Below are 72,089 nucleotides of genomic sequence, written 5' to 3'. Positions count from 1 at the left end.
CTAACACTAACCCGTACCCTAACACGTACGCTCACCCTAAACCGTTCTCGTACCCTACCCTGTCCCCTAAACCGTCCACTTCCCCTAACCCTAAAAGTAACCCTAACGCTTACCCGAAGCCTTCCCCTAACCTGGCCCCTAATCCTAAACCGTACGCTAACACTAACCCATACCCTAACACGTACGCTCAAACTAAACCGTTGTCGTACCCTAACCTGTCCCGTAAACCGTCCCCGTCCCCTATCCCTAACCCTTACACTTAACCCAAACCCTGACCCTTACCCGAAGCCTTACATTAACACGTCCCCTATCCCTAACCCTAACACTTAACACAAACCCTGACCCATACCAGAAGCCTTACACTAACCCGTCCCATAAACTTAACCCGTACGCTAACACTAACTCGTACCCTAACACGTACGCTCACCCTAAACCGTTGTCGTACCCTAAGCTGTCCCCTAAACCGTCCCCGTCCCCGTCCCCTAACCCTACACTTAGCCCTAACCCTAACCCTTACCCGAAGCCTTAACCTAACACGTCCCCAAATCCAAACCCGTACGCTAACACTAACCTGTACCCTAACACATACGCTCACCCTAAACCGTTGTAGTACCCTAACCTGTCCCCTACACCATCCCCGTCCCATAACCCTAACCCTAACCCTAACCCTAAACCTAACCCTTACCCGAAGTCTTACTCTAACCCGTCCCCTAATCCTAAACCGTATGCTAACACTAACCCGTACGCTAACATGTATGCTCACACTAAACCGTTGTCATACCATAACCTGTCCCCTAAACCGTCCCCGTCCCCTAACACTATCCGTAACCATAAACCTAACCCTAACCCTTACCCGAAACCTTACCCTCACCCGTCCCCTAATCCTAACCTGTACGCTAACACTAACCCGTACCCTAACATGTACGCTCAACCTAAACCTTTCTCGTACCCTAACCTGTCCGCTAAAACGTCCCCGTCCCCTAACCCTAACCCTAACCCTAACCCTATGCCTAACCCTTACCCGAAGCCTTACGCTAACCCGTCCCCTAATCCTAACCTGTACGCTAACACTAACACGTACCCTAACACGTACGCTCACCCTAAACCGTTGTCGTACCCTAACATGTCCCCTAAACCGTCCCCATCCCCAAACACCAACCCTAACCCTAACCCTAACCCTAAAGCTTACCCGAAGCCTTACCCTAACCCATCACCTAATCCTAACCCGTACGCTAACACTAACCCATAACCTAACACGTACGCTCACCCTAAACACTTGTCGTACCCTAACCTGTCCCCTAAACCGTCCCCGTCCCCGTCCCCTAACCCTAACCCTAACCCTAACACTAACCCTTACCCGAAGCCTTACCCTAACCCGTCCCCTAATCCTAACCCGTACGCTAACACTAACCCGTACCCTAACACATACGCTCACGCTAAACCGTTGTCATACACTAACCTGTCCCCTAAACCGTCCCCGACCCCAAACCCTAAACCTAACCCTAACTCTAACCCTTACCCGAAGCCTTACCCTAACTCGTCCCCTAATCCTAACCTGTAGCTAACACTAACACTTACCCTAACACGTACACTCACCCTAAACCATTGTCGTATCCTAACCTGTCCCCTAAACCGTCCCCATCCCCTAACCCTAACCCTAACCCTAACCCTAACCATTACCCGAAGCCTTACCCTAACCCGTCCCCTAATCCTAACCCGTACGCTAACACTAAACCGTACCCTAACACATACGCTCACCCTAAACCGTTGTCGTATCCTAACCTGTCCCCTAAACCGTCCCCATCTCCTAACCCTAACTCTAACCCTAACCCTAACCATTACCCGAAGCCTTACCCTAACCCGTCCCCTAATCCTAACCCGTACGCTAACACTAAACCGTACCCTAACACATACGCTCACCCTAAACCGTTGTCGTACCATAACCTGTCCCCTAAACCATCCCCATCCCCTAACCCTAACCATAACCCTAACCCTAACCCTAACCCTTACCCGAAGCCTTACCCCAACCCGTCCCCTAATCCTAACCCATACGCTAACACTAACCCGTACCCTAACACTTACGCTCACCCTAAACCGTTGTCGTACCCTAACCTGTCCCCTAAACCGTACCCATCCCCTAACCCTAACCCTAACCCTAACCCTAAACCTAACCCTTATCCGAAGCCTTAACCTAACCCGTCCTCTAATCCTAATCCGTACGCTTACACTAACCCGTACCCTAACACGTACGCTCACCCTAAACCGTTGTCGTACCCTAACCTGTCCCGTAAACCGTCCCCGTCCCCATCCCTAACCCTAACCCTTAACCCAAACCCTAAACCTTACCCGAAGCCTTACACTAACCCGTCCCCTAATCCTAACCCGTACGCTAACACTAACTCGTACCATAACACGTATGCTCACCCTAAACCGTTGTCGTACCCTAACCTCTCCCCTAAACCGTCACCGTCCCCTAACCCTAAGCGTAACCCTTCACCCAAACCCTAACCCTTACCCGTAGCCTTACCCTAACCCGTCCACTAATCCTAACCCATACGCTAACACTAACCCGTACCCTAACACGTACGCTCACCTAAACCTTTGTCGTACCCTAACCTGTCCCCGAAACCGTCCCCGTCCCCTAAACCTAACCCTAACGCTAAACCTAACCCTAACCCTTACCCGAAACCTTACCCTAACCCGTCCCCTAATCCTAACCTGTACGCTAACACTAACCCATACCCTAACACGTACGCTCACCCTAAACCGGTGTTGTACCCTAACCTGTCCCCTAAACCGTCCCCGTCCCCTAACCCTAACCCTAACCCTAACCCTAACCCTAACCCTTAACCGAAGCCTTACGCTAACCCGTCCCCTAATCCTGACCCGTACGGTAACACTAACCCGTACCCTAACACGTACACTCACCCTAACCCGTTGTCGTACCATAACCTGTCCCCTAAAAAGGCCCCGTCCCCTAACCCTAACCCTAATCCTAACCCTTACCCGAAGCGTTACGCTAACCCGTCCCCTAATCCTAACCCGTACGTTAACACTAAACCGTACCCTAACACGTACCCTCACCCTAAACCGTTGTCATAACCTAACCTGTCCCCTAAACCGTCCCCGTCCCCAAACGCTAACCGTAACGCTAACACTAACCCTAAACCTTACCCGAAGCCTTACCCTAACCCGTCCCCTAATCCTAACCCGTAGCTAACACTAACCCTTACCCTAACATGTACACTCCCCCTAAACCGTTGTCGTATCCTAACCTGTCCCCTAAACCGTCCCCATCCCCTAACCCTAACCCTAATCCTAACCCTAACCCTTACCCGAAGCCTTACCCTATCCGGTCACCTAATCCTAACCCGTATGCTAACACTAACCCATAACCTAACACGTACGCTCACCCTAAACCGTTGTCGTACCCTAACCTGTCCCCTAAACCGTCCCCGTCCCCTAACACTAAACCTAACACTAACCCTAACCCTTACCCGAAGCCTTACCCTAACCCGTCCCCTAATCCTAACCTGTAGCTAACACTAACAGTTACCCTAACACGAACACTCACCCTACACCATTGTCGTATCCTAACCTGTCCCGTAAACCGTCCCCATCCCCTAACCCTAACCCTAACCCTAACCCTAACCCTAACCGTTACCCGAAGCCTTACCCTAACCCGTCCCCTAATCCTAACCCGTACGCTAACACTAACCCGTACCCTAACACATACGCTCACCCTAAACCGTTGTCGTACCCTAACCTGTCCCCTAAACCGTCCCCGTCCCCTAACCCTAACCCTAACCCTAACCCTAACCCTTACCCGAAGCCTTACCCTAACCCGCCCCCTAATCCTAACCCGTAGCTAACACTAACCCTTACCCTAACACGTACACTCACCCTAAACCGTTGTCGTATCCTAAAATGTCCACTAAACCGTCCCCATCCCCTAACCCTAACCCTAACCCTAACCGTTACCCGAACCCTTACCCTAACCGGTCCCCTAATCCTAACCCGTACGCTAACACTACTGGGTACCCTAACACGTACGCTCACCCTAAACCGTTGTCGTACCCTAACCTGTCCCCTCAACCGTCCCCGTCCCCAAACCCTAAACCTAACCCTAACCTTAACCCTAACCCTTACCCGAAGCCTTACCCTAACCCGTCCACTAATCCTAACCCGTAGCTAACACTAACCCTTACCGTAACACGTACACTCACCCTAAATTGTTGTCGTATCCTAACCTTTCCCCTAAACCGTCCCCATACCCTAACCGTAACCCTAATCCTAACCCTTAGATGAAGCCTTACCCTAACCCGTCCCCTAATCCTAACCCGTACGCTAACACTAACCCATACCCTAACACGTACGCTCATCCTAAACCGTTGTCGTACCCTAAACTGTCCCCTAAACCGTCCCCGTCTCCTAACCCTAACCCTAACCCTAACCCTTACCCGAAGCCTTAACCTAACCTGTCCCCTAATCCTAACCCGTAGCTGACACCAACCCTTACCCTAACATGAACACTCACCCTAAACCATTGTCGTATCCTAACCTGTCACCTAAACCGTCCCTGTCCCCTAAACCTAACCCTAACCGTTACTCGAACCCTTACACTAACCGGTCCCCTAATACTAACCCGTAAGGTAACACTGTTCCGTACCCTAACAGTACGCTCACCCTAAACCGTTGTCGTACCCTAACCTCTCCCCTAAACCGTTCCCGTCCCCAAACCGTAAACCTAACCATAACCTTAACCCTAACCCTTACCCAAAGCCTTACCCTAACCCGTCCCCTAATCCTAACCCATATCTAACACTATCCCTTACCCAAACACGTACACTCACCCTAAATCGTTGTCGTATCCTAACCTTTCCCCTAAACCGTCCCCATCCCCTAACCCTAACCCTAACCCTAATCCTAACCCTAACCCTTACCCGAAGCCTTACCCTAACCCGTGCCCTAATCCTAATACGTACGCTAACACTAACCCATACCCTAACACGTACGCTCACCCTAAACCGTTGTCGTACCCTAACCTGTCCCCTAAACGGTCCCCGTCCCCTAACCCTAACCCTAACCCTAACCCTAAACCTAATCCTAACCCTTACATGAAGCCTTACACTAACCCGTCCGCTAATCCTAAGCCGTACGCTAACACTAAACCGTACCCTAACACGTACGCACACCCTAAACCGTTGTCGTACCCTAACCTTACCCCTAAACCGTCCCCGTCCCCTAAACCTAACCCTAACCCTAACCCTACCCCTAACCCTTCCCTGAAGCCTTACCCTAACCCGTCCCATAATCCTAACCCGTAGCTAACACTAACCCTTACCCTAACACGTACACTCACCCTAAACCGTTGTCGTATCCTAACCTGTCCCCTAAACCGTCCCCAACCCTAACCCTAACCCTAACCCTAACACTAAACCTAACCTTTACCCGAAGCCTTAACCTAACGCATCCCCTAATCCTAATCCGTACGCTCACCCTAACCTGTACCCTAACACGTAAGCTCACCCTAAACCGTTGTCGTACCCTAACCTGTCCCCTATACCGTCCCCGTCCCCTAACCCTTACCCTAAACCTTACCCGAAGCCTTACCCTAACCCGTCCCCTAATCCTATCCCGTACGTTAACACTAACCAGTACCCTAACACGTACGTTCACCCTAAACTGTTGTCATACCCTAACCTGTCCCCTAAAACGTGCCCGTCCCCTAACCCTAACCCTAACACTAACCCTAACCCTAACACTTACCCGAAGCCTTACCCTAACCCGTCCCCTAATCCTAACACGTACGCTAACACTAAACCGTACCCTAACACGTACGCTCACCCTAAACCGTTGTCGTACCCTAACTTGTCCACTAAACCGTCCCCGTCCCCTAACCCTAACCCTAACCCTCACCCTTAACCTAACCCTTACCCTTAGCCTTAACCTAACCCGTCCCCTAATCCTAATCCGTACGCTAACACTAACCCGTACCGTAACATGTACGCTCACCCTAAACCGTTGTCGTACCTTAACCTGTCCCCTAAACCGTCCCCGTCCCCTAACCCTATCCCTAACCCTTAACCCTAACCCTAACACTTACCCGAAGACTTACCCTAACCCGTCCCCTAATCCTAACCCGTACGCTAACACTAACCCGTACCCTAAAACGTACACTCACCCTAAACCGTTGTCGTACCCTAACCTGTCCCCTAAACCGTCCCCGTCCCCTAACCCTAACCGTAACCCTTAACCCTAACCCTAACCCTTACCCGAAGCCTTACACTAACCCGTCCGCTAATCCTAATCCGTACGCTAACACTAAGCCGTACCCTAACACGTACGCTCACGGTAAAACGTTGTCGTACCCTAACCGGTCCCCTAAACCGTCCCCGTCCCCTAACCCTAACCCTAGCCCTAACCCTAACCCTAACCCTTACCGGAAGCCTTACCCTAACCCGTCCCTTAATCCTAACCCGTACGCTAACACTAAACCTTACCCTAACACGTACACTCACCCTAAACCGTTGTCGTTCCCTAACCTGTCCCTTAAACCGTCCCCGTCCCCTAACCCTAACCCTAACCGTAACCCTAACCCTAACACTTACCTGAAGCCTTACCCTAACCCGTCCCCTAATCCTAACACGTACGCTAACACTAACATGTACCCTAACACGTACGCTCACCCTAAACCGTTGTCGTACCCTAACTTGTCCCCTAAACCGTCCCCGTCCCCTAACCCTAACCCTAACCCTCACCCTTAACCTAACCCTTACCCTTAGCCTTAACCTAAACCGTCCCCAATCCTAATCCGTACGCTAACACTAACCCGTACCCTAACATGTACGCTCACACTAAACCGTTGTCGTACCTTAACCTGTACCCTAAACCGTCCCCGTCCCCTAACCCTATCCCTAACCCTTAACCCTAACCCTACCACTTACCCGAAGACTTACCCTAACCCGTCCCCTAATCCTAACCCGTACGCTAACACTAACCCGTTCCCTAACACGTACACTCACCCTAAATCTTTGTCGTACCCTAAACTGTCCCCTAAACCGTCCCCGTCCCCTAACCCTAACCCTAACCCTATCCCTAAACCTAACCCTTACCCGAAGCCTCAACCTAACCCGTCCCCTAATCCTAATCCGTCCGCTAACACTAACCCGTACCCTAACACGTACGCTCACCGTAAACCGTTGTCGTACCCTAACCTGTCCCCTAAACCGTCCCCGTCCCCTAAACCTAACCCTAACCCTAACACTTACCCGAAGCCTTACCCTAATCCGTCCCCTAATCCTACCCCGTACGCTAACACTAACCCGTACCCTAACACGTAGGCTCACCCTAAACCATTGTCATACCCTAACCTGTCCCCTAAACCGTCCCCGTCCCCTAACCCTATCCCTAACCCTTAACCCTAACCCTAACACTTACCCGAAGACTTACCCTAACCCGTCCCCTAATCCTAACCCGTACGCTAACACTAACCCGTTCCCTAACACGTACACTCACCCTAAATCTTTGTCGTACCCTAAACTGTCCCCTAAACCGTCCCCATCCCCTAACCCTAACCCTAACCCTAACCCTAAACTTAACCCTTACCCGAAGCCTTACCCTAACCCGTCCCCTAATCCTAACACGTACGCTAACACTAACCCGTACCCTAACACGTACACTCACCCTAAACCGTTTTCGTACCCTAAACTGTCCCCTATACCGTCCCCGTCCCCTAACACTAACCGTAACCCTAACCCTAACCCTAACACTTACCCGAAGCCTTACCCTAACCCGTAGCCTAATCCTAACCCGTACGCTAACACTAACACGTACCCTAACACTTACGCTCACCCTAAACCGTTGTCGTACCCTAACCTGTCCCCTAAACCGTCCCTGTCCCATAACCCTAACCCTAACCCTTAACCTAAACCTTACCCGAAGCCTTAACCTAACCCGTCCCCTAATCCTAATCCGTACGCTAACACTAACCCGTACCCTAACATGTACGCTCACCCTAATCCGTTGTCATACCTTAACATGGCCCCTAAATCGTCCCCGTCCCCTAACCCAAACCCTAACCCTTAACCCTAACCCTAACACTTACCCGAAGTCTTACCCTAACCCGTCCCCTAATCCTAACCCGTACGCTAACACTAACCCGTACCCTAACACGTACACTCACCCTAAACCGTTGTCGTACCCTACTTGTCCCCTAAACCGTCCCCGTCCCCTAACCCTAACCCTAACCCTAACCCTAACACTTACCCGAAGCCTTACCCTAACCCGTCCCCTAATCCTAAACCGTACGCTAACACTAACCCGTACCCTACCACGTACGCTCACCCTAAACCGTTGTCGTACCCTAACCTGCACCCTAAACCGTCCCCGTCCCCTAAACCTAACCCTAACGCTAACACTTACCCGAAGCCTTACCCTAAGCCGTCCCCTAATCCTAACCCGTACGCTAACACTAATCCGTACCCTAACACGTAAGCTCACCCTAAAACGTTGTCTTACCCTAACCTGTCCCCTAAACCGTCCCAGTCCCCAAACCCTAACCCTAACCCTAACCCTAACACTAACCCTTACCCGAAGCCTTAACCTAACCCGTCCCCTAATCCTAACCTGTAGCTAACACTAACACTTACCCTAACACGTACACTCACCCTAAACGGTTGTCGTATCCTAACCTGTCCCCTAAACCGTCCCCATCCCCTAACCCTAACCCTAACCCTAACCCTAACTCTTACCCGAAGCCTTACACTAGCCCGTTCCCTAATCCTAACCTGTACGCTAACACTAACCCGTACCCTAACACGTACGCTCACCCTAAACAGTTGTCGTACCGTAACCTGTCCCCTAAACCGTACCCGTCCCCTAACCCTAACACTAACCCTAACCCTAACCCTAACACTTACCCGAAGCCTTACCCTAACCCGTCCCCTAATCCTAACCCGTACGCTAACACTAACCCGTACCCTAACACGTACGCTCACACTAAACCATTGTCGTACCCTAACCTGTCCCCTAAACCGTCCCTGTGCCCTAACCCTAACCCTAAGACTTAACCCTAACCCTAACCCTAACCCGAAGCCTTACCCTAACCCGTCCCCTAATCCTAATCCGTATGCTAACACTAACCCGTACCCTAACACGTACGCTCACCCTAAACCATTGTCGTACCCTAACCTGTCCCCTAAACTGTCCCCGTCCCCTAACCCTAACCCTAACACTTAACCCTAACCCTAACCCTAACCCGAAGCCTTACCCTAACCCGTCCCCTAATCCTAACCCGTACGCTAACACTAGCCCGTACCCTAACATGTACATTCACCCTAAAACGTTGTCGTACCATAATTGTCCCCTAAACCATCCCGGTCCCCTAACTCTAACCCTAACCCTAACCCTAACCCTTACCCGAAGCCTTACCTTAACCCGTCCCCTGATCTTAACCCGTACGCTAACACTAAACCGTACCCTAACACGTGCGCTCATCCTAAACGTTTGTCCTACCCTAAACTGTCCCCTAAACCGTCCCCATCCCATAACCCTAACTCTAACCCTAACCCTAACCCTAACACACGAACCCTTACCCTAACCCGTCCCCTAATCCTAACCCGTACTCTAACACTAACCCGTACCCTAACACGTACGCTCACCTTAAACCGTTGTCGTACCCTAACCTGTCCCCTAAACCGTCCCCGTCCCCTAACATTAACCCTAACCCTAACCCTAAACCTAACCCTTACCCGAAGCCTTACCCTTACCCGTCCCCTAATCCTAATCCGTACGTTAACACTAACCCATACCCTAACACGTTCGCTCACCCTAAACCAATGTCGTACCCTAACATGTCCCATAAATTTTCCCTTTCCCCTAACCCTAACCCTAAACCTAACCCTAACCCTTACCCGAAGCCTTACCCTAACCCGTCCCCTAATCCTAAACCGTATGCTAACACTGACCCGTACCCTAACACGTATGCTCACCCTAAACCGTTGTCGTACCCTAACCTGTCCCCTAAACCGTCCCCGTCCCCTAACCCTAACCCAAACCCTAACCCTAAACCTTAACCAAAGCCTTACCCTAACACGTCCCCTAATCCTAATCCGTACGCTAACACTAACCCGTACACTAACACGTACGCTCACCCTAAACCGTTGTCGTACCCTAAACTGTCCCCTAAACCGTCCCCGTCCCCTAACCCTAACCCTAACCCTAACACTATCCCTAACCCTTACCCGAAGCCTTACCCTAACCCGTCCCCGAATCCTAAACCGTAGCTAACACTAACCCTTACCCTAACACGTACACTCACCCTAAACGGTTTTCGTATCCTAACCTGTCCCCTAAACCGTCCCCATCCCCTAACCCTAACCCTAACCGTAACCCTAAGCCTAACCGTTACCCGAACGCTTACCCTAACCCGTCCCCTAATCCTAACCCATACGCTAACACTAACCCGTACCCTAACACGTACGCACACCCTAATCTGTTGTCGTACCCTAACCTGTCCCCTAATCTGTCCCCGTCCCCTAACCCTAACCCTAACCCTAACCCTAAACCTAACCCTTACCCGAAGCCTTAACCTAACCTGTTCCCTAATCCTAACCCGTACGCTAACACTAAACCGTACCCTAACAAGTACACTCACCCTAAACCGTTTTCGTACCCTAACCGGTCCCCTAAACCGTCCCCGTCCCCTAACACTAACCCTAACCCTAGCCCTACCCCTAACACTTACCCGAAGCCTTACCCTAACCCGTAGCCTAATCCTAACTCGTACGCTAACACTAATCCGTACCCTAACACGTACGCTCACCCTAAACCGTTGTCATACCCTAACCTGTCCCCTAAACCGTCCCCGTCCCCAAACCCTAGCCCTAACCCTAACCCTAACCCTTACCCGAAGCCTTAACCTAACCCGTCCGCTAATCCTAAACCGTACGCTAACACTAACCCGTACCCTAATACGTACGATCACCCTAAACCGTTGTCGTACCCTAACCTGTCCACTAAACCGTCCCCGTCCCCTAACCCTAACCCTAAACCTAACCCTAACCCTAACCCTTACCCGAAGCCTTACGCTAATCCGTCCCCTAATCCTAACCCGTAGCTAACACTAACCCTTACCCTAACTCGTACACTCACCCTAAACGGTTGTTGTATCCTAACCTGTCCCCTAAACCGTCCCCATCCCCTAACCCTAACCCTAACTGTAACCCTAACCCTAACCATTACCCGAACCCTTAAACTAACCCGTCCCATAATCTTAACCCGTACGCTAACACTAATCCGTACCCTAACACGTACGCTCACCCTAAACCGTTGTCATACCCTAACCTGTCCCCTAAACCGTCCCCGTCCCCAAACCCTAACCCTAAACCTAACCCTTACCCAAAGCCTTAACCTAACCCGTCCCCTAATCCTAAACCGTACGCTAACACTAACCCGTACCTTAACACGTACGCTCACCCTAAAATGTTGTCGTACCCTAACCTGTCCCCTAACCCGTCCCCGTCCCCTAAGCCTAACCCTAACCCTAACCCTAAACCTAACCCTTACCCGAAGCCTTAACCTAACCTGTTCCCTAATCCTAACCCGTACGCTAACACTAAACCGTACCCTAACACGTACACTCACCCTAAACCGTTTTCGTACCCTAACCGGTCCCCTAAACCATCCCCGTCCCCTAACACTAACCCTAACCGAACCCTACCCCTAACACTTACCCGAAGCCTTACCCTAACCCGTAGCCTAATCCTAACTCGTACGCTAACACTAATCCGTACCCTAACACGTACGCTCACCCTAAACCGTTGTCATACCCTAACCTGTCCCCTAAACCGTCCCCGTCCCCTAACCCTAACCCTAACCCTAACCCTTACCCGAAGCCTTAACCTAACCCGTCCCCTAATCCTAAACCGTACGCTAACACTAACCTGTACCCTAATACGTACGATCACCCTAAACCGTTGTCGTACCCTAACCCGTCCACTAAACCGTCCCCGTCCCCTAACCCTAACCCTAAACCTAACCCTAACCCTAACCCTTACCCGAAGCCTTACGCTAATCCGTCCCCTAATCCTAACCCGTAGCTAACACTAACCCTTACCCTAACTCGTACACTCACCCTAAACGGTTGTTGTATCCTAACCTGTCCCCTAAACCGTCCCCATCCCCTAACCCTAACCCTAACTGTAACCCTAACCCTAACCATTACCCGAACCCTTAAACTAACCCGTCCCATAATCTTAACCCGTACGCTAACACTAATCCGTACCCTAACACGTACGCTCACCCTAAACCGTTGTCATACCCTAACCTGTCCCCTAAACCGTCCCCGTCCCCAAACCCTAACCCTAACCCTAACCCTTACCCGAAGCCTTAACCTAACCCGTCCCCTAATCCTAAACCGTACGCTAACACTAACCCGTACCTTAACACATACGCTCACCCTAAAATGTTGTCATACCCTAACATGTCCCCTAACCCGTCCCCGTCCCCGTCCCCTAACCCTAACCCTAACCCTAAACCTAACCCTTACCCGAAGCCTTAAGCTAACCCGTGCCCTAATCCTAATCCATAGGGTAACACGAACCCGTACCCTAACATGTACACTCACCCTAAACCGTTTTCGTACCCTAACCTGTCCCCTAAACCGTCCCCGTCCCCTAACACTAACCCTAACCCTAACCCTAAACCTAACACTTACTCGAAGCCTTACCCTAACCTGTCCCCGAATCCTAACCCATAGCTAACACTAACCCTTACCCTAACACGTACACTCACCCTATACTGTTGTCGTATCCTAACCTGTCCCCTAAACCGTCCCCATCCCCTAACCCTAACCCTAACCGTAACCCTAACCCTAACCGTTACCCGAACCCTTACCCTAATCCGTCCCCTAATCCTAACCCGTACGCTAACACTAATCCGTACCCTAACATGTAAGCTCACCCTAAACCGTTGTCGTACCCTAACCTGTCCCCTAAACCGTCCCAGTCCCCAAACCCTAACCCTAACCCTAACCCTAACACTAACCCTTACCCGAAGCTCTAACCTAACCCGTCCCCTAATCCTAACCCGTAGCTGACACTAACACTTACCCTAACACGTACGCTCACCCTATACCATTGTCATATCATAACCTGTCCCCTAAACCGTCCCCGTGCCCTAACCCTTACCCTAACACTTAACCCTAACACTAACCCTAACCCGAAGCCTTACCCTAACCCGTCCCCTAATCCTAATCCGTACGCTAACACTAACCCGTACCCTAACACGTACGCTCACCCTAAACCGTTTTCGTACCCTAACCTGTCCCCTAAACCGTCCCCATCCCCTAACCCTAACCCTAACCCTAACCCTTACCTGAAGCCTTACCCTAACCCGTCCCCTAATCCTAACCCGTACGCTAACACTAAACTGTACCCTAACACGTGCGCTCACCCTAAACGTTTGTCGTACCCTAAACTGTCCCCTAAACCGTCCCTGTCCCCTAACCCTAACCCTAACCCTAACACTTACCCGAAGCCTTACCCTAACCCGTCCCCTAATCCTAACCCCTACGCTAACACTAACCCGTACCCTAACACGTACGCTCACCATAAACCGTTGCCGTACCCTAACCTGTCCTCTAAACCATCCCTGTCCCCTAACCCTAACCCTAACCCTAACACTTACCCGAAGCCTTACCCTAACCCGTCCCCTAATCCTAACCCGTACTCTAACACTAACCCGTACCCTAACACGTACGCTCACCCTAAACCGTTGTCGTACCCTAACCTGTCCCCTAAACCGTCCCCGTCCCCTAACCCTAACCCAAACCCTAACCCTAAACCTTAACCGAAGCCTTACCCTAACACGTCCCCTAATCCTAATCCGTACGCTAACACTAACCCGTACACTAACACGTACGCTCACCCTAAACCGTTGTCGTACCCTAACCTGTCCCCTAAACCGTCCCCGTCCCCTAACCCTAACCCTAATCCTAACCCTAACCCTTACCCGAAGCCTTACCCTAAACCGTCCCCGAATCCTAACCCGTACGCTAGCACTAACCCATACCCTAACACGTACGCTCACCCTAAATCGTTGTCGTACCCTAACCTGTACCCTAAAACGTCCCCATCCTCTAACCTTAACCCTAACCCTAAACCTAACCCTAACCCTTACCCGAAGCCTTACCCTAACCCGTCCCCTAATCCTAACCCGAACGCAAACACTAACCCGTGCCCTAACACGTACGCTCACCCTAAACCATGGTCGTACCCTAACCTGTACCTTAAAGTGTCCCCGTCCCCTAACCCTAACCCTAACCCTAACTCTACCCCTTACCCGAAGCCTTACCCTAACCCGTCCCCTAATCCTAACCCGTACGCTAACACTAACCCATACCCTAACATGTACGCTCACCCTAAACCGTTGTCGTACACTAACCTGTACCCTAAACCGTCTCCGTCCCCTTACCCTAACCCTAACCCTAACCCTAACCCTAACCCTTACCCTAACCAGTACCCTAATCCTAAGCCGTATCCTAGCCCTAACCCATAACCTAAAACATACCCTAACCCTAACTCTTATCCGTACACTAAACTCTATCCTAACCCTAACCCTAACCCTAACCAGTACCCTAATCCTAAGCCGTATACTAACACTAACCCATACCCTAACCCATACATTAACCCTAACCCATAGCCGTACACTAAACTGTACCCTAACCCTATCCCGTGGCGTAACCCTAACCCATACCCTACCCCGTACCATACCCCATTACCTAAACCTAACCCGTACCCTAATCCTAATTTGTACCCCAACCCTAACCCCTACCCAAAAGTGTACCCTAACCGTAACATGTAGCTCTACCCTAACCCTAACCGGTACTCTAATCCTAACGTAACCCTAACCCGTACCCCTACCCTTCCCTGTACCATAACCCTAACACATACTCTAACCCTAACATATACCCTAAAACATACCCTAATACGTTACTGTACCCTAACCTGTACCCTTACCTCTACCCAAACCCTAACACTAACCCGTACCCTAACCCGTCCCCTAATCCTAACCCGTATACTAACAATAACCCATACCATAACCATACCCCGTACCCTAAACCTCACCCATATCCTAACACTAACCCTAACCCATACCCAAACCCTAACCCGTAGCCATACCCTAACCTGTACCCTAACCCATACCCTAACCCTAACACTAACCCTAACCAGTACCCTAATACTAAGCCATATCCTAACACTAACCCATACCCTAACGTGTACAATAACCCTAACCCACAGAGGTACACTAAACTGTACCCTAACCCTAACCCATGCCCTAACCCAAACCCTAACCCTAACTTGTACCCAAACCCTACACCATACCCTAATGCTAAACTGTACCATTACCCTAAGCCATACACAAAGCCTAACGTGTCCCCTAACCTGTACCCTAACACTAACATGTAGCTCTACCCTATGCTGTACCCTAACCCTAACCGGTACCCTAACCTTAACACATAGCTATGCCCCATATGGTATCCTAAACCTAACCGGTACCCTACGCTAACCCATACCCATACCCGTACCCTAATCCTAACCCATAACCTAACACTAATCCATACACAAACATGTACCCTAACACTAACTTATATCCATATGCTAAACTCTACCCTAACCCTAAACCGTACCCTAACCCTAAACCTAACACTAACCCATACCCTAACCCTAACCTGTACCCTAACCATAACCCATATCCTAAACCTAACCCGTAGCCATACCCTAACCTGTACCCTAAACCATACCCAAACCCTCACCCTACACCTAACCCTTACTAACCAGTACCGTCATACTAAGCCGTATCCTAACACTAACCCATACCCTAAACCATACACTAACCCTAACCCATAGCCGTACACTAAGCTGTACCCTAACCCTAACCCTAACCCTTACCCTACCCTGTAACCTAACACTAACCTGTACCCTAATTCTAATCCATACCCCAACCCTAAACCATACCCTAATCTGTACCCTAACCATAACACGTAGCTGTACCCTATCCTGTACCCTAACCCTAACCAGCACCCTAACCCTAACCTGTACCCTAACCCGTACCCTCACCCTTTCCCATACCCTAACCCTAACACATACTCTACCCCTAACACGTACCCTAATACATACCCTAACCCTAACACATTACCATACCCTAACCTGTACCCTAACCTCTACCTGAAGCCTAAACCTAAACCTAACCCATACCCGTACCCGTACCCATACCCATACCCTAATCCTAACCCATATACTAACACTAACCCGTACCCTAACCCTACCCCGTACCCTAAACCTCGTCTGTATCCTAACCCTAACACTAACCCTAACCCATAACCGAACCCTAACTCGTAGCCATACCCTAACCTGTACCCTAACCCATACCCGAACCCTAACCCTAAATCTTACCCTAACCAGTACCCTAATCCTAAGCCGTATCCTAACACTAACCCATACCCTAACAATTACACTAACCCTAACTTGTAGCTGTACCCTAAACTGTACCCTAACCCTACCCATGCCCTAACACTAACCCTAACCTGTACCCTAACTCTGCACCATACCCTAACGCTAACCCATACCGTAACCCTAACCCATACACACACCCTAACCCGTCCCCTTACCTGTACCCTAACAGTAACACGTAGCTCTACCCTACTCTGTACCCTAACCCTCACTGGTATCCTAAACCTAACCCTAAACCTATCTGTACCATAACCTGTACCCTAACCCTAACACGTACCCTAAACCTACCCCGTACCCTAATCCTAACCTGTACCCTAACAGTAATCCAAACCCTAACCCTAACCCATACTCTAACCCGTACCCTAACACTAACACGTAGCTGCACCCTATCCTGTAATCTACCCTATCTGGTACACTAACCCTAACCTGAATGCTAAACCTAACATGTACCCTACCCCATATAGTAACCCTAATACTTAGCCGTACCCTAACCTGTATCCTAACCCATACCCGAAGCCTAACCCTAACCCTAAACCTAACCATAACCAGTACCCTAACCCTAAGCCGTATCCTAACACTAAGCCATACTCTAACGCCATACTCTAACCCATACACTAACCCTAACTCATAGTTGTACACTAAATGGTACCCTAACCCTAACTTATATCCTAATCCTAACCCGAACCCTACCTGTACCATAACCCTAACCCATACTCCAACCTTCACCCATACCCTAACCTGTACACTAACCCTAATATGTAGCTGTACCCTATCCTGTACCCTAAACCTAACCAGTACCATAACCCTAACCCTACCAGGTACCCTAATCCTAAAACATACCCTAACCCTAACACGTAACCATACCCTAACCTGTACCCTAACCTCTACCCGAAGCCTAACCCCAACCCTACCCCGTATCCTCACACTAACCCATACCCTAACATGTAACATAACACTAACTCGTAGCCGTACAGTAAACTGTGGCCTAAACCTAACCCGTACACTAACCCTAACACATATCCTAAATTTACCTGTACCCTAACCCATACTGTAACCCTAATCCAAACCCTAACCCTAACCCATACCCAACCCTAATCCTTAGTCATACCCTAACCTGTACCCTAACCCATACCTGAAGCCTATCCCTAACCCTAACCAGTACCCTAATCCTAAGCCGTATCCTAACACTAACCCATATTCTAACCCATACACTAACCCTAACCCGTAGTCATATACTAAACTGTACCCTAACCTTAACCCATACCCTATCCGTACCCTAATCCGTACTCCAACCTTAACCCATACCCTAACAGGTAACCTAACCATAACACGAACTTGTAACCTATCCTGTATCTTACCCCTAACTGGTACCATAACCCTAACACTCACCCTAACCCATATCCTAACCCTTACCCTTACCCTAACTCTTACACAGACTCTAACCCTAACACGTACCCTAAAACATACCCTAAACCCTAATACTTTACCATACCCTAACCTGTACCCTAACCTCTATCTGAAGCTTAAACCTAAACCTAACCCGTACCCGTACCCATACCCTAATCCTAACCCATACACTAACACTATCCCGTACCCTAACCCTACCCCGTACCCTAAACCTCATCTGTGTCCTTACCCTAACACTAACCCTAACCCATACCTGAACCCTAACTCGTAGCTATACCCTAACCTGTACCCTAACCCATACCCAAACCCTAACCCTAACCCTTGCCCTTACCCCAACCAGTACCCTAATCCTAAGCCGTATCCTAACCCTAACCTGTACCCTAACCCTACCATAACCCTAACACGTACCATGAAACATACCCTAATCCTAACATGTAAACATATCCTAACCTGTACCCTAACACTACCCGAAGCCTAACTGTAACCCTAACCCTAACCCATTCCCGTACCCAAATCCTAACCCATATCCTAACACTAACCCATACCCTACCATAACCCTAAGCCATACCCTAACCCTAACCCATACCCTAACCCTAACCCGTACACCAACCCTAACCTGAACCCTAACCTGTACCCTAACCGTAACACGTAGCTGTACCCTATCCTGTACCCTAACTAGTACCCTAACCCTAACCCTAACCCATACACTAACCCATACCCTAACCTTACCCTGTACCCTAATCCTAACCCAAACCCAACCCTAATCCTAACATGTAACCATACCCTAACCTGTAGCCTAAGCCCTACCCAAAACCTAACCCTAACCCTAACTTGTAGCCATACACTAAACTGTACGCTAACCCTAACCCATACCCTAACTCTAAACCTACACCATACCCTAACCCTAACCCGTACCCTAACCCTAACCCATACCACACCCTAAACCTAACCCTAACCCTATCTCGTAGCCGTACACTAAACTGTATCCAATCCCCAACCCGTACACTAAAGCCTAACCCTAAACCTAACCCGTCCCCTAACCCTAACCTGTCCCCTAACCTGTATGCTAACCCTAACACATAGCTATAACCTATCCAGTTCCCTAACACTATCCGGTACCCTAACACTAACCCTAACCTGTACCCTATCTCTACCCCGTACGCTAACCCTAACACATACCCTAACCCTAACACGTAACCTAAAACATACCCTAACCCTAACACATAACCATACCCTGACCTGTACCCTAACCCCTACCCAAATCCTAACCCTAAACCGTACCCTAATCCTAACCCGTATCCTAAAACTAACCCGTACCCTAACCCGTAACCTCTTATCTGTACACTAAACTGTACCCTAACCTTAAACCTAACCCTAACCTGTAACATAACCCTACCCCGTATCCTAACCCTAACCCATACCTTAACCCTAACCCATAGCCATACCCTAACCTGTACCCTAACCCATACCCAAACACTCACCCTAACCCTAAACCTTACCCTAACCAGTACCCTAATCCTCAGCCATATCTTAACACTAACCCATACCCTAACGTGTACACTAAACCTAACCCGTAGCCGTACACTAAACTGTACCCTAACCCTAACCCATACCCTAACCCTAACCCATACCCTAACATGTACCCTAACCATAACACGTAGCTCTACCCTATCCTGTACCCTAACCCTAACCCATACCCTAACCCTAACTGTACCCTTACCCTAACAGGTACCCTAACACATACCCTAACCCTATCCTATAGCCGTACCTTAACCTGTACCCTAACCCATACCCGAACCCTAACCCTAACCTGTACCCCAACCCTAACCCATACCCTAACCTGTACCCTAACCGTAACACATAGCTGTACCCTATACTTTACCCTAACCCTAACACATACCCTAATCCCAACCCGAATCCTAACACTAACCCGTATCCTAACCTGTAGCCATACACTAAACTGTACCCTAACCCTAACCCATACCCTAACCCTACCCTGTACCCTAACCCTCACCCTAAACCTACCCTGTACCCTAACCCTAAGCCGTACCCTAACCTGTACCCTAAGCATTAACACTTAGCTCTACCCTATCCTGTACCCTAACACTAACCGGCACCCTAACCCTAACCTTAACCCTAACGCGTACCCTAACCCTACCCCATTCCCTAACCTTAACCTGTAACCTAACCCTAACACGTACTCTAACCCTAACATGTACCCTTACCCTAATGTGTACCCTAACCCATACCCTAACTCTAACCCTTACCCTAACCAGTACCCTAATCATAAGCTGTATCCTAACACTAACCCATACCCTAAGCCGTACACTAACCCTAACCTGTAGCCTTACACTAACCCGTACCCTAACCCTAACCTGTACTTTAACCTGAACCCTAACCCATACCCTAATCTGTACCCTAACCATAACACGTAGCTGTACCCTATCCTGTACCCTAACCCTAACTGGTACCCTAATCCTAAACCCCTAACTGGTACCCTAATCCTAACCCTAACCCGTAACCCAACCCTACCCCGTACCCTAATCCTAACATGTACCGTAACTCTAACTCATACTCTAAAGCATACCCTAACCCTAACACGTAACCATACCATAACCTGTACCCTAACCCCTACCCGAACCCTAACCCTATCCCTAACCCATACACTAATCCTAACCCGTATCCTAACACTAACCTGTACACTAACCCATACCCTAACCCTAACTTGTAGCCGTACACTAAACTGTACCCTAACCCTAACCCTACCTTGTACCCTAACCCTAGCCCGTACCCTAACCCTAACCCATAGTTGTACCCTATCCTGTACCCTAACCCTAACCAGTACCCTAACCCGTAACCTAACCCTACCCCGTACCCTAACCCTACCCTGTACCCTAACCCTAACACGTACACTGACCCATACCCTAACCCTAACCCTTAGCCATACCCACCATGGGAACTCATTTTAGAAAGTTAGGTAGGGCAGGGTAAGTAAAAATAACAAACATTTGTTAATACTTTTTCTACATATAAATATTTTCAAAGTTTAGGACCATCTATAAAATGAGGATATAGATATTATTATTCTCAATTTATATTTAGAAAGGCAATATATCATGCACCTATTGATTTATAAAAAACTATTCACAAACACAATAGTAATACAACAGTTTATAATTATTCATGCATCACAAGGGTGAAATTCTGCTGACCTCGTTGGGGCTTAGCTCGTCTCGTTGCCTGAGACAACTAGGACAACTGAGCTCAGTGCCCATGTCTCTCACCATCTCTTGGGACTACCAGGTTAGACTGGGACATGTCTTTTTCTTGATGATGGCAGAAGCACAAGCCCACATATATAATTGCTTTTCAAAATTCTACTGGTGTCATATCTGCTACCCTCACCCCTACATTGGCTAAAGCAGATCATATGGCCAAGTTGAGGTAAGATTCCTCACTTACCAAAGGACATAAATATAAGGAGGAGTGAAAACTTGGAACTGTTAGTGTAATTATTCTACTACAGGTAGGGCACTCCATTTGTCAAGATTTTAAACTCTGTAAGTAGAATTCCTGGGTGCATATCCTGCCTCTACCATGAGCTCTGTGAGCTTATGCAAATTACTAACATATCTAAGCCTGGTTCTTTATTTTAATAAATGAAGATATCAAGACTATTTATCTTATATAGTTAATAGATACATATGTCTGAGCCCTATATCTACCAAAAAGACATATTCAAAATTTTAACTATCATTAATAATGTTATTCCATGTGTGGAAATTGAGGTTCATATGGGTTGACATGTTTAATAATAAAATTTAACATTAGTAATATGCATTGAAATTAGTGCTTGAATGCAGAAATGCAGATTACCTGACTTTGAATTTCAGTTTCTTTACATGCCATCTTTCTATCACTACATGAAAATCATTAAGTATGACCACCACAGACAATATAAATATACTTAACAAAGTATTATATTTTTAAACCAATATTATTAGGGCTGTATTGTAAAAATTTCAGGTTAGGAAAAAAATTTGATATCTACCTTTGGGTATTTAATTTTCATTGAAATATAATTTACTTTTCCCATTTATAAAAAAAAATGTTAAATAAATGACACATTGGCCTTATTAAGTACAATAAATGACCCAAACTAATCAGATGTATTACATGAAAGTTGGTGTGGATTACTGAGCAAACATTATAATTACATTTTAAAATTCAAATTCTAATACTGAATGTCAACTAGGACACTTGCAAAGGGGAATTGAAGCAACCAGTGTGTCTTAATGACATTGTGCTACTTTAATATAAGGAACACTGTGTAAAGTCAATACTTTTAAGGTACCCATATATATAGTGGAAATTCTTGCAACAGACATTTAAGATTATTTTAAGGAATGAATATAGCAACCAGTGCCTTCTAACAGAAAGGCATTTTTTGTAGAAACATGCCAGTTTCAATTTTCTATTATGTCTGACACTATTCCATATGTTCAGAGCTCATAATTCTGAAAGAACTTTGACAAATAGTTTGCTATACATAGATTGGTTCTGACTTTTGAATAAAACTTCCTTGGCTATGGCAAATTCTAAAAAACAACTTATCCACATGTAGCAGGTGAGTGATTTAGTAGACAAATTGTCAGGATTTTGGCCTCTGCTGCTTGAGCTATTTATCCTTCAGGGATAAATAAACTGTCCCTCCTCTGTGAGCACTTGTGCTCTAACATTTTTCCTAAAGTATATAGAGCAAAGAATCTATTTTATTTTTAGTCCTTGTGAAACTATTCCCATTATCATCACACACAGAACAAATAGCGTCACTTTATTTTTACTTCTCTATCTGAAGGTGCCTGAATTTAAACAGCAATTACTATGTACCACGGGGTTTTCTAAAGTTTCCTCCTCATGCTCAAATGATTTCAAACTAAAGTTGACTGTAGTGTACTTGCTAAATACGACTGAGATTTATCAGCTGATATAGTTTTATGTACATTCCTAACATTCTTTGAGGTTTCTGGTGTTTGCTTATCTGTAAAACTAATGGTATAATTCAAACTTTAAAGTTTTGGATGAGTGTGTCTAAAACAAATATGTATTTATTTCTTTATTTTGTAATTAATCCATTCCATGAGGTGTGCTATTAGAATAAGAGGCAAATTTTAGGGCATGTACTCTGAACCAATTTTATTTAGTTTTCTTATGAAAATACTTTTTTGAATGTTTAATCTAGAAAATCACCCACTGACATTACTAGCTATATTTGTGTATGAACGAAAAAGATAGAGACAGATGCAGGGGGTAGAAATAGAACAAGAAGGAGAGAGAGAGTGAAAATAATACATATCACTATGTAGTACTTAATATGTGTTAGGCACTAATTTAAACATGTATTTTAATTAAATTAAAACTTATTCTTCTAATCTTACAACAGAGGTACCAGTATTATTCCCATTTGCCAAATGAAGAAACTAGTTACACGAAGCTAAGTGACTAGACCAAGTTGACTCAGGTAGTTAATATCCAACAGAGTTTGGCTCTTAACTACACTGCTATATTCAATGTTCCAAGATAGGGTAAGGGAGAGATAAAGAATACAACACAGTAGCCTACAGATGTAGTACAATTAATGGCTTAGTCATTTAAGATGTAAAATCAAACTATTAAACCTCCATCTTCTTGTCTAGCATAATTAGAACCCTGACAATAAACTTACTGGCTTACTGTGAACAAGCTCATTGAAGTCACCAGGCAACATGACATTCTGGGAACAATATGAGACATAGAGTAAAATAACATACTTATGTCATCAACCTGACTCTTGTTAGCTCTGCGATTTTTGGAAAGCAATTTCTGGAAATATATATATATATTTGGAAATATATATATATTTAAATGCATTAAGAAACAAAAGCACTGGGTCTTTCACAAAGGAAGAGTTCAATTAAACTCATATTTAAATAGAAAATTCATGCTCCATCTCATTAAAAAATAATTTGATTGGACGTAAATGAGAACATTTGTACACACCAGTGACTGCAACATAAACAGCAAAATAATTTCTGTACATATCATATAGCCTCAGCCACTTCCAAATTCTAACCTGGTTTTCTAACCAGTGACACAATATCTCCATCTCCCTACATCCTCTTGCTACCCTCAACTGAAGAGGAAAATATGAACTCATTTCCTTTAATCATAAGTTTCTCCCATAAGGAGAAACCAGTGAATAATCTTGAAGTTAGGAGGCTTGGGGTTTGAGTACCAACCATCTATGTGATTGTGAGCAAGACACAGTATGGCTTTGAACTTTATTTTCATCATATGTAAAATGAAGAAATTGCAAGAATTTATATCTGGAACAACTTACATCTTTAATATGAAATGACAGGGAGTTCATAAAAATAAAAATTATTTAAAGAACAATATTTAGGTTTACTATTGAATGTATAAAACATTATGGTATTGAAAGTATCTAAGAGCAAAATGTCTCAACATTTATAGAAATGACTTACTAGTTTTTCTTTTCATAAAACCACTTCTTTGGTCAATATTCCATCTTTTTAATAACATACAAGTATGGGCAAACAATTAGGCCATTAGTCAATAAATGCTATTGCACCACATGTTTATCCAATACATTTAAGAAAATGAACTAGATGAGAATTGAGAGAAGATAGAAGTACAAAGGAATGGCAAGAAGGACTTATGGCAAAGTCAGAAATATTTTTATAAATGAGAAATTATAAAATAAGGTGAAATAGTGAAAGAACAAAAAAATGGACAAGAAAGTAAGCATAGTGAAAAAATTAGATAAAATATTTGAAAGTGACTGGAATCAGGGAGCTTGTGTTCATTTTCAAGGATTCTTTCAGTGAAAAAGTATGGTATCTCCAAAGAGAAAGATTTCCAAGAATTTCACATTTGTTATTGATGTGCCATAAGTGTACTAACCAATTACAAATGTTATCACAAGATGAATCATGAAAGAACCTATTAAAATTTCATTTCTTTTGAAGATAGTTCAACATTTGTTTCTAGTCATTCTTTCTTTAATTTGATTTGTTAAAAGAATTTGATGACCTTATATTTCCTTTATTGGTAATGTTTAAATTCTTCCCCAAATTTCATTAGGCCAATGTGAAGATGAGCCCACATTATCAAAACAGACTTAAAAATTTTTTCACTTTCAGCTCTACAGAATCTTAAACGGTATATGATTACATTTTTAATACAAATGCATCAGTTTTGAAAAAACAAGGTTAAATTAAGCTTTTCAATTCCAAGTTAACATTTTTAGAATTAATTATGCTTGCACTCTACTAAGAATCCTTCTTTGAGATTTTTCTTGTTTCCTGAAGTAGGCTTGTATCACTATAAACTTCCCTCCTAAAACTGTCTTTGCTGTGTCCCATGTGTTTTGGATCATTATGTTTTTGTCTTCATTTGTCTCCACATATTCTTTAATTTCTTGTTTGATTTCTTCAATGACCCATTGATTGTGTTGTAACATATTGTTTAGCCTCCACACGTTTTTGTTTTTTGCAGTTTTATTCTTGGTTTCTAGTTTCATAGCATTGTGTTTGGAAAAAGTGCTTGATATGATTTCAATTTTCTTAAATTTACTGAAGCTTTTTTTGTGGCCTAGCATGTGATCTATCCTTGAGAATGGTCCATATACACTTGAAAAGAATGTGTATTCTGCTGCTTTTAGCTGGAATGTCATATATATATATATATATATATATATATTTAATCCATCAGGTCTAATGTGTCATTTAAGGACAGTGTTTCCTTATCGATTTTCTGTCTGGATAACCTGTCCAATCTTACACCTAATGAACTAACAGAAACAGGAATTGAGAAAATAATCCCATTTACCATTGCATCAAAAAAACCAAAAACCAAAAAACAAAATACTTAGGAATAAACCTACCTAAGGAAGTAAAAGACCTATACTCAGAAAACTATAACATGATGAAAGAAATTGAGGATGACACAAACAGATGGAAAGATATACCACGTTCATGGATTGGAACAATTAATATTTTTAAAATGACTATACTACCCAAGGCAATCTACAGATTCAATGCAATCCCTATCAAAATACCAATGGCATTTTTCACACAACTAGAACAAATAATTTTAAAATTTGTATGGAAACACAGAAGACCCCAAATAGCCAAAAGAATCTTGAGAAAGAAGAACAGAGTTGGAGAAATCAGGCTGCTTGACTTCAGACTATACTACAAAGCTACAGTAATCAAAATAGTATGGTGCTGGCACAAAAACAAACACATAGATCAACTGAACAGAATAGAGAGCTCAGAAATAAACCCAGGCACTTATGTTCAATTAATGTATGATGAAGGAAGAATAAACAGTGGATAAAAGAAAGTCTCTTCAATAAGTGGTGCTAAGAAAACTGGACAGCTACATGTAAAATAATGAAATTAGAACATTCTTTAACCAGATACAAAAGTAAACTTAAGATGGGTTAAAGGCCTAAATGGAAGACCAGAAACCTCAAAACTCCTAGAAAATATAGGTGGAACACTCTTTGACATAAATTGTAACAGTATATTTTTGGATCTGTATCCTAAAGCAAAGGAAATAAAAGCAAAAATAAACAAATTGGACCTAATTAAACTTAAAATCTTTTGCACAGCAAGGAACACCATCAACAAAATGAAAAAAACATGTACTGAATGGGAAAAAATATTTGCAAATGATATGACTGATATATAAACAGCTCATACAACTCAACATCAAAAAATCAACCCAATTCAAAACTGGACAGAAGACCTGAAATAGACACATTTTTTTGTCCTCTGAAGAGGACATGCAGATGGCCAACAGGAACATGAAAAGATGCTCAACATTGTTAATTATCAGAGAAATGCAAATCAAAACCACAGTGAAATATCACCTCACATCTGTCAGAATGGCTGTCATCAAAAAGAACACAGATAACAAATGTTGGTGAGGTTGCGAAGAAAAGGGAACCCTCATGAACTGTTGGTGGAATGTAAATTGGTGCATGCACTGAGGAAAACAGTATGGAAGTCTCTCAAAAAACTAAAAACAGAACTATTGTATGACCCAGTGAGTCCACTCCTGTGTATATATCCAAAAACAAAAACAAAAAGTGCTAATGCAAAAAGATACATACACCCCAATATTCATAGCAGCATTATTTACAATTGCCAAGATATGGAAGCAACCTAAATGACCATCAACAGATGAATTGATAAAGATGTGATATATCTTCTTTATCAAGAATATATACCACAGTCATAAAAAAGAATGGAATTTTGCCATTTGCAACAACATGGATGAACCTAGAATGTATTAAGCTAACTGAAATAAGTCAGACAAAGATACTGTATGATATCACTTATGTGTGGAATATGAAAAAATACAACAAACTAGTAAATATAACAGAAAAGAAAGAGACTCACGGATGTGGAGAACAGTCTAGTGGTCACCAGTGGGGAGAGAGCAGGGGGAGGGGCAAGTTAGGGTTAAGGGACTGAGGTACAAACTGTTATGTATAAAATAAATAAGCTACAGGATATGTTGTGCAACACAGAGAATGTAGCCAAAATTTTATAACTATAAATGTAGTATAACTTTTAAAAATTCTGAATCACTATGTTGTATACCTGTAATTTATGTAATATTGTACTATACTTTAATAAAAATAATAATAACAAAAAAAGAATTTCTTTTATTGTGCTTGTTGTTTCAGCACCTGTTTATGCACTTTGCTTTCAACTTATGTTATCTCTAATTGCTTGCCATTTTGCAATCCATTCACATTTCCTTTAGGAATTCTTTTCTTCCACAAGTCATCATTTCTGCATTCCAAACTCTTCACCAGTGTTCACTTTACTTTATAATTACTAGCTATATTTTTCTACTTGTAAAATCCTTCATTTAGTTTCATATGAAATTCTACCCTAAATCCTCACTCTTGGTAATGGTGCTGCTACATGCCATGTGTTACTTGCCATCTCTGCTTCCCACGTTGCTTCTGATTGTTATGAATTTTTTTTTCTGTTTATTGTTCATCACAAGTGAAAACTGGCATACTCCATTTTTTCATACATGGTGATTCCCAACAGGGCACTGCTTTGATGCTTTCACAAACTCAACAGCTATTCAGAACTATGTGGGAAGAAAGTTTTTGTTTAAAGTTTAGGCAAATGGAGGTAGCTTGTATGGAGAGGGATTTACTTAAAAGTATTTTGTATTCCAGTCCAAAACTAACTTAACTTTGAAATATTAGTTATCCCTAGATTTGAGTCCCCAGATTCTTGACCACTTGCAATCCCTAAGGTTTGTCATTAGACAACCTTCTTCATAGTCTTTCATATTTAGTGCTGCATGCTAGCATAACTCCTAGAATTTCTATTAACTTCATATGCTATATATATATATATATATATATATATATATATATATATATATATATATTCCAAATCTGAAGCTACGTCTAAAGCACAAGGAATAAAAAGTTTCTTCCCTTAGAAGAACTCTGTTATCAAGTGTTTAATTTTTTTTAACCTTCTGATATTATCTTACACTTTACTCTTATTTTTGTAAATGTTTATCACCTAAGCCTTAAGCACCTACAGTTCTCCCATATAAACATGATGTGCTCAGTTGATACTCAGCACTTTGATTAAGTCATACTTTTTACAAAAGGTTATACCTTCTACGTGTACACACATTTTACTTATATAAATAATTTGTCCATTGACTAAATCAATTCAAAGTCAATTTGAAAAATTAAGTTAATTCATGCTTAAGTTGAAATGTATAGACATATGAATGCTATATTTGAGATTGATATTTGAAACTTAACATGATATTTTTATCTTTAAACTGTAATAGCATGGCAATTGTTATACTTTCAAATTCATATTATTTTATTAAATGATACTTAAATAGCTAAGAGTAGTGATTGGAAAGATAGTGACTTAAATACATCCATGCTCTTTTCCCCTCTAATGCCCTGGTAGGCAACTCAGCAACTAAATTAACCATCACAAAACTTTGGAGTATGATGAAGATTCTTGTTACAGCTAAAAATTTGAGTTCTCAGTGGGATAAAAAAATATGCAAGTATAGTTGCTTAATATTTTTGACACTGGAAAAAATACTAAGTCTTTGAAAGAGTCTGGAGTGAAGTTTAACCAACCCCTTGATGTTCTGAGCAGATTAGAATGACTGATATTGATAGATCCCTTACTGCTTGTAACTATAGGCAGGTTAAGATGTTTATATTGATTGATTTTGCACTGGGGAAGAATACATTTTATTTGAGGGTAACCTATTACAAACTGTACCTGAAAAGAAAGAGGTCTAAACAAATAGGCTGTCCTAAAAATTAGAAGTCCTGTTTGCTCACCTAGTCAACATCAGGACACTGAAAAAAATACTCACACATTATATTTCACTGTCTGTCTAATCTGAAGGCTAAAACAGACTTTGAGAGATCCCATACCCAATGGCTAGAGTATCATGATTGACATAATAAAAAGCAGGAGGAAGATCAATCTAAAGGCAAGAGTAGATTGCGTGCATTTATCTCTGGGTTTCTATCCTGTTCCATTGATCTATATTTCTGTTTTTGTGCCAGTACCATATTGTCTTGATTACTGTAGCTCTGTAGTATAGTCTGAAGTCAGCAAGTCTGATTCCTCCAGCTCCGTTTTTTTCCCTCAAGACCGCTTCGGCTATTTGGGGTCCTTTGTGTCTCCATACAAATTTTAAGATTTTTTGTTCTAGTTCTGTAAAAAATGCCACTGGCAATTCGATAGAGATTGCACTGAATCTGTAGATTGCTTTGGGTAGTATAGTCATTTTCACAATATTGATTCTTCCAAATCAAGAACATGGTATATCTCTCCATCTGTTTGTATCATCTTTAATCTCTTTCAACAGTGTGTTATAGTTTTCTGCATACAGGTCTTTTGTCTCCTGAGGTAGGTTTATTCCTAGGTATTTTATTCTTTTTGTTGCTATGGTAAATGGGAGTGTTTCCTTAATTTCTCTTTCAGATTTTTCATCATTAGTGTATAGGAATGCAAGGATTTCTGTGCATTAATTTTGTATCCTGCAACTTTACCAAATTCATTGATTAGCTCTAGTAGTTTTCCGGTGGCATATTTAGGATTCTCTATGTCCATGCACTTATGGTCAACTAATCTATGACAAAGGAGGCAAGGATATACAAGGAGAAAAGATAGTCTCTTCAATAAGTGGTGCTGGGAAAACTGGACAGCTACATGTAAAAGAATGAAATTAGAACACTCACTAGCATCATACACAAAAATAAACTCAAAATGGATTAGAGACCTAAACGTACGACCAGACACTATAAAACTATTAGAGGAAAGAAAACATAGGAAGAACATTCTTTGGCATAAATCACAGCAAGATCTTTTTTGATCCACCGCCTAGAGTAACGGAAATAAAAACAAAAATAAATAAATGGGACCTAATGAAACTTCAAAGCTTTTGCACAGCAAAGGAAACCATAAACAAGACCAAAAGACAACCCTCAGAATGGGAGAAAATATTTGCAAACGAAGCAACTGACAAAGGATTAATCTCGAAAACATACAAGCAGCTCATGCAGCTGAATATTAAAAAACAAGCAACCCAATCCAAAAATGGGCAGAAGACCTAAATAGACATTTCTCCAAAGTAGACATACAGATGACCAATAAGCACATGAAAAGCTGCTCAACATCACTAATTATTAGAGAAATGCAAATGAAAACTACAATGAGGTATCACCTCACACAGTTAGAAGGGGCATCATCAGAAAATCTACAAACAACAAATGCTGTAGAGTGTTTGGAGAAAAGGGAACCCTCTTGTACTGTTGGTGGGAATGTAAGTTGATACAGCCACTATGGAGAACAGTATGGAGGTTCCTTAAAAAACTAAAAATAGAATTACCATATGACCCAGCAATCCCACTACTGGGCATATACCCAGAGAAAACCATAATTCAAAAAGACACATGCACCTCAATGTTCATTGCAGCACTATTTACAATAGCCAGGACATGGAAGCAACCTAAATGCCCATCGACAGACAAATGGATAAAGAAGATGTGGTACATATATACAATGGAATGTTACTCAGCCATAAAAATGAACGAAACTGAGTCATTTGTAGAGACATGGGTGGATCTAGAGACTGTCATAGAGTGAAGTAAGTCAGAAAGGGAAAAACAAATTTCGTATATTAACGCATATATGTGGAAGCTAGAAAAATGGTACAGATGAACCAGTTTGCAGGGCAGAAATTGAGACACAGATGTACATAACAAATGTATGGACACCAAGGGGGGGAAGTGGTGGCGGTGGGGTGATGTGATGAATTGGGAGATTGGGATTCACATATATACACTAATATGTATAAAATGGATAACTAATAAAACCTGATGTATAATAAAATAAATAAAATTAAATTTAAAAAAGTAGATTGCTATAAAGGATTACTTAATGGAAGCAATAGGAGAAAACTTTATGGAAAAAATAGAATTTTTTGAAAATATCAAAATACACAAGAGAAATATGAAATTATCAACCCTGGATTTAAAGAAGTCATCTTGGTCAGAAAGAGATGGAAACTAAATTAATATTTTGAAATACCAAATTGATAAAATATGACACACCACAGAACAAAGGTATAAAGACTTGGAAAACATAAAGTTAAGAGACGTGAAGATGAGTTCCAGGAAAGCCAATATTTAAATAATATAAGTTACAACATAAATAAATATTAACAGGTGAAGGAGAAATAACAAGGACAGGGATGAATAAAGAAACCTTGTTAAACCAAGGTTTTTCAAACTTTTTCAGTTTGAAAAAGTTCACGTAAATCATAAGTAGTAATATTGAAAGACAAGAAATCATTTATGCTGGTGAAATTTCTGAAGTTCAGAGATGAAGATAAATTTTGAAGAGATCCTGGACAGAATGAAAGGGAACACGAAGGGACATAATACTTTTCATTTATACCACCTGAATCCAGAAAATTTATTTAGATTTCTATTTTTAAACAATTAGATAAAATAATACTTTTTGGAGAGTAATGTGTATGGTATGAGCCCAAGATTAAAATGATGACTATATATAGATAAATGTATGGAAATATGTACAACAAGGAATTAATACTGATTTCTTCAGAGAATGTGATATAGGAAGGGGTACAAAAGATTACTAGAAGTAAAGGAACTTTGTTTCTGATCATGTTGGAATAATTTCTACTGGACTTACCCTACTTCTGTAAATGAGGTTTAGACCTAATTAAAATATATGTGCTTATTATTTTCAGAGACTGGAAAACATAGCATAGGACTAGCATTTCTAAGTTATGATAAGCAGATAATATAAGCCCTACAATCTTGGATATCTACTTGGTGCTGTTTCCTAACCATGGTGCAAGAAGGAAGCCAAACAGTGTACAGTGGCCTCACTGAGCTGTGGATACGTAAATTTATATTCTAGATGAATTATGTTGCTGGAATTTGTGAGCCACAGTATTGGAGAAGATGGAGTTACACTGAGAAAAATCTCCCAAGATTTATAGAGATACATCTTTAATCCCACTTCTGAATACTAATCTGCATATATATATATATTTGTGTGTGTGTGTGTGTGTGTGTGTGTGTGTGTGGTACGTGGGCCTCTCACTGTCGTGGCCTCTCCGGTTGCGGAGCACAGGCTCCGGACGTGCAGGCTCAGCAGTCATGGCTCACAGGCCCAGCCGCTCTACGGCACGTGGGATCTTCCCGGACCGGGGCACGAACCCGTGTCCCCTGCATCGGCAGGTGGACTCTCAACCACTGCGCCACCAGGGAAGCCCAGGAATGCCTTTTAGTGGCTCTACCTTGGGCATTGTTGCCCTCTAGGAGGAGCTCATGGTTTTCATTTTCTTCTCCTCTTAATTTTCCCTAAGGATAAAGAGCAAAGTACTCTATCCCAAAGGAAGAGGAACCTACAACTTCGATTCAGCTATATTCTCAAGGGTTGGGTGGCTTTGCTGTGCCCAGCTATTGATGGTCAGTGTGAGTGAGGTCCTCTTCTTCTCTGGATTCTTTTTCTGTTTTCGGTATGTGGGCCTCTCACTGTTGTGGCCTCTCTCGTTGTGGAGCACAGGCTCCGGACGCACAGGCTCACTGGCCACGGCTCACGGGCCAAGCCGCTCCGCGGCATGTGGGATCCTCCCGGACCGGGGCACTAACCCATGTCCCCTGCATCGGCAGGCGGACTCTCAACCACTTCGCCACCAGTTAAGCCCCTGCATATACATATATTGAAAACCACAAGTAAGGAACAACTACTGGAGAACAGTAAGAGGATCAATTTTCAGAGCTCATAGAGGGTTAGGCTAGGAGATGTTCCTGTTAAGACTTGAAAATGTAGAGAGACCATGTGGAATGGGCAGGTTTTTCAGTGGAAATTCAAGAGTTATAATGCCTTAGTAGCAAGGCTAAACTAGACCAAATCAATAGGCTCTTCAAGACCTGTACTAAAAATCTTTAATAAAACTTAAAAAAAAAAACTGAACAAATCAACTCTCAAGTTTGTTAACTGCCAGCCACACACTAAATGAAGAAAAACAATCCAGACTATCAAAAATATAGCACAAGCATCCCCTGCTTTTTAAGTTTGCTTTATGCCGCTTTGCTTTTACCAAAGACCTAGATTAATATTTGTTTTGCTAACTGTAAGAAATCTGAAGAGGATTTTTGCTTTTGTGAAAAAAGGCAAAGAGGAGAAATAGCTTTCAGCATGTGTGTGTGTTTTGCAGTGAGCTGTTATAGAGGTAGCAGGCACGCCAAAGCAGCGAGAGTGGTGCCACAAAGCTCCTTCCCCAGGAACTACACTCAGCATCTCAGCATCAAGCTGCCAGAACTTTGAACTGTGTCTGTGAGCACCTGTGCTTTATCTTGACTTATTTTGTGCATCCCTTAGCAAGACATGTCTTAAGGTAATTTCTTCTTCACTTTACACCATTTAGGCTTACGAAAACTTTCATAGGAGCTCTCTACTTTCTGATAGCAGGGGAAACCTGTATTTGTACTATCCAACATCCAGTCAAACTTATTATACATGCAAAGATGCATGGAAATTGTGACCCAAACAAGGAAAAATTAATAAAAACAGACCCAGAGATGACATAGGTAATGAAAAGTATGAAGGTAAAGTTGAGATGTGAAGAAGAGTTCCAGAAGGGTTATTACTCAAATAACAGAAGTTAAAAGATAAGTGAATATAAACAGGTGGATGTGAAACAGTAAGGACAATATCAGAAACCAATTCTTGTTAACTCAGAAAAGAAATGTGTTCGGAGAATATTAGTCAGCTCACAAAATTTGCAAAAATTCTAGAGAACCAGACTCAAAAAAGCAGGTGGGTATCAAGAAATCTTGTCATCAAATAATATAGACCATATTAAAGCCAGGATTTCTCACCATGGACAGTACTGTCCTTCAGAACCTTTGGAAATGTGTTGGAACATTTATGGTGTGAGAATTTGCTATTGGTGTTCAACATGAGGGATCAGATATTTTAAACGTTCTGCAATGCACTGGGTAGTCCTCCACAAGAAAGACACAGTTATGGAATCTAAAAACCACAGAATATTTACCATTATGTGTCTGGACTCTCAATTTATCATTCTAAATAACCTCTTTCCCTCTACCTTTACATCATTCCTTCAGTATTAGGCATCCAAACGAGATCATTCATTTGACCATGAATAATTCACATTTTGTGTTCTTGTTTCTGTGAATGGGGAAGAAAAAAATACCTACTTCCTTTTTCTACCATAATAGGATTCCTTCTTAGATGAAGCCTTTTTAAATGTTCGGTGTCTAGAAATTACATATGTCCACCACAGTCTTTCATCACTGCTTAATTTTACTCTCATCGAGACTCTCTCTACAGATGAAAAAGATGTCTGCAGGCAACCTCAAGCATATTTGGACCCACTCTGCAAGTATTAAATCACACGTAGGGGTCTTGACTGAATGTACCCATGTCCAATCCTGAACTAAACACGGTTGCTCTGTGAGCAGTTACACACATCCTGTGTCAAGAGTCAAGTTCTATCCCATTTGAACTTTATGGCATGTGTTCCTCATGAGATATAGGAGTTCTGTTTACAGATAAAAGGAAAGAGTTACTTGAGAGTGAAACTAAAAGTCTTCCTCTCCTGTGGGTATGCAGACATTTCTTGTTTTTGATGTGTATAAAGCAGAGTAAATCTATTGGGTAACTAACTAATACAGTTTTCAGAAACTTTGAAAAAAATTGTTGTGCATACACATAAAAAGAAAAATATCTTTTATGTGGAAAGTATAGTATATAAACAGTTCTTTCCAGATAAAGACCATGAAAATGAAAAATATGTTGTTTGTTTAAGGCCAGATAAAATTTTATTTTATTGTTGATACACACAGCTACATTTTTACCACTGTCTTTAGCTAAAGTTGTATATTTGCGTTTTTAAGTGAACTGGACTTGAATAAACAAAAGTGTCCTTTATTCCCCATTTCAATTATTAATGAAATAAACACCAAATGTAGAAGAGCCAGATTTAAGACCATTTGTGAAATGTCAGCTAATATCAAAGCAACGCAATAAAAGCAGAGTAATATCTCAATGAGTTGGAGAAAGTTCTAGTAAAAATAGCTTGCTTTAATATATGTCAGTAAATATTATCAATTTTAACTTTTCCTTCTAAATCATTATATCTGTAAAATTCTGCATTGGCTTCCAGCAATGCCAGATAATGTCCTTCTTAACACACATTTATTTTGTATCACTCACAGTTATATTAAAAGGTAGCATGAACTTAAGCAAATATACTTTCAACACAAAACAGGAAAAATCAGATTCTTTGTTGGAGAGAGAAAAGCTTAGAACTAAGTTTAGTCAATCTACTATGTGTGAATAACTCTGTGACTTTATATAACATTTAAACACTCTGAGAATTAATTTTCTTACCTTTAAAATAAGAAAATATTATAGAATTTATTATTTCAACAAATACCTTTTAGAATATTAGTCTTTATGCCTAATGCTATAAAATAGGAGCAAATAAATGTGATTTGAATGTTATCTCTCCTCAGGAATCTTGCATACTGTGGGCAATCTAAAGTAGTAGAATGCCAGTAAACAGTAATAAGAGCAATAGTAGCATGAATACAAAGTGCTAGTAGGAGCACATAACAGGAGCACCTAACACATTATGGAGGATCAAGGAAGTTTCCTATAGAAATTCAAAACTGACGTTTGAAAGGTGAGTAACATTTAAGCAGATGAAAACTCCTAGAAATGAGAGACAGCCTAGATGTTTGAAAGAAACAAACAAAAAGTACAGAATGTTTAGAGCACAGAATATATGGGAGTGATTTGAAATGAGGCTGGGAAATTATTAAAAGACAAATTGATAAGTTTGCCTATAAAACATTTAAAGATTTTAAGCTGAGATCAAAGTGGAACATTCTGCACCTGAGAGATAAAACTGCTGATCCTAAAAATTTAGTCATATATGAAGCCTGCATGCCAGAGTTTAGTCTATAAGTCACATAGAATTAATTTCTAAGATAATATGTTCTCTGAAAGGTCACCCAGAGTATCTACTACCCAGTGGGCACTTATGTCATCTGAGGCATGATTCTGTCTGTTTCTAAGGAACTTCCCCAAATTTAATCCTTGGCTTATTTAGATGTCCCCACCACATGTATTCTCCAGATTTAGAAATTCTACTTAACCTCCAAGGTTGGGATCACATTCTACTTTTTAAAAAAAAGCTACTCTGATGTTTCCAGACTTAGGTCATGATGTTAAATATCTATACCTAACCATATAAAACAAAATGGTTTTCTTTTTTTAATGAGGCATGATAGCATGGAAACAATTTTCTCTGGAAGAAATAACACCAATATTTTACTTTCATTTCTGTCACTTGTTCCATGATGTTTGGCAGCTCAGCTAATACAAGTCTCAAAATTCTAGTTAGTTATATTTCTTTAGTTCTCATATTCTAGGATTACTAGTTTTCACTACATTTGAAATTAACAATAAAATAATATTACTTACATTTCTAATCAGCTTTTACAATATAAAAGCTATCATAAGCATGGATCCAATCATAATCAATCACTCCACGGTTAAATGCCTGTCGTAACATGTTCAATATTATACACTAGAGTAATGTTTAAAATATCAGTGATAAATCATTTGATATTATAGATGAAACGAGCAAAGTAAGCATTGTATTTTGACCTAGAAGATCTTCAAGCTATAATATTAACTGAGTAAAAGAAGAGACAAAACATAGCATAATTTGTTATGATAAAGAAGATAAAAAAGTAAGAAGGATAACATTAACTCTGTGGTGTTTGACTGCAATTGGAAGTGTCAGTGTGAAATCAGGCAATAGATAAATATAGATGGATGGATGGATGGATGGATGGATGGACAGAAAGGTTAGGAGAAAAAAAGGCTAATGTGTATGTATGTGTATATATATCCATATAGATATAAATATAGATATAGATACAGATATAGGTATAGATCCAGAAATAATTTAACTTTGTTCTCTGACAGTACCTATAAGCAGAAACACTCCAATAATAAGTACGCCTAACACTTGGGTCTCAGTTTATGAATTCCAATCTCTAGAAGAAACCTAGGCTCCCTGAAGAAATGGATAATTCCAGAACTAGGGCACAGATCTTCAAAATGAGACTGGAATGAAAATGAGACATGCCAAATTATGGAATTACTCAAAACATGATGAAGACATGTAATCAATTTTATTTTATATCTTTTATGCTTTGTTTTTTAATAGATCTTTATTGGAGTATAATTGCTTCACAATACTGTTTCTGTTGTACAACAAAGTGAATCAGCCATATGCATACATATACCCCATATCCGCTCCCTCTTGAGCCTCTCTCCCACCCTCCCTATCCCACCACTCTAGGTTGTCACTAAACATCGAGCTGATCTCCCTGTGCTAGGCTGCTGCTTCCCACTAGCTAACTATTTTACATTTGGTAGTGTATATATGTGGCTGCTACTCTCACTTTGCCCCAGCCTCCCCCTCCCACCTCATGTCCTCAAGTTGATTCTCTATGTCTACACTTTTATCCCTGCCCTGCCACTAGGTTCATCAGTACCATTTTTTTTTTAGATTCCATATATATGCGTTAGCACATGGTATTTGTTTTTCTCTTTCTGACTTCACTCTGTACGACAGACTCTAGGTCCATCCACCTCACTACAAACAACTCAATTTCATTTCTTTTTATGGCTGAGCAATATTCCACTGTATATATGTACCACATCTTCTTTATGCATTCATCTGTTAATGGACATTTAGGTTGCTTCCATGTCCTAGCTATTGTAAATAGTGTTGCAGTGAACATCGTGGTACATGTCTCTTTTTGAATTGTGGTTTTCTCAGGGTATATGCCCAGTAGTGGGATTGCTGAGTCATATGGTAGTTCTATTTTTAAGGAACCTCCATATTGTTCTCCATAGTGGCTGTGTCAATTTACAGTCCCACCAACAGTGCAAGAGGGTTCCCTTTTCTCCACACCCTCTCCAGCATTTACTGTGTGTAGATTTTTTGATGTAGGCCATTCTGACCAGTGTGAGGTGATACTTCATTGTAGTTTTGACTTGCATTTCTCTAGTGAATAGTGATGTTGAGCATCCTTTCACGTGTTTGTTGGCGATCTGTATATCTTCTTTGGAGAAATGTCTATTTAGGTCTTCTGCCCATTTTTGGGTTGAGTTGTTTTGTTTTTTGATATTAAGCTGCATGAGCTGTTTGTATATTTTGGAGAATTAATCCTTTGCTCGCTGTTTCATTTGCAAATATTTTCTCCCATTCTGAGGGTTGTCTTTTTGTCTTGTTTATGGTTTCCTTTGCTGTGCAAAAGCTTTGACGTTTCATTAGGTCCCATTTGTTTATTTTTGTTTTTATTTTCATTACCCTAGGAGGTGGGTCAAAAAAGATCTTGCTGTGGTTTATGTCAAAGAGTGTTTTTCCTATGTTTTCCTCTAAGAGTTTTATAGTGTATGGTTTACATTTAGATCTTTAATCCATTTGGAGTTTATTTTTGTGTATGGTGTTAGGGAGTGTTCTAATATTCTTTTACATGTAGCTGTCCTGTTTTCCCAGCACCACTTATTGAAGAGGATGTCTTTTCTCCATTATATATTCTTTCCCCTTTTGTTGTAAATTAGGTGACCATATGTGTGTGGGTCTATCACTGGGCTTTCTATCCTGTACCATTGATTTATATTTCTGTTTTTGTGCCAGTACCATACTGTCTTGATTACTGTAGCTTTGTAGTATAGTTTGAAGTCAGGGAGCCTGCTTCCTCCAGCTCCATTTTTCTTTCTCAAGATTGCTTTGGCTATTCAGGGTCTTTTGTTTTTATTTACAAATTGTGAAATTTTTTGTTCTAATTCTGTGAAAAATGCTATTGGTAGTTTGATAGGGATTGCATTGAATCTGTAGATTGCTTTGGGTAGTATAGTCATTTTCACAATATTGATTCTTTCAGTTCAAGAACATGGCATATTTCTCCATCTGTTTATGTCATCTTTGATTTCTTTCATCAGTGTTTTATAGTTTTATGAATACAAGTCTTTCACTTCCTTAGGTAGGTTTATACCTAGGTATTTTATTCTTTTTGTTGTGATGGTAAATGGGATTGTTTCTTTAATTTCTCTTTCTGATTTTTCTTTGTTAGTGTATAGGGATGCCAGAGATTTCTGTGCATTAATTTTGCATCCTGCAACCTTACCAAAGTCATTTTCTAGTGGTTTTCTGGTGGCATCTTTAGGCTTTTCTATGTAAAGTATCATGTTGTCTGCAAACAGTGATAGTTTTACTTCTTTTCCAATTTGTATTCCTTTTATTTCTTTTTCTTCTCTGATTGCCGTGGCTAGGACTTCCAAAACTATGTTGAATAAGTGGCGAGAGTGGACATCCTGGTCTTGTTCCTGATCTTAGTGGAAATGCTTTCAGTTTTTCACCATTGAGTATGATATTTGCAGTGGGTTTGTCATATATGGCTTTTATTATGTTAAGGTTGGTTCCCTCTATGCCCATTTTCTGAAGAGTTTTTCTCATAAATGAGGTTGAATTTTGTTGAAAGCTTTTTCTGCATCTATTGAGATGATCATATAGTTTTTATTCCTTAATTTGTTAAAGTGGTGCATCACATTGATTGATTTGTGTATATTGAAGAATCCTTGCATCCCTGGGATAAATCCCAGTTGAACATGGTGTATGATCCATTTAATATGTTGTTGGATCCTGTTTGCTAGTATTTTGTTCAGGAATTTTGCATCTATGTTCATCAGTGATATTGGTATATAATTTTCTTTTTTTGTGATATCTTTTTCTGGTTTTGGTATTAGGGTGATGGTGGCTTCATAGAATGAATTTGGGTGTGTACCTCCTGCTATTTTTTGGAAGAGTTTGAGAAGGATCAATGTTAGCTCTTCTCTGAATGTTTGATAGAATTCACCTGTGAAGCCATCTGGTCCTGGACTTTTGTCTGTTGGAAGATCTTTAATTACAGTTTCAATTTCATTACCTTGATAGCTCTGTTTATATTTTCTAATTCTTCCTGGTTGTCTTGGAAAATTGTACCTTTCCAAGAATTTGTTCATTTCTTCATGGTTGTCCATTTTATTGCCATAGAGTTGTTTGTAGTAGTCTCTTACAATCCTTTGTATTTCTGCAGTGTCAGTTATAATTTCTCCTTTTTCATCTGTAATTTTATTGATTTGCGTCTTCTCCCTTTTTTCTTGATGAATCTGGCTAATGGTTTATCAATTTTGTTTATCTTCTCAAAGAAGCAGCTTTTACTTTTATTGATCTTTGCTACTGTTTTCTTCATTTCTATTTCATTTATTTCTGCTCTGATCTTTATGACTTCTTTCCTTCTAGTAACATTGGGTTTTCTTTGTTCTTCTTTCTCTAGCTGCTTTAGGTGTAGGGTTAGATTGTTTATTTAAGATTTTTCTTGTTTCTTGAGGTGAGATTGAATTGCTACAAACTTCCCTCTTAGAACGGCTTTTGCTGCATCCCATAGGTTTTGGGTCGTTGTGTTTTCATTGTCATAGGTTTCTATGCATTTTTAAAATTTTTTGTTTGATTTCTTCAGTGATCTCTTGGTTATTTAGTAGCACAGTGTTTAGTCTCCATGTATTTGTGTTTTTTCCAGTTCTTTTCCTGTAATTGTTTTCCAATTTCATAGCATTGTGGTCAGAAAAGATGCTTGATATGATTTAAATTTTCCAAGGCTTGGGGCTTCCCTGGTGGCACAGTGGTTGAGAGTCCGCCTGCCGATGCAGGGGACACAGTTTTGTGCCCTGGTCCGGGAAGATTCCCACATGCCATGAAGCAGCTAGGCCTGTGAGCCATGGCCACTGAGCCTGCACGTCCGGAGCCTGTGCTCCACAATGGGAGAGGCCACAACAGTGAGAGGTCCGCGTATCACACACACACAAAAAATTCCAAGGCTTGATTTGTGACCCAGGATGTGATCTATCCTGGAGAATGTTCCATGTGCACTTGAGAAGAAAGTGTATTCTGCCACTTATGGGTGGAATATTGTATAAATATCAATTATATCTATCTGGTCTATTTTGTCATTTAAAGATTGTGTTTCCTTATTTGTTTTCTGTTTGGATGATTTGTCCATTGGTGTAAGTGAGGTGTTAAAGTACCCTACTATTATTGTGTTATTGTCGATGTCCCCTTTCATGGTTGTTAGCATTTGCCTTATGTATTGATGTGCTCCTGTGTTGGGTGCATAAACATTTATAATTGTTACATCTTCTTTTTGTATTGATCCCTTGATCATTATGTAGTGTCCTTCCTTATCTCTTGTAACAGTCTTTATTTTAAAGTCTATTTATCTGATACAAATATTGCTACTCCAGCTTTCTTTTGATTTCCATTGCATGGAATATTTTTTTCCATCCCTTCACTTTCGGTATGCATGTGTCCCTAGGTATGATGTGTATCTCGTTTAGGCAGCATATACATGGGTCTTGTTTTTGTATCCATTCAGCCAGTCTGTATGTTTTTGGTTGGGGCATTTAATCCATTTACATGTAATAGATTTTAAAAACCAATTTAAAGAAGCTTCCAATGGGAAAATATGAGACAATCTGAGCAACAAATTATAATGATCCATTCTATAATGGACTGTTACACAAAGAATAATGTCAAAATACATGAATCTGTACTGATTTACATGGGCAATTCAATACATAAATTAATTTAAAAAAGGGAAGAAAGTAAAATTAATCATTACAGCAAAGTTACAACTTATAAAATACATGTTGAAAATAAAATTCCAGCATGGCAAATATCACAGTGATAAGTGTTACAGGCAAAACTCATCAAAGGATGATAAAAATGCTGGAAAAGTATAATTAGAAACAATCTCAAAGAATCCCTGCAAAAGATATTTTTAATTAAAATAAGTAAAAATATTAAGTTTACAGTAGAGAAACTGAGCAGATAATACCAAGTGACAAAGTTAACATAACTAACAGTGATATACATTGACACCATGTACCTCCTGATATGCTGCATTGAGAATACAGAGTCACTTCTGTGTCAATCTGGCCAGGTTTGCATAACTATATTTAACCATGAGGAAATATCAGACAAATCCAACTTCAACATAATAACTGGCCAATACTTTTCCCAAAAAAATCTGAAAGTCTTAAAAGACAGACTGAAAAGCTGTTTCAGAATAAAGGAGACTACAACAATATGACAACGATATCTGATGTTTGACCAGAAAATTACATTAGTAGGACAATTGTTAAAATTTCAAATTGTTCTGTAGATTTGATAATACTATTATGTGTATTAATTTTCTGGTTTTCTTATTTGTACTGTGGTTTTGTAATTCAATTCTGAGGACTATGGTAGAATTTTCAAACTGATTTTGCAACTTTTTTTCATCTGAAAATTCTTTCAATATAAAAGTTAAGAGAAAAATTAAACATAAAATAATACTTCATACATGCTGAGTCATAGTGTATATGCTTTCTGTTCAGAAGAGAGAAATAATATGTGGGATTTGTTATGAAAGCTTCCAAAAAGGAAAGGGGATTTATGGCAGACCTTGAATGGAGAAAAAGGGAAGTTCTGTTTTTAAAAAATATAAGGGATTATCTAAGTGGAAGAACAGAAAATTTGTTGTGGTGAGAATTTGGTGAGGATACAAGTGTCATCCAAAGAGTAAATTAATTTACGAGAATAAAGATCACAGTAACCAATTGACCATCTTAAAATTTTTTTAACTTAACTTGATAAACTCCTTATATACTTGCTATAGTCAAAAGTAAATATATATTCTTTGTTATAAACATGCTTTCATAAATGATTAATATTTCTCATACTTTAATAACTAAAATCCACAAGAAAGAGATGGTAACCCCACATGGAAAATGAATAGGAAAAATGAACCTATTGCAAATGAATAATATAACTGCACTGAAGGGAAGGGGCAGAGAAAAGTAATGATCTAAGTAACTTTTGATGTCATTTTAAATTTGAGCTAAGCTATGTTATAAAAAACAAATAAAATTATTACTAATTACTCTAGCAGACCTACTTAGAGATATAATATCTGGTATACCAATCATATCAGAAGTGTATGTAATAAAGATGAACATAATCCTGAATTTGTGGTTTGAAGACCAGAATCTATATTCCTTATTTGCCGTATAGTATTTGACATTGTTAAGTTATTTGATTATTTGAGTCCCAGTTTTCTCTTTTCTAAATGAGAGCAGTGTGATGAAATAATAATGACACCGGATGTGGAAATATAACCAACTTATTTTTCATTTTCGGATGTTTCTTACAAGTTGTTGTAAACAGACTTTTTTTTTCCTCTGAGTCTTTGTGACTTCTTTTGCAAATGAGGATGATTATCATGAACCATAGAGAGATATTTGGTTTTTAGAGTTAAATAGGGTTAAGTGTGCGAGAATTTTGTTAGTGTATGGAGCTTCATACAAACATACATTTACGGCAATGGTTGTTTGTTAAGAGAAAGCTTTCTGATGCATCCTCTACAACGCACCCTGTTTTTTTCCGTAACTCCAGGATTGATCAGGGTACCTAAAGCATGATGTGCATTCAAATAATCACTGACTTTTATTATATGTATTAAATCATGGATTTATGTATTTCAAAGTGTAGAAATAATACCTCATGTGATGCACAGACATTGTAGCTTTAGTGAATGGATTATACTTTGAAATTCATTCTTAATAGTTTACGGTCTTTTTGTTACTCAGAAAATTGTTATGGTCTTGCTCATAACAGCAAGGTGCTGTGTACTAGAATCAGTAAATCTCAGCATATCATAGCACTAAAACAAGCCAGCTTTACACTATTGAATGTAGGGCATTTTATGCCGCTATCCCATTTTAATTGTTACATTCACTCAAGTCTTAAAGGTTACATGGGTAGGAATTTCTAAACAAAAGTTAAGTGAATATTCTTGTTATTAATTTAATGTGTAAGTATCCAATTATTAAGTTTATATATAAATTTCTCTATTTTCTTGACATTTCTCAAGGGAATATATTTATGTGACACATTTAAAGCACAAATCGCCTAAGGTTTAGAAGAAAATTATAATATTTATTAGGGTAATTTAGTTTTACTCATAAAAAACTGCATATACTATATATAATTATCTAGAAACAAAGCATAGCTTTATATTTTGTTTGTTTCTTTGTTGGTTTGTTTGTATTTTAGTGTGAGTTGTTGAAAGCTAGACTTTTCTCTGGGCTGGCTCACACTGAGTAAAATTGTATACGAATTACTCAACAATATGTTTTTTCAACATTCTTCTTATTCCACAACATGATGAACAAATGTTACTTCCTGCAATAAATAATTACTAGGTTTAATATGGTTTCCTATTAGAGTTTAGACGCAATTCCAGCAGTAATTTTCCAACTTCTCTTTGAATAATCAAATGTTGCAGATAGAAATATGTCTCTAGAATGGAAGTAATAACAGTATTTAACATAACTGACATGATTTACTAATTTGGTATTCTTCATTTTCCCCAACTTAGTTGCATTATCAGAAAATGAAATGGCAGCTCTCAGGTATCAATAATGCATGGATTTATCAAGTTATTAAATATGTGTTAAAATAAACGTGGCATTATTTTATCTGATCGTTGCCTTAGCGTGTTCTGTGTGATTAGTAGCCGGTAAATTGCTATTGAAGGATAGGGCCCCAAAGCATTGACCATGTATGCAAATTCATATATGCATGCTTTGAATTTGCTGGATATTTAGATATAATTCTGATTATTTATTTTAAATGATATACTTTTAGTGCCTTCAGATTCACAAAATGAGAAAAATAACTCTTCCTAGGATTTCAAATAAAAATTTTGGCTAGCATCAAAACCTTCATATTATTCCAGAAAGTTTGCACATTCTGATGTTGAGTTGAGTTCATTAGGAATATATATTTATAAGAGTTGTTGACTGAAAATATATCTAGTTCCAAAACATCATGCTTTTCTTTAGAAGAAAATAAAATCATTGTGAACCTTAGTGCATAATACATGAAGAAATTATGCATTCTCTTCTTATATGAAACTTTGCTTTCTCTTTTTAAGTAAATATCTGCATGTATATTATTGAACTAACCAAGTGATAATTCTGAAAACAGAAGAGAATAAGGAGAAAAGTATAGATTGATTTTACTTGTAAAAGGTTATTAAAAGTCTTAAATAAAATATTAACTATTTGAAAGCCACAGTATATAAAACTATAATATGTATATTAAATTAATCTAGTAGATTAAAAATATCGTAATCTAAGGTGTTAGAAGAGAGAAGAAAGAGACCCTAAAAGCAGTGGCTTATCAATAGTAGATTTTTATTTATCTCACACATAATAGTCAAAAATGGACATCTGGCTGAGGAGATGGCTCTGCATCCTTAACATGTGGATTCCAAGTGTAGAGGAGGGAAAAATTGCCCCCTCTACCCCTCTTGTAGCCAGATTAATAATAAAACTGACACAAGGTAGATTAACATGAGAAAAAAAAAAACCCAGATTTTAATTCATGCATATGGAAGTCTCATATGGGACCTAAGAAGTGGCCAAAGCAGGCAACTTTTATACTTTTTAGATAAAGAAACCATAAATGTGTGAAGAATTGACAGAGAAAGAAACTTAGGCTTTGGTGCTTAATTAGTGAAGAATCTAAACGGAGTTTGGGCTTGGGGTAATAAATTAAAGTAACAAGGTTTATTTATATAGGCTTTTGACCCAAATTTCCTTTCTCTGGTGCTAAGAGTGTCCTTCTACTTCCAGATATTCAGAGTGCACCTTTCACATGAGAGACTTATTTCCTACTTTCAGGAAGACAGAAAGGAGAATCAGAGTGTTCCTCTTGTATTGGTCACTTACTTTGTAACTTTAATTCAAAATAATCAATATGCTGTTGAGGCACATCTTTGAGAGGACTACCCTGAGAAGCCAAGATTCTGAGGGAAGAGAGAGCGAGAGCGAGAGCGAGCGAGAGAGCGAGAGCGAGAGCGAGCAGGAGAGCGAGAGCGAGCAGGAGAGCGAGAGCGAGAGCGAGAGCGAGAGCGAGAGCGAGAGCGAGAGCGAGAGCGAGAGAGAGAGAGAGAGAGAGAGAGAGAGAGAGAGAGAGGGAGAGGTATGGGGGTGGGGGTCGCAAATGTACATAATGGACACTGGGGCATGGGTAGCAGGCAGCAATCACTGCTATGGTGACTCCTGTCATTGCCTTTTTGAGTGTATCCTTTTTCCTACAAAAACAATATGCAAATTCTTTACAAGGGAGAAAATTATCCGTTCTATCAGTTATGGAATATGGCTGACAGTGAAGGAACTCTGGATTCATGAAAAGTCATGTCCATCATGTCTAGATATAGTTTTATGTGGTCTGATATCTTATTAACTGGAAGAAAAGTTATTTTCCCATCTCCACTTTCTACCACTCACGTATTACATAATGTGGAATTAAAAGAAGTTTTCTTTTAAATCTCCTATATAGAACATACAGAATGAAACCCATATCAGTCAGTTGCCCCTATCTACTGCAGGGAAAGGCTTCCAAAGTCTCCTTGCCCTGGGAATGGAATAAGTTCCTCACTTAGCCTGTAAGACATCCTCATATCCAGCTCTGTTAGAGTAAATCCTTTTCTCATTGTTTTCTATGGCCAATAGCATTAATTTGGGGACTTTCCCCCCTCTTGCTATTGTCATTCACAGCCAAAACTACAGAGCTTTCATAGGCAGCTTCCTGATGGAACAAGTTTGGGGACTGAATTTTTATGTAGGCCAAACTTGTTATTTCCTTGAAATGAAATTCTCTCAAAAACTTTGCAAGATTCAGGAACTGTCAATAAATTCCATGTGAAAGTAATATAGGTAATATTTCCTTTTCAGTAATTGTTCATATAGTTGTTAAATAGTATGGTAGCTTTAAAGCATGTCCATAAGTACTTGGAAAAACAGGGAAAAGTTGATTGTATTTTCATAAGGTTTTAAAAATGTTATCCAAAATACTTAGTTCTCATGAGGGAAATAAATATTCCTTTCCTTTGTATGCATATGTGGAAAATCTCAGAACAATGACAATAAATAAATTTCAGATGAATGGGACTGAAAAAATCAACAAAGTAGGAAGTAAGCTAGTTAGTGATGTAAGAATTAGATGGCTTAGTATTATAATAATGATATACAACCTTTTTATATAATAAGAGAATAAAAGCCTGATCAGAAAAGAGGTGAAAACTCCACTAGGATATCTACAACTCATGGAAAACTCTATCACTGTAATTCTTAACAGACCAAGCATATTACTTGTATTGTCTCGACATCATCAAAATTTTATTGACCTGTGATATGTACCAAAGGCTGATAAAGACAACATTGTTATATTTGATAGTATTCTCGATTGTTATTGCCACTCCTAAAATTATGCTCAGAAGGAATTATGCTCAGGTTTCTAAATAGACAGAGATTATAAAACAGTATATTAGCATACTAATTTGAGCAATCTTGAGTTAGGTTCTATAAAAAGTGAAGCAGGAAAGAGTATAGAATATGTTTTTGTTCACTCTATTGAAATAAATCTCTCACAAGTATGCTGCAGTTAAGCTTCAGCAGTAGGAAAAGTAACTTGGAATGTGGTGCTCAAGGAGATATAAACCACCAATTAGAAGCGAGTCAGTCGAATTGTTCAGGAAGAAGAGAACTATAAATCACAAATTAATCTTATCAAGAATTATAAGAAAAGGAAATGAAGGAACCAGGAATGTTTCCTTTCAATACAATGGCATATAAATTGGATGTATTCATTAACACAAAAGAGAAAATTATTTGTAATGATTGTGTTTCCTTTCTTTGTATTTAAAGTTTTAGTTCCAGGTTTCATGACCTAATGGGATTTTTCTTATAAGTACTTCATACAGCATTGTTGAGTTGCTTTACACAATATTTATAAATTTCTATGGTAAAACTTAAACCATAGATGAATTTTTAAATACTTTGTCAGTCTAGTAACTTTCAGCTATAAGAGTAGCAACAATACATTCAACACGAAGAGGAAATGTTCTTCAATGAAAATTTAACTTTTCACCCCTATTACAAAGGCAGAGAAAAAGCATGTGTGGTATATATCTCCCAAACTATATTTACTTATTTCATACTTCGGCATTCTTTGATAGGAGAATGGAGCAGAGAGTGAAGGCTGTCCTTCGTTACCACAACATAGAGGGTTGTCACAGTGCAATGGTGGCATCTACTGACATATGATATATATGACATGAAATTGCCTAGATTTTCCCCCAGGTCTTCTTTTCCTAGAGCATACCATGTCTAGATGCTGAAAAGACATGGCTCAAATCGGCACTTTCAATTTGATATGAAGAAATTTAAAGCCAACACCGAAAACAGTGCAGGGCTGAAAGCAACACTAAAAACAATTAATCAAGATTTTTAATTTTTTTTCTGATGGGGCAAAAAAATAATAAGAAAATATATGGTCAATATTTTTCTCACAACAATTTCATGTTTGTCACTGTGTTCCAAGGTAATCAGAGATGGCATGGTAAAGTTGAACAATGGAAAGTCAGAAAGTCTATTATAGATAGGTAGATAGACAGATAGTAGATAGATAGGTGGATAGATAGATAAGCACTGAGCTGCACTGTGGAAAGTAAAAAGGAGATTAAGGCCCTTGGAACTCTATAATCTAGTAATAAAGGCATATATTAAGTAGAGGATCACAGAAATATATACTCAGTATTACCCTGACTTAGGGAAAATAATTGTATGAAAATAAAATTCAGAAAGGTAGTGTCAGTGTCAGTGTAGACTACGAAAAGGTTCAACATTTCTTTTATAAGTAATATTCTAAACCAGAGTAACTTTCTTCTATTCCTTTTATTTTGTGGCAGAAATGGCTGATTCATTAATTATTTTTAATGTTCTACCTGGAAATTTAATCCAACAAATTACTGAACTATTCGGTTAGTGCACTGAATTACAGCAGAGATGCCTTATTGTAGGATACTGGGAGCTACATGGAATGGTTACAGTCAGGCACTGTACCTCTGTGATTACCCATTCAACACCCCAAGGATGAACCAACTCAGGACAGTGTCCCATTCTATTCCCTGACGTGGAATCTATTTCTTCCAACTACCCTTAGTAGTTCTTTATCTACTTCAATTTCTCAAAATCCAATAAGTCTATTCCTTAACCCATGAAGCCGTGTTTTATACACTGCCAAAATATGTGTAAAAACACATAATTGACTGTGATACAACTGTAAATAGTTGTGTGTATATTCATCATGTTTTTTTTTTAATTTTAATTTCCTGTATATTATGATGTCTTGACATCCTAAAAAAAAGAAAAAACAAGCTTTCAGTCTAGGTACAGAATGCCCCTCCCTGGGTGAGCCGATTAGTAAATTCTTAGAGATAGCATTGACTCAGGAAACTTGTCTTTGATATGCAAACTAACCAATAGAGAGACATACCTCCTCTGGTTCCTGCACCCTAGGAGGCAACATTCCTCTGTCTTAAGCATCCCAGGGCCAGGCACTAAGCAACTAGGGACCACCCTTATATAGCCTACTGAAATTATTCAAACAAGCCAATCCTTACTCAGTTACCCAGCCCTGTCTTACCTTTCCTGCATAAACCCTAATAAAGGCTCTAGCCTAAACCTAGTGCTTTATCCTGTTTCTGCTTCCTGACCAAAACCTGGTGTTCCTCCTGTGACCCTGTGCTTGGAGCTGTGCCTCTTGTTTCTAGGGCAACTATGAGTAACATTGAAATTTTCTTTCAATGCATTGACCACTCTATCTCATCATTCAGTCACCTTTATAAATTAAGACCCAGAATGTTTCAGAGAAAAGGGTTCGGAGAAGTTCAATTATTTACCACTTATATTGCATTAAATGAACTTAATGAAATATCTCCTTGTATTAAAAAAAATTGGAAATTTGATTTTGCCAGAAAGCACTTTTTCTCTCAAACAGAAAGCTTTGGATTATTATTGTTACAGAAGACTAGATTTACTTATTTGTACAAATACTGCAAATGATTTTGTCATTTGGAGACGTTGAAATGTGGAGCCTGTATCATTCTTCATAGCTATAAACAATCATCAAATTCCATACAAAATTGCTCAATTTTCCTTCAATCTGAGTAAACACTATTTACTTCAAGGCTGATAGAGCACAATGTGAAAAAGAAAACTTTATGCTATCATATGATAGATGAAAAAGGTTCCCGTTTTATCACTGTTAAAGTCTGCTATGAAAGTAAGAGGGTATAAAATTTTGAATAGCTATTAAGTAACTCATGTTTTTGACAGTCTTCATGAAAAATATGGCAATTCTTGGATAACACAAAGTGTGCACTACTATGAATCTGGATGACTTATTTCACCCAAGTACTTCAAGACCAGGAGACCTTACTGTGCCCATCGTTATTTTTAATTTTTTGAAACTCTGTTGCTTTCCCTATAAAGCTAAGAGCACTTGGATACAGAGTCATATTGGACCATGTTTTAAATACTTTACATGAAATGACTTTTATCATTGGTGACCTAGAGAAGAGTAGCTTGATGAGTGCTAGAGGCAAAGACAGATTGGAGCAGGTTCAAGATAGGATGGGAAGAAGTAAGTAGGAAACAGAGCTAGAGAGTATAGACAACTTTTGGGAGAGGCTTTAACTCTAAACTGGAACAATGGAGAATTTAGAAAACATTCATGTTTACTTTTAGATGGTTGTATAAATCAGTACAGACTTAGTAATGGTCTGTGTCCCTATGCAGAATATCTGAAGCATAATATAATATGTGGACTAAGGGATAGTTCTGCTTGCTCAGATCATGGGTGGACATAATAACAGCTGCTACCAAGTAAGCAGTCAGTATGCATTAAGCACTGTTGCAAGTGCTTTACATGCATTATCAAATGTTCTCTAGACACACAAAAAAATCTAGAATAGAAATGATATTATCTTACTTTTATAGAAAGAAACCAAGCCACAGACAAGTTAGGGACTTACCAAAGTTTACAAAGATATACAGTTGGAGAACAAAAGTCCAAACAGTATATTCTTTTTACCAAAATTAGTAACATTTCCATTATGCAGAACTCTTTCTGCTTTGGGATTGTGAGGAGAAATACCCAGAGACCAGGTTGAAGTGTATCATATACAACCTAGATGCCTTGAAAAGAGTTTGTAGAGAGGATATGGAAGATTTTGAGACATGTATGGCATGAGTGTGGCTGTGGCTTAGAAAGTGACAGTGTTACCTGAAAAGGATTTGCACATGTGAAAGAGATATTGACAGTGCAATGGCCAGATTGCACACTATTGCAATAGTACATGAAATAAAGACATAAGATCTTATCTGTGGTATTACCACATGAATAGAGAAAGGAGACTGAATTCCACAAAATGAATCATTTACTCAGACATGATGGCACGGGGAAAGAGAAAAAGGTCTAACATTCATTTCCAAATGATGAAACTTGGGTGGCTTAGAGAATATGTTATCAAGAATCAATACAGAGTTGGTTTGGGTAAAAAATGGTGGGACTATCTTAAACATAGTTTTATAAAATGGACAAAAAATATTTTAAAACATCAGAATAGAACACTGGAGAGGGATCCTAATGGTAAATGTGCCTTTGGATATCTTCTGAATAAAACTGATCTCCATTAATTAAGTCATTGAGAAATATTTCATCGCCTACTCTCCTCTGAGCTCTTAGACGTTACAAGTATAGGAGTGAAATAGATAGAGACCTTGTCTGCTTTCAGCAGTTTTACTGCAAAATAGAGAAGGTAAAGTACTTTGTGGTAATTGTCTAAAAAATCAAGGTAGATATTATAAGAGCATAGATGAGAACCCCTAATCTAGATTTGGAGATAAATATCAGGAAAGACTTTCAGAACAGATGGAATTTTCATGAGAGAAAAGAGAAAATATGAAAAAAACTAGAGGTTTGGAAAACATCTGAAAATAAGGGCAAGGGAGTCAAGGGCAAGAAGGAAGAATTTCTTGGAAGATGACCAATAAATATACAGACTTTTTTGCTAAGCAAAGTGAAATAGTGATTTAAGAAGAAACATTTAACAAATCTCACCTAAAGCTTTCAGATATAAAACTAAAAGAGTACATATGACTTGTAGCTGAGTAGCTTCCTCTCAGGCAGCTCTCTGAACAGGTTAAATTAAATAATAGGTGTCTGTTTAGGAAGCAGAGGCAGGAAACAAGGGCTAACACCTTAAAAAGAAGAAAGGTAAAACACAATAGTTATACAAAACTGTAAAAGCTTTGGCATGAAGACAGACATCCTTTATGCTGATCAGAACTTGAGAACAGACCAACATAAAGCTGGTCCCCTAGCATAAAGCTGGACCCTGAACACTGAACCAAAATGAACACAAAGAAGGGTTAGTGAGGGAGCTTCCGGGAAGATGGCGGAAGAGTAAGACGCGGAGATCACCTTCCTCGCCACAGATATACCAGAAATACATCTACACGTGGAAAAACTCCTACAGAACACCTACTGAACGCTGGCAGAAAACCTCAGACCTCGCAAAAGGCAAGAAACCCCCCACGTACCTGGGTAGGGCAAAAGAAAAAAAGAATAAACAGAGACAAAAGGATAGGGACGGGACCGGCACCAGTGGGAGGGAGCTGTGAAGGAGGAAATGTTTCCACACACTAGGAAGCCCCTTCGCGGGCGGAGACTGCGCGTGGCGGAGTGGGGAAAGCTTCGGCGCCGCGGAGGAGAGCACAACAACAGGGGTGCGGAGGGCAAAGCGGCGACAGACTCCCGCACAGAGGATCGGGGCCGGCCGGCACTCACCAGTCCAAGAGGCTTGTCGGCTCACTCACCAGGGCGGGCGGGGCTGGGAGCTGAGGCCCAGGCTTCGGTCGGAGCGCCGGGAGAGGACTGGGGTTGGAGGCGTGAACATAGCCTGAAGGGGTTAGTGCGCCACGGCTGGCCGGGAAGGGAGTCCGGGAAAAAGTCTGGACCTGCCCAAGAGGCAAGAGACTTTTTCTTCCCTCTTTGTTTCCTGGTGCGCGAGGAGAGGGGATTAAGAGCGCTGCTTAAAGGAGCTCCAGAGACGGGCGCGAGCCGCGGCTAAAAGCGCGGACCCCAGAGACCGGCATGGGACGCTAAGGCTGCTACTGCCGCCACCAAGAAGCCTGTGTGCGAGCACAGGTCACTGTCCACATCCCCCTTCCAGGGAGCCTGTGCAGCCAGCCACTGCCAGGGTCCCGGAATCCAGGGACAACTTACCCGGAAGAACGCAGGGCGCGCCTCACGCTGGTGCAACGTCACGCCGGTCTTTGCCGCCACAGGCTCGACCCGCAATCCGTGCCCCTCCCTCCCCCCCGCCCCCAGCGCCGGCCTGAGTGAGACACAGCCCACGAATCAGCGGCTCCTTTAACCCCATCCTGTCTGAGCGAAGAACAATCGCCCTCCGGCGACCTACACGCAGAGGCGGGGCCAAATCCAAAGCTGAGCCCCTGGGAGCTGTGAGAACAAAGAAGAGAAAGGGAAATCTCTCCCAGCAGCCTCAGAAGCAGCGGATTAAAGCTCCACAATCTACTTGATGTACCCTGCATCTGTGGAATACATGAATAGACAATGAATCATCCCAAATTGAGGAGGTGAACTTTGAGAGCAAGATTTATGATTTTTTCCCCTTTTCCTCTTTTTGTGAGTCTGTATGTGTATGCTTCTGTGTGAGATTATGTCTGTATAGCTTTGCTTCCACCATTTGTTCTAGGGTTCTTTCCGTCCATTTAAAAAAAATTTTTTTTTCTTAATAATTATTTTTTATTTTAATAACTTTATTATATTTTATCTTACTTTATTTTACTTTATCTTCTTTCTTTCTTTTTTCCTTCCTTCCCTCCTTCCTTCCTTCCCTCCTTCCTTCCTTCCTTCCTTCCTCCCTCCCTCCCTTCTTTCTTTCTTTCTTTCTTTCTTTCTACTTCTACTAATTCTTTCTTTCTACTTTTTCTCGCTTTTATTCTGAGCCAAGTGGATGAAAGGCTCTTGGTGCTGCAGCCAGGAGTCTGTGCTGTGCCTCTGAGGTGGGAGAGCCAACTTCAGGACACTGGTCCACAAGAGACCTCCCAGCTCCACATAATATCAAATGGCAAAAATCTCCCAGAGATCTCCATCTCAACACCAGCACCCAGCTTCACTCAATGACCAGCAAGCTACAGTGCTGGACATCCTATGCCAAACAACTAGCAAGACAGGAACACAACCCCACCCATTAGCAGAAATGCTGCCTAAAATCATAATAACCCCACAGACAACCCAAAACACACCACCAAGTGTGGACCTGCCCACCAGAAAGACAAGATCCAGCCTCATCCACCAGAACACAGGCACTAGTCCCCTCCACCAGGAAGCCTACACAACCCACTGAACCAACCTTAGCCACTGGGGACAGACACCAAAAACAACGGGAACTACGAACCTGCAGCCTGCCAAAAGAAGACCTGAAACACAGCAAGATAAGCAAAATGAGAAGACAGAAAAACACACAGCAGATGAAGGAGCAAGATAAAAACCCACCATACCTAACAAATGAAGAGGAAATAGGCAGTCTACCTGAAAGAGAATTCCGAATAATGATAGTAAAGATGATCCAAAATCTTGGAAATAGAATAGACAAAATGCAAGAAACATTTAACAAGGACCTAGAAGAACTAAAGATGAAACAAACAATGATGAACAACACAATAAATGAAAAATACTCTAGATGGGATCAATAGCAGAATAACTGAGGCAGAAGAACGGATAAGTGACCTGGAAGATAAAATAGTGGAAATAACTACTGCAGAGCTGAATAAAGAAAAAAGAATGAAAAGAACTGAGGACAGTCTCAGAGACCTCTGGGACAACATGAAACACACCAACATTCGAATTATATGGGTTCCAGAAGAAGAAGAGAAAAAGAAAGGGACTGAGAAAATATTTGAAGAGATTATAGTTGAAAACTTCCCCAATATGGGAAAGGAAATAGTTAATCAAGTCCAGGAAGCACAGAGAGTCCCATACAGGATAAATCCAAGCAGAAATACGCCAAGACACATATTAATCAAACTGTCAAAATTTAAATACAAAGAAAACGAATTAAAAGCAGCAAGGGAAAAACAACAAATAACACACAAGGGAATCCCCATAAGGTTAACAGCTGATCTTTCAGCAGAAACTCTGCAAGCCAGAAGGGACTGGCAGGACATATTTAAAGTGATGAAGGAGAAAAACCTGCAACCAAGATTACTCTACCCAGCAAGGATCTCATTGAGATTTGATGGAGAAATTAAAACCTTTACAGACAAGCAAAAGCTGAGAGAGTTCAGCACCACCAAACCATCTTTACAACAACTGCTAAAGGAACTTCTCTAGACAAGAAACACAAGAGAAGGAAAAGACCTACAATAACAAACGCAAAACAATTAAGAAAACGGGAATAGGAACATACATATAGATAATTACCTTAAATGTAAATGGACTAAATGCTCCCACCAAAAGACACAGATTAGCTGAATGGACACAAACACAAGACCCATATATTTGCTGTCTACAAGAGACCAACTTCAGACATAGAGACACATACAGACTGAACGTAAGGGGATAGAAAAAGGTAGTTCATGCAAATGGAAACCAAAAGAAAGCTGGAGTAGCAATTCTCATATCAGATAAAGTAGACTTTAAAATAAAGAATATTAGAAGAGACAAAGAAGAACACTACGTAATGATCAAGGAATAGATCCTAGAAGAAGATATAACAATTGTAAATATTTATGCACCCAACATAGGAGCACCTCAATACATAAGGCAAATACTAACAGCCATAAAAGGGGACATCGACAGTAACACATTCATAGTAGGGGACTTTAACACCCCACTTTCACCAATGGACAGATCATCCAAAATGAAAATAAATAAGGAAACACAAGCTTTAAATGATACATTAAACAAGATGGACTTAATTGATATTTATAGGACATTCAATCCAAAAACAACAGAATAGACATTTTTCTCAAGTGCTCATGAAACATTCTCAAGGATAGATCATATCTTGGGTCACAAATCAAGCCTTGGTAAATTTAAGAAAATTGAAACTGTATCAAGTATCTTTTTTTTTTTTTTTTTTTACGGTACACGGGCCTCTCACTGTTGTGGCCTCTCCCGTTGCAGAGCACAGGCTCCGGATGCACAGGCTCAGCAACCATGGCTCACGGGCCCAGCCGCTCCACGGCATGTGGGATCTTCCCGGACCAGGGCACGAACCCGTGTCCCCTGCATTGGCAGGCGGACTCTCAACCACTGCACCACCAGGGAAGCCCTCAAATATCTTTTCTAACCACAACGCTATGATTCTAGATATCAATTACAGGAAAAGATCTGTAAAAAATAAAAACACATGGAGGCTAAACAATACACTACTTAATAACGAAGTGATCACTGAAGAAATCAAAGAGGAAATAAAAAAAATATCTAGAAACAAATGACAATGGAGACACGACAACCCAAAATCTATGGGATGCAGCAAAGCAGTTCTAAGAGGGAAGTTTATAGCAATACAATCCTACATTAACAAACAGGAAACATCTCAAATAAACAAACTAACCTTGCACCTAAAGCAATTAGAGAAAGAAGAACAAAAAACCCCCAAAGTTAGCAGAAGGAAAGAAATCATAAAAATCATATCAGAAATAAATGAAAAAGAAATAAAGGAAATGATAGCAAAGATCAATGAAACTAAAAGCTGGTTCTTTGAGAAGATAAACAAAATTGATAAACCATTAGCCAGACTCATCAAGAAAAAAAGGGAGAAGACTCAAATCAATAGAATTAGAAATGAAAAAGGAGAAGTAACAAGTGACACTGCAGAAATACAAAAGATCATGAGAGATTACTACAAGCAACTCTATGCCAATAAAATGGACAACCTGGAAGAAATGGACAAATTTTAGAAATGTACAACCTGCCAAGACTGAATCAGGAAGAAATAGAAAATATGAACAGACCAATCACAAGCACTGAAATTGAAACTGATTAAAACTCTTTCAATTTTGGCCAGGACCAGATGGCTTCACAGGCAAATTCTATCAAACATTTAGAGAAGAGCTAACACCTATACTTCTCAAACTCTTCCAGAATATAGCAGAGGGAGGAACACTCCCAAACTCATTCTACGAGGCCACCATCACCTTGATACCAAAACCAGACAAGGATGTCACAAAGAAAGAAAACTACAGGCCAATATCACTGATGAACATAGATGCAAAAGTCCTCAACAAAATACTAGCAAACAGAATCCAACAGCACATTAAAAGGATCATACACCATGATCAAGTGGGGTTTATTCCAGGAATGCAAGGATTCTTCAATATACGCAAATCAATCAATGTGATAAACCATATTAACAAATTGAAGGAGAAAAACCATATGATCATCTCAATAGATGCAGAGAAAGCTTTCGACAAAATTCAACACCCATTTATGATAAAAACCCTGCAGAAAGTAGGCATAGAGGGAACTTTCCTCAACATAATAAAGGCCATATATGACAAGCCCACAGCCAGCATCATCCTCAATGGTGAAAAACTGAAAGCATTTCCACTAAGATCAGGAACAAGACAAGGTTGCCCACTCTCACCACTCTTATTCAACATAGTTTTGGAAGTTTTAGCCACAGCAATCAGAGAAGAAAAGGAAATAAAAGGAATCCAAATCAGAAAAGAAGAAGTAAAGCTGTCACTGTTTGAAGATGACATGATACTATACATAGAGAATCCTAAAGATGCTACCAGAAAACTACTAGAACTAATCAATGAATTTGGTAAAGTAGCAGGATACAAAATTAATGCACAGAAATCTCTGGCATTCCTATACACTAATGATGAAAAATCTGAAAGTGAAATCAAGAAAACACTCCCATTTACCATTGCAACAAAAAGAATAAAATATCTAGGAATAAACCTACCTAAGGAGACAAAAGATCTGTATGCAGAAAATTATAAGGCACTGATGAAAGAAATTAAAGATGATACAAATATATGGAGAGATATACCATGTTCTTGGATTGGAAGAAACAACATTGTGAAAATGACTCTACTACCCAAAGCAATCTACAGATTCAATGCAATCCGTATCAAACTACCACTGGTATTTTTCACAGAACTAGAACAAAAAATTTCACGATTTGTATGGAAACACAAAAGACCCCAAATAGCCAAAGCAATCTTGAGAACGAAAAACAGAGCTGGAGGAATCAGGCTCCCTGATTTCAGACTATACTACAAAGGTACAGTAATCAAGACAGTATGGTACTGGCACAAAAACAGAAAGATAGATCAATGGAACAGGATAGAAAGCCCAGAGATAAACCCACGCACATATGGTCACCTTATCTTTGATAAAGGAAGCAGGAATGTACAGTGGAGAAGGGACAGCCTCTTCAGTAAGTGGTGCTGGGAAAACTGGACAGGTACAGGTAAAAGTATGAGAGTAGATCACTGCTTACCACCATACACAAAAATAAGCTCAAAATGGATTAAAGACCTAAATGTAAGGCCAGAAACTATCAAACTCTTAGAGGAAAACATAGGCAGAACACTCTATGACATAAATCACAGCAAGGTCCTTTTTGACCCACCTCCTAGAGAAATGGAAATAAAAACAAAAATAAACAAATGGGACCTAATGAAACTTCAAAGCTTTTGCACAGCAAAGGAAACCATAAACAAGACCAAAAGACAACCCTCAGAATGGGAGAAAATATTTGCAAATGAAGCAACTGACAAAGGATTAATTTCCAAAATTTACAAGCAGCTCATGCAGCTCAATAACAAAAAAACAAACAACCCAATCCAAAAATGGGCAGAAGACCTAAATAGACATTTCTCCAAAGAAGATATACAGACTGCCAACAAATACATGAAGGAATGCTCAACATCATTAATCATTAGAGAAATGCAAATCAAAACTACAATGAGATATCATCTCACACCAGTCAGAATGGCCATCATCAAAAAATCTAGAAACAATAAATGCTGGAGAGGATGTGAAGAAAAGGGAACACTCTTGCACTGCTGGTGGGAATATGAATTGGTATAGCCACTATGGAGAACAGTATGGAGGTTCCTTAAAAAACTACAAATAGAACTACCATATGACCCAGCAATCCCACTGCTGGGCATATACCCTGAGAAAACCATAATTCAAAAAGTGTCATGTACCAAAATGTTCATTGCAGCTCTATTTACAATAGCCCGGAGATGGAAACAACCTAACTGCCCATCATCGGATGAATGGATAAAGAAGATGTGGCACATATATACAATGGAATATTACTCGGTCATAAAAAGAAACAAAATTGAGCTATTTGTAATGAGGTGGATAGACCTAGGGTCTGTCATACAGGGTGAAGTAAGTCAGAAAGAGAAAGGCAAATACCGTATGCTAACACATATATATGGAATTTAAGGGGGAAAAATGTCATGAAGAACCTAGGGGTAAGACAGGAATAAAGACACAGACCTACTGGAGAATGGGCTTGAGGATATGGGGAGGGGGAAGAGTGAGCTGTGACAAAGCGAGAGAGAGGCATGGACATATATACACTACCAAATGTAAGGTAGATAGCTAGTGGGAAGCAGCCGCATAGCACAGGGAGATCAGCTCTGTGCTTTGTGACCCTCTGGAGGGGTGGGATAGGGAGGGTGGGAGGGAGGGAGACGCAAGAGGGAAGAGATATGGGAACATATGTATATGTATAACTGATTCAGTTTGTTATAAAGCAGAAACTAACACACCATTGTAAAGCAATTATACCCCAATAAAGATGTTAAAAAAAATACATTCATTTGTATCACCATCTTATTTTCAAAAAGATTCAAGGCTGTAAATTTCTGTACATTAATTTTGATTACTAAAGTATCATTACCATATTTGTTATTTTTACACATTTGTATTAATAATTTAACAGTAGTTTATGCTAATTTTTGTGGTTTTTTGAGAAAATATATAAATCATTCAAAGAGGTTTTCCCTCTGTGCTTCACTTTGCTCTTACTAACATGTGTTATCTAAGTACTAGAATTGTGAATTAAAGAAAAAGAGAGAGGAGATAAAAGTAGCATTTTTCCAGTTTGTCTTATAAATATGATGCCTTCTCTCATGACTGAGATCACACACACCCCTGTATTTTTAATCAATTTTCAGTTAGAGTTACAGAGTTTTTTTTAGTTTCCACTGTAGTATTATTCAAATCCCTGGCATCCTTCCAATAATTTCCTTTTCTCAGGAAAACCTGGTTTTCACTGTCTCATTGTTTACAGTGTGTTCAAACTTCCCAGCTCTTTTCTACCTTTTCTGCTTTTCTGGCTTTCATTTCTAAGTAAATGGAAAGCCCTAAAAGCCTCCCTGCTGTGCAGCGCTAACTTTAGAAAATGACTTTCTAAGGACTGAGAGACTGTCCTTCAGGAAATTTCAATTCCCCCACCCCCACCCCATGAATCATCCTTAGCATTCTTTCATATTTTAGAGATCCCTTTGTGTGGCACTCATTTAGAGCAGTGTAGCCAAGTGGAAAGGGGTTGAACTGAAAGTCAGTGAAATGAGGTTTCTGTCCTGGTCCTTGTTCTGCATATTCAGTCACTCCATGGTCCTGAATTCCCTGTGTTAGTTAGAAAAATAAAATCTTTTCTTTCTACCTCTTCCGTCCTTCTCATTCTTATCCTCTTTGTTCTTCTTCTTCCTTATCCTTCAAAGAGGTTTAAAGAATAAATTGCATACTATACAAAAACTTTGTAAGCAGAGAGAGCTAAAGAGTGACAAATCAGTGTATTGCAAAGAATAGGTCCTATTGTTCAATTCACAATAATAAATATGTGTGAAGGAGTATGATGGGGGAAATAATATCTTCACTCAGGGTCTACTACGTCCCGGGCGTTGTGCCAGATGCCCTGTTTACTCTTCAGGAAATTGTAACATGAGTATACAATCTCAATTATATAGGTAAAAAAACAGGCCCAGAAATTTTAATTTTCTTTGTTCATTCGTTTCGTTAGTTCAGGGGAAAAAAAGATTAAACGCTAGTGTTGGTTATAATAGTAACTGCTTAATGGGTAAAGGGTTTCTTCTTGGGGTGATGAAAGTGTTTTGGAGCTAGATAAAAGTGGTTGGTTATACAATATTGTGAATATGCTAAATGCTGTTGAATTGTTTACTTTAAAATGATTAATTTTACGCTTTGTTAATTTCACATCAATAAAAAAATTAAAACAGTGTTTTAAAGGGGTTATATTAAGATTATTTTGCTCAGCAGACCCTAAAATACTCAAATAATGCCCCCAAAGTCACCATACTCTGTGAAATTCTTGCAGTTGGAATATAGGTGAGAAAAACAAAGTGTGAAAGTGTGTTTGTTTCTGAGGTCTTAGCCTTATACCTCAATATGGCACTCCAGTGACCGGGTGGATGGGGTAGAATAGTCACATAACTTTGTAGGTACGCTATGAATGCTGAACCCAGGGCAAGCTGAAAGGATCATTTGGTCTATTGTTCCCAAGCCCCAAATCAAATATTGACTCTTGATCCAAAACATATCTGACAGTTTCAGAGAAAAAGGAAAAATGCAGGCAGCAAGAGAAAAAAACTTTCTGTGTTTTGTTTGTTTTTAGGAGCCAGGTTTTTTCAATAAATAACATGGTTCCAACCACCCTACCATTTACAAATAACAAAAACCTTGAACAGTTATTTAATAACTAAGCTCATTCTCAGGTATAAAATGGGGACACTAATAATGTTTTTTGATAAGGATTTTTAAAGAATTAAATGACAGGGCATGTTAGTGAATGTTAATAATATTAATAGAGTCATTATCACCAATAGGAAAGAACAGAAGGGATAGAGGAAACTGTGGCCTAGAGACTCTGCCCTCAGGGAACAACCCAGCCCCTTATCCCTCCAGGCTCTTGGAACTAAGAACATCCAAAAGGACCATGTCCCAGGCTTGGAGTTCAAGGTATACATTGTATTTCTTTTTTCTTCTTTGAGCTACTACCTCAATGGGCTTAATTATGTGGATCTTTACTATCCTAACTGGGGACACAGGAGATGATCTTGTTGCTGTTTGTGTTTATTAACAGGGCGATCGTGTTTTTCATCTTTTTTTTTCTTTGTTTGACTTATCTCTCCTTTTCTTTCACTCTCCCTCAGTTTAGCAACCTCAAAATAACCCATTAACAATCTTCAGTGTATGTGTCCATATTTTTCTCCATGCTAGTATAATTCTACAAAATACCACACAAATGTTGTAAATTCTAATATAAGTAGATCTTTGTCATTATTTTTATATATTTGCATCTTTCTTTTTCTCATTTGACTATAACTTGTGGAAATCTATGTAGATTAATTGGAATATTGTAATTAATTCATTTTAGTGGCTTTGTAATTTTTTAGAATGTAAATGTATCTATTTATTCAAACATTCTTCTATTTATGGGCATCCATTTTGTTTCCAAATTTTATGCTACACAAAATAATTCTACCACAGATGTCCTTGTATGCACCAATAAAACTGGGTGTTTTTCTTTCTGTGACACTTCTATGATTGAAATTGCTGAGCCAGAGTGTATATGTTTTACAAGCTGTAATAAGTGTACTTTCATGTGCAAAACAACAACAACTAGGATCCTGTATATTAACCAGTTATACAATATACATATTTAACATACCAGACATTTCAGTGAGTCACAAATTATAGTTTCTGATACACATACACACACAGATTACAAATCTCAGTAAAAGATATAAATATCCTAATTATATAAAGATTTGGGAGCAGAGAAACTAAAAATCTCCAGGAGAAGAGTAATAGAACTTCAGGTTTAGAGAAGGAGCAACTAGATTAGAATACTTTTTACTTTCTGTTATTTCAGTTTTATTCAATATGTACTCTCTCTTTTACTTTGGGATATTTGTAAAATGTAGCCATTACAATTGCATAAATATCATACATTAAATATTATTTTATGAATTTTTTGAAATAATGGTATGAAGGAATTTTTTTTTTTCACCAAGAAGGCTAAAAATTCTCCAAAAGGTGTAGAGAGGGCTTCCCTGGTGGTGCAGTTGTTGAGAGTCCGCCTGCCGATGCAGGGGACACAGGTTCGTGCCCCGGTCCGGGAAGATCCCACATGCTGTGGAGCGGCTGGGCCCGTGAGCCATGGCCGCTGAGCCTGCGCGTCCGGAGCCTGTGCTCCACAACGGGAGAGGCCACAACAGTGAGAAGCCCAAGTACCGCAAAAAAAAAAAAAAAAAAAAAAGGTGTAAAGAGTCAGAGTTACTTGACTTCTTAAAGATGATTTCTTCAGCTTATAGCAATGCTGACAGAGAGAACAATATTAAAAAGTGAAGGAGGCACTTACATGAAGAAGAAAGACAGGAGGTTTGGATGGTGGGAAGAATGATCAGTATGCTGGGGAGTTCTATGATCACTGTACCATATTTCATAACAAGTAGAGATTGTGATATGTGTTGACTAGCATTCAATGACAAGTTACATAAGACTAATGAGGGAAAAGAAGTTTCATCAACTGAAATACCCAGGGTACTGTCAAAATAAAATTTAGGATGATACTGACTGTGTACTGCTAAGGTAATTTCAAAAGAATTACTTTTGCTTTCAACAGAGTCACTTCTGTTCTCACTGGAAATGATAGTTAAGTGTCTATCAAGTCTTGCCTTGAAACAATCTTCCTTCTCTAATTAGGTCTCTTGAATACCTCCAAGGACTGAAGGTTTGTTAATATCAACTTTGGCTGGAAGATGCATTTTGTAATTTATTTCACAATTTTCTACCACAAATAGGATGTTTTGCACTGATGGATTTTTGAGCTCTTTGCTTTCAGTTGATAGAATGTGTCTATTCATTAAATAATGTCACATGAGTTTATTTGTCTTTGATGAAGGTTTTAAGCAAATAGAATATAAAATGAAAACTTTATTAGTCAAATCATCAGATAAATTCCCAGCTAGAAATCAAACTACCACAAACATATATTTAGATAGTTTATTTGTTATTATACTTGTTCATTCAGAAAGAGTGCAAATTACAAATCACTCCATTTTAAGAGTCTCTTGTTCAAATGGTAAGAACTAGGTCACGAGGTTATTCAGTTTAAATATATTTGTGGCATGATCACTGTAATACCTGGTTGGTTTGGTAAAGTGAGAAAATGAATATAATTAGAATACCAGGGCTTCCCTGGTGGCGCAGTGGTTGAGAGTCCGCCTGCCGATGCAGGGGACATGGGTTCGTGCCCCGGTCCGGGAAGATCCCACATGCCGCAGAGCGGCTGGGCTCATGAGCTATGGCTGCTGAGCCTGCGCGTCCGGAGCCTGTGCTCCGCAACGGGAGAGGCCACAACAGTGAGAGGCCCGCATACCACCAAAAAAAAAAAAAAGAAAGAAAAAAGAATACCAGTTGGACATACTTTAGCAAACCAATGGAGAAGTTCATGAAAAACTGTATCAGGGATCATTTTAAAGACATCTTTAAATATAATCTAATAATGTGAAGTGGTTGCCTCTAGGTTATTTGTCCTGTCTCAAACATACAGATCTATTTTTAACAAATAATACTATATTGCATTCAGAAAAGTAAATGATACAAAGTGGAAGCTCTTTAAGTAGTGGATAAAGAATTCAGATCTATAGGTAAAATAGTGTATTAGAGTACAAACTTAATATATCTGACAATACTAGGACCAGTAGTTTGTAATTTTTAAGATAGTTTGAAAATGACTCTTACCTGGCACTGAGTTGCCTGGCCTATACATCAATCTAAAATAGACAATCTAAAAGAGAAATGGAAGTGAAATTGCTAGAAAAATCCTAAGGATAAGATGAAGAGTTCGATGCATTGAGAAACTGAGACAAGTTCAGAATTTCTGGAATTCAGTATAGGAAATTGTGTGGCTAGAGATGAAAATGGAGAGGAAAATAGTGGCCTGGAAAGCCATTGTTTCTAAGTAGGGGATTGTAGAAGATGAAGGTAGTAAGACAATAGATAGGCAGACCCATTAAAGGGCTGTGGCCTTAATCCATGTAATAGGCAATAGAGCTGCCTAGTATAGAAATGGCAGTGGCAATTGGAAAGATTCAGCATAATTTGTGTGTATGTGTGTGTGTGTGTGTGCACATACATACATGTACAGACCTTGGTGAATGTTTGAATGTGAGGGGTGAGGAAGAAGGAGGAGGCAAATTTATTTGTTTATTTACTTATTTATTTATTTTTTTAGGAGGCAAATTTAAACCGAGGTTTCAGACTTGAGCATCAGGGATATGAAAGTGCCGTTTGCTAAGATAGTAAATCAAGAGAAGAAAAGTTTTATTGTTAATTTCTATATTTTGTATTGTTTTTTGTTTGTCTCATAGAGGATGAAATTGGTTAATTTCCTTTTGAATATGAAATCTGTATTAGTGTTATTTTGCTGTTGAAACAAATTATCACAGTCTTAGTGGCTTGTAACAATGAAAATATGTATTATCTTACAATTCTGTAGGTCAGAAGTCCACTGGATTTCACTGGGCTAAAATCAAGGTGTCAGCAGGGCTGTGGTCTTTTCTACAGGCTCTAGAGGAGATATTATTTCTTTGCCTTTCCAGAGGCTAGAATCTGCCTGCATTCCTTGATCTTTGGTTCTTTTCCTCCATTTTCAAAGCCAGCAATGTAGCATTTCTCTGATCCTATTTCCACCCTCAGATGGCTTTCTGATCACAGCTGGGAACTGTTTTCTGCTGTGAAGGACTCATTTGTCTCAGTTGGGGCCATCTGCAAAATCTAAAACACTATCACCCCCTCAAGGTCTATAACCTTATTCAAATGTGCAAAGTCCCTTTGCCTCTTGAGGTAATGTATTTACAGGTTCTAAGGACCAGGATCTGGACATTGAGGCAGGGGGAAGCGTATTCTGCCTGCCACAATATCTTTGATGTACTACTGGAAGAAACTAGGGATAATTTGGATGCACAGTTCTCGTGTATAGGATTATGAGCTGAGCTGAAGAAATTTATTACAGAATCAACAGTATATAGATTCTAATTATAGCTGTGGAAGTCTATAATACTACTCAGAAAAAGAATGTAGAGTTAAAAGAAACAGGGCAAAACTCTGAGAAGCAGTAATGCTTATATGAAAAATCACAGAGACTTATAGCTAATTGGAAGAGTATGGTATTCCAGAAGCCAAGAAAAATATGGACGCCAACTACCCCAAGTTCTTCTGGCAAGTCAAAATAAGAAATGAGAACTATCCACCTGAATACTTGTTTACATTGGTAAGTAGATATTTTATGATATCAAAAATCCAAATTCAGCCTGTCAGAAACTAAAGAGAAAGGAATTGATAGGGGAGTGTGTCCAGTTGTCTGAAGCTTTGTAACTATAAAAAGGAAAACTAGATTGATAACTGGAGGGGAAATTGAGATTGAGGGTTTGTGTGTCTTGAATTCTGATAATAAATGTAACAAACCACTAAATATTGAGATATTGAAAGTACTGGGGAGAGAAGGGATCAGTGTTTGAGAAGATTGATTGGGAGAAGATGAAAAAAACAAAACCCCAAAATGTTTGGGCCTGGGTATGAACAAGAGGAGGAATCTTCTTTCGCTGTGAGAGAAGGGAGGGGACGAAAAGATGATAACCATGCAGGTATGAGACCTCTTTCTTTATGTGAGCAGACGGATATGAGGTAATTAGAACAGATTGAGTGGGAGGTGATAGGAGATGAAATTTGAGAAGAGTGAGACATTTGAATTTGCTTCGATGGCTCACTGGAGAGTGAGCAAGGTTGGAAAACTGACAGCTGTCTAAGAAGTACTCAGGGTCTAGCTGAGGTCACACACCATCACTGACCAACAGAAATAGAATGTAATTTACATTTCAAAATAACCACATTTAAAAAAATTAAAAGAAACGGTTGAAATTAATAGTATATTTTATTTAACCCAATATATTCAAATATTATTTCAAAATGTAATCAGTATAATATAACTATTAATAAGATACTTTTCATTTTTTTGTATTATCTCCAAATACCAGTGTGCATTTTGCCCTTATAGCCATTTCAATCTGGACACTAAATTTTATCAGAAATGTTGATCTATTAGATTTCGTAAAAGTTACAATGAAAAAAATTCAAGTTTTCAAACATATTTTTTCTCAAATAATTGAAACATTCAGATTTTACTTTAAATTTAAATTAGTTAATATTAGGGGAGGGGGAAGGGTAAGCTGGGACAATGTGAGAGAGTGGTATGGACATATATACACTACCAAACATAAAATAGATAGCTAGTGGGAAGCAGCCACATAGCACAGGGAGATCAGCTCAGGGCTTTGTGACTACCTAGAGGGGTGGGATAGGGAGGGTGAAAGGGAGGGAGATGCAAGAGGGAAGAGATATGGGGACATATGTATATGTATAACTGATTCACTTTGTTATAAAGCAGAAACTGACATACCATTGTAAAGCAATTATACTCTAATAAAGATGTTAAAAAAAAATTAATGCACTAGACCAATCTGAAATGTTCAAGAGTGGCTAGCAGCTACCAAATTAGTGAGCACGGTTATAGACTTAATTGGGTGGCATTGCCTTACTTGGTTCTGTTTTTCTCCAGGAAGATTTAGCTCATATAAAATATTTATCACTGTGCTTGGCACATGGTAAACAAAAAGTTTTAGGTTTATCCTTCTTTCCACCTTTATTTAGCAAAGAATTTTAAACAACTTAAAAATTTGGTCCTTGCGATCTCTAGGTATTTAAGAATAATGAATAATAATAATAACAGTAGCAGCAGCAATAATGACAACAGTGGCTAAAAGTTAGACACTTTAGTAAATGTGCCAAGACTCATTTAAGCACACTATAAATATACACTTACTTAATCTTCAGAAAAGTCCTATGTAGTAGATACTATTTTTATCCCATTTACAGATAAGTAAATTAGAAAGAGTAAATAAGTGTCCCAAATTCACAAAACAGATGTGACAGATGGAGACTAACACCCAGGTAATGTGATTCTGGAGTCTATGGTCTTAACCATTCTGGTGTATCCCCAAACTAGTCTTAACATTGTTTTTCTTCTGCCAATATAATAGTATTCACTATGGCTTTTAACTTGATTGTTCTGATTGGCAAATTTCCCTTAGCAGGAGCCTGTATAAGCAGGTTGAGGAAAAATGCTAGGATCATCACATTCTCTTTACTAGATACAGTCTCAGTGTGTGCAACTGACGGTGATAATTTGCAGTGAATGAACATCCCCTTCATTGCCTCCAATCATTTCTCTGGGCAGGTAACACTGAAGTTTCACTATATTCTAAGGATTTGTCTATCCTTAGAATGAAGGATATCTTAACAGAGCAAGTGATAGTAAAAAAATAAATTATGGAAGGATGGGTAAACATATGGTTCTAAACAAATTGGGCCTGTTCTCTGCAGAATCATTTTTAGACAACTCACTTCAGTGCATACTATCCACTTGAGAGTTTAGATATTCCTGAACATGAGCTTTGAGGAAGTTTAAACTCACTGAATAACTGTGCAGCTGTTCCTTTTATCATACATTCAGTGATCATAAGATTTGCTTCAACAGGAGTGGAATTTTTGTTCCCAAAACTTGGTATCTGTAATAATCAGTTAATTTCCAGTTTAATATAGATCATTATTATTACAAGTAACAGAGTGAACTCCAGGAGCATTTGTTGAAAATATTGAAAGTTCAAGAACAAGACCAAGTTTTCCAAGGGGTAGGGAAAATCCCTTAGAAAGAGAGTCTACTTCTGAAATCAGGATGTCATAATCAAGGAATTTTCACTCCTGCTCACAATTTCCTAGCAACTCCTAGGTCTTTATTGGATGGAAACTAACATAATAATTTTATTAATTATTAAATCAGTATCAGTGCTCTGTTGGTACCAGTAGCTGAAATGAGACCTGGATATTTTGAGGGAATAAAAGAGAATTTGTGCAAAGGGATCTAAGTGTATTAATCTGATATTGCCACGAAACAAACCACCCCAACATGCAGTGGATTAAAACAGCATTGATTTCTTATTATTCACTTACTGCAGGATGGCTCACAGGTGGCTGATCTAGGTTGCACTTGGCTGTCTTTGTCTTTGATGGTGGCTCTGCTTCATCCTCTTGGGAGCAGCAGCTTTTCTCAAGTCTGTATAATATTATCTTGGTGATGGCAGAGGTGCCAAATGGTAAGCAGAATCGTGGCAGGGTGGGGGGGACTTCTTAAGTCCCAGACTCAGAAGGATTCTTATTTGGTGAAAGCAATTCATATAGCCCAAACCAAGGTAGAGGTGTGGGGGAATACAAGATGAAGGGAAATACATGAGCCAAGGTAAGTCCGTGGCTTGAGCATTAGATGATGGAAGAGATGAATAATCTGGGCTAACGATTCAATCAACCATTCTTGTAAGCTTACAAAATCTAAGAAAAATATATACCAGACTCTAGGAAAAACAGGAAGAACAGCAAGAAGAATCTCATTTAGGTAGTATACTGCCTACAACCTAGCTGGCCTCTTACCGACGTCTGTTAAGTGTCTAATTCTAACAAGAAATAAATATGCGAGAGAAATTCTGTTTAGCCTCTTTGGGTCACATGTGCCCACCACTACTATCCCAGGAGTGGAGGGTGGATGTGCTATTAGCTTGGTAATTAATAATCCTACCTAAGCCAAAAGTGTGAGGATCTTACCAAACTCAGGTCCAGCTGCTCGCTGCTTGAAAATCAGTACTCGAGAGGCAAGTGTTGGTAGAAATAAAAAACATTGCTTTTAATCAGAAAGCCAGCATTTTGGGAGAGAAGGCAGACCTGTGTCTCAAATACAACTCTGAAGATTCTGCTTGGCCATGAAAGTTTTTAAAGGGAAGAGGGGAAGCAATCTCAGTTAATCATTGAGTTAGGGGATCAGACTCATTTCCGTCTCCTACTGCATGCAGGGTTGTCAACTCCTTGTGATGTTTCTTTAGAAGCTAACTCACACAGTTTGTATGAGAGATTACTGAAAGGGAAGCTAGGGAAGTGATCTGGTCATCTGTTAATTACTTATTCTTCATTTTTACTTCTTTGATCTATGGATAGAACCAACAGGTTAGGCAAGGTATCATGCGATCAAAAGACTTGAACATTGTGTTTGAGCCAAAGACCTGAAAAGTGTGTTTGAGTCGGAAATGAGTAGAGCATGGAAATGCCTGGTTTAAGGTTAGTTACAATATAGCTTTGCTAAAGTGACAAGACAAAAGGGGCCTCCTTCAGAGAGCTCTTTCCTGCCAAAAGCTGCTTACAAATCCCCACTTGTCAGAACATCATTCCATTTCTATGGGATTATGTGTGAAGGTCTGTTGTCTGTAACTTTTTCATGCTGACACAGGGCGCCATATTCTTAGACTGGAAGATGTCAATATGGGTCTATAGCTCTCTTTGCTGACAATTTTAGTTGCTTGCTTACATTTATAGGCAGAGCAAGCTATAATTATTTTGATATCCACAAAAATATAGATTATTATTAGCAATAGTGTTAATCTCATTCTCTTAAGGCCCGTTATTGGAATTGTGCTAGCCATATATTCAGTACTGCTTAAGATGGAGCAGTTTATATCATGGCTGTAGTCTGGTCATCAAGCAGTTAGCTTTTACCCTCTGGTGCTGTTATAATATCTGTAAAATGCACACTGAGTCTATGATTCTTATTGTCCTAATCATTAACTACTTGAACCTGCTCTTTTGTGCCTCAGAGAGATCTGGGAGACTTCAGCTTTTCTACAAACAAGGGTCAGAGCACATGGAGGGGCCTTTGTAGTTGGGGGGGAGGGGGCAGCTGCAGGGTTCTGCTCGGTTCCAGGGATAATTCATTTCCCTAAAGAAATGATAGATCCTACTTTGCAAATGAACAAAAAGGAGACAATATTCTGGACTGATGAAAACAGCTGATGTCTTCTGCAATTGCTTAGGGCACTTCAACATCCAGCTGTATATTTTCGTATCAAAATCATCCCACCTGGGATATGATGTCAAGGTCATCACTGAAATTGAGACAGACACAGTCTTAGATTATGGATGAACTAATGAGTTCAATCCTTGTAGGGTCAAGGGAACAGAACAAATATGAACTGAAGGACCATTTTACAAGATAAGAGTTACACACTGCAATAAATGCAGGCCATTTATTAAAATTTTGAGTGTAACAGAAAGCCTCTGGTGCTTTGGAATTTAGAAACAATTGGGCCAACCTGTTTTCTGCCTAGAGATGGACATGCTAAGTCATTTTGAGGATATTTTCTATTCTGAGAGGAAAAGAAAATCTTCTTTCGTTACGTAAATATGGAAGTAGAAGCAACCCTTGCCCTGAAGAATTAATATAAAAAGATCTTTTTG

Source organism: Phocoena phocoena, chromosome 17 (genome assembly GCF_963924675.1).
Source record: "Phocoena phocoena chromosome 17, mPhoPho1.1, whole genome shotgun sequence".
Taxonomy (NCBI): domain Eukaryota; kingdom Metazoa; phylum Chordata; class Mammalia; order Artiodactyla; family Phocoenidae; genus Phocoena; species Phocoena phocoena.
This window is presented reverse-complemented; position numbering follows the sequence as displayed.